Here is a 72,089-nt window from a genome sequence, read left to right as displayed (position 1 = left end):
AACGGGGCGGGGTTGTACCTCTCTAGTTGGGAACTCTCACTAGCTGCACATTTATTGACTTCTCATAAAATAAAAACTTGCATAAATAATATTGAAACAAGCCAACCCCAATGTTGCCAGGAACAAAATCCTCATACTTGGCTTTATTTATCATGCCATAAAACTCCAAACACTACAGAGAGAGGACTATTTTAAATCTATTCCTTGTGCCAACTCCCTTCTTTGGAACTTTACCTCTCTCCTGTTTTGGGGGATTTAATTGGGACTGCCTTATCTTGACTGAAGGGCAAGGGGATGAACTTTGTTTCTGTTTTAAAGTGATTTAATGGGGCATTGAGACAGCGGGTTACCTGAAGTCGCTGTAAGGGTGGATAATCCAGAAGCCGGCAGATTTGACTCGCTCCTGCTCCCTCTCTACCGCTTTCTGGCTGCCAAACATCCTGAGGGAGAATTTGTTGACCCCCGGCTGGAGCATCGCCCCGAACTGTCTCTGCATGAAGCCGGCCTGGCTGGCCCGGAGTTCCTCCTCCAGCAGGATCTGGTCGGCGGCGTCCACTTTCAGGAAAGCCAGCCCGGGCTCCGGTCCGGGACTGGGCTCGGCTCGGGGGCTCGCCTCGGAGCCCGGGCTGCCCGGGCTGGTGTCCTCGCCGGGGCTGGAGTCCCCTTCGACGATCAGGCGCTTGTCGTCGGCCAGCCCGGCTCCCGGGAGGGTGCGGGCGGTCACCGAGGCCAGGCTGCCCCGGAACCGGCGGCAGTCCCCGTTGGTGCTGCTGCTGCTGCCGCCGGCGCCTTTGACCGTCCTCCCGAGCTCGGTTTCCAGGAGGGTAGTGTCCTGCCCTCCGGCCGGTGGTTCCCTGGTCAGCCCCCCGGAGGGAGAGGGCAGGGGTCTCATCTTGAAACTCCTTCTGGTCGCCTCTCGGTCTCCCTCCCTCTCCTCGTCCTCTGCCCCAGCTTTGACCCGGGTGGGGGACGGTAGGCTGTAGAGTCTCTTGCGCATGGAAGGGGCCAGTCTGTCCATGACCCCCCCCACCCCCACCCTCGACTAGGACCCTCCCTGTAACCCCCCCACCCCTCTGCTATGTGGATGTGGCTCCGCCGTCACTCAGACACGGGCTCTCAGATCCCTGCCACATCTCTCTAGCTCCTGATGCACTGAGAGCGGAGAGAGGATTCCTCCCTCCCCACCCACCTCCCCCCCCTCCCCTCCCCTCCCCTGTATGGACGGACGCTGCAAATCCGGACGCTTCGCCCCCCTCCTCTTCACAGCCCTCGCCCACCCACCCACCACGGCCATCAGGTTCAAAAAGGACTTCGCTAATCTGCTAAAACAAAATCCCCACCAAAAATAAAATGCGTGCGAGTCCTGCCACTTCTCAAAGATAAAAGAGGGAGAATCCTTGGACTGGAAAAGACAAGACAATTTAACAATAAGGCTTCATCCTTTGCGGGACTCGAACCCTTCCCTCGGCAGAGATCCCATTGTAACTGCGAAGCGAAGCTACTAACTGCCGTGAGAGCGCTCTGCTGTTTCCCATGCGCTGGCTGAATAGGGGAATGTGATCTATTGGGTTGCCATAGAAGCTGCCCCTCACCTTTGTCTGTGTTCTGCGTCTCCCCTCCCACTGTCTGCCGGCAGGCTGCACAGTTCACCCTCGGCCCCCGAACTGGGGAAGGGGGCAAGTTTTGCGGGGGTCCCTGGGAGGGGGCTACAAGAGAGCATCTCAAATCGATGGCAGCCAGAACCCCAGCTCAGGTTTTTCTCCAGGGCTGTTTGTAATAAAAGTCCAACTTGCAAAGACATGGGCCTGAAAACTGAGCAGCACCTGGCGTCCTGAAGCAACAAAATTATATGAAAACATGGAGGTTTTGGGGGGGGGGGGGGGGGGGGGGGGGGATGGGAGGGGGGTAACTGGCAATAATTAAAGAAAAGAGTACAGCTTACATTCACTCTGAAAGGCTTTGAAAACAATTCAACCCCTTTCGTTTTGTTGCTGGCTATGCCTAGCATTTATTGTCCTTGAGAAAGTGGTGGTGAGCTGCCTTCTTGAATCATTGCAGTCCATGTGTTGTAGGTAGACCCACACTGTGCCCTTCCCACAGAGGGAATTCCAGGTTTTTGACCCAGTGACATGGAAGGAATACAGTCAACTTTTCTATAACGCGATCTGGACAACCCTGCACTAGACAAAAATCGCACAATACAAGTAACCCTTAAAGTTTTGGCGATCTAATCATCTTATAGATAGTATATGTTTTCCAAATTCCCGCTGTGAAACTGCATTCCCCATTCACAATCATGTTACAGCCCTTTCGCATTAACAAAAAGACAAGTTATAGCAGAACTGAGTGTATTTCCAAGTCAGGATAATGAGGGGCTTGGAGGTCCTCTTGCAGAATGTGGTGTTCCCATGTATCTGCTGCCCTTGTCCTTCTAATTGGAAGTGGTCGTTGGTTTGGAAGATGCTATCTGAGGATCTTTGGTGAATTTTTCTGCAGTACACATTGCTGCTCCTGAGTGGAGTGAAGGGAATGGATGCTCCTGGATGTGGTGTCAATCAAGCTGTCCGACTGTAGCCTTTTTGTTTGCGACAGATTCAGAGAATCCTGGAGAAATGCAGCAGGTCTAGCATCATCTGTGGAAAGAGAAATAGAGTGAATGTTTCCAGTTCTGAAGAAGAGTCATTGTGGGCTCAAAATTAAACCCTGCTTCTCTCTCCACAGATACCGTCAGACCTATAGGTTTCTTCGGCATTTGTTTCAGATTTCCAGCATCTGCAATATTTTACTTTTATTTGAGCCTTTTTTTTCAGACTGGTAGATCCCCAAAACAGCAATGAGGCAGATTCTCTTTTTTTGATAACAATTAGCCAAGTCCTGCCTACTAGGAGCAGTGCCACAGTAATCATGAAAGAGGGAGGGGAGTAAATTGAATTGGAGTTGGAGGCATGAAGCAATACAATTCAAAACCGGTGGGGCATACCTTTCTGTAAATGCTTTGAGGTGTTGGGGTTTCGTTTACATTAGTGAGGGCAGAGAACTTGTGACATCAGGATTGTTCACAGCTAATTGCACTCTTCAGGCAACGCCTTAGTTTAACACATTAAACAGAGGACACAGGATCATGTTATGCAATGGCCATGACCCTATCTCTGAGCCAGAAGGACTGGGTTAAATCTCACCTGCTCCAGAGGTATGGAAAAGTGAAAGGTAAAGTTATAATCTTACCAGACCATAGAAAAGGTTTTTATAGCACAGTGGTAACATCACTACCACTGTCAGAAGAACGTTCTATTCCTTTCTTCCTCTTAACCAATTTCACTCCCTCTTTAACCACATCTCTGCTTTTTGCTTCATCTCCTCCAGGTGCTAGGAATTCCATCACTGACTGCTACCATGGGTACAGACATCTCTGCTTCTGTTACCAAGAGAAATACACAGCAGCAGCAGCACCTTCTGGTGTGTTAGAGATCCTCAAAGTTGGACAAAGTGGGCATAATGCTCCACTTGTCGAAAATGTGTTGCTGGTTAAAGCACAGCAGGTTAGGCAGCATCCAAGGAACAGGAAATTCGACGTTTCGGGCCAGAGCCCTTCATCAGGAATGATGCTCCACTTGTGCTGGATGTGGGCTTGAAGGCAGAAAGGGCATTTAATTGGGCAGGGTGGTGCAACACCAGAGCCTGCCACATTTCCAATTCTGCCAGTGTTAAGTTTTGGATTGGATGGCCTGCCATAGATCTTCCTGCCAACCGAGTTCCTGAAGTGGCCAATTATTTCTCAAAACCTTTCCCATAGTGACCCATTTTAATGTTGGAAAGTTGCCAGAGCAGGATGGTGTGGGGGGTATGAGATGGGAGTGGTGGGGGAGAATGCCTCTACAAGCAGAGAATGGGAGATAGTTTGTAAATGGAGAGATGATTGTGTGAGCAAGAGGGGGAACGTCTATGTGGATCTGGAGGAATTTCTGTGAGATCAAGGTGGAGGAAGAGAGCAGGTGAGAAATGTGTGAAAATGAAGGGGGAAACCTGTTCATTCCACAGTGTTTTAAAGGAAATAGTACCCTTCCCTCCCACTAAGGTTTTAGGATATGGTTCGGGCCCACAAAATGGGCAGTTAGGCCACACCCAATATCAAAAAATAACCGTGAGAGTTAAAGGGCCTTGCATTTTGACATTTTATCATTGCTGTTTTGGAGCATGTGACTACTGGCTGCCAACTCCATTGGGCATTATGGCCCACAGCTTAGGAAGCCATGATTTAGGGTCTTAGCAGACAGCTCTAGGTAGCTTGTCCAACATGCAGGATGCCCAACAGGTTGTGGATTGTGGTTGAGGTTGTTGGAGGTGAGTCCTCTAAGGTCCAGGTCATCTCTGAAGTAGTTCTTCAGTGAAGTGTCCAGGACTCAACCACCTTCAGCTACTTTGTTATTGACCTTCCCTCCATTATAAGCTCAGAGGTTGGGATGTTTGCTCATAATTGGATAATGGTCAGCAGTGATATCCCAAATAGCAGTTCACATCTAAACACAGCAAGAGCTGCACAATATCCTGGGTTAGGCTGATAATTGGCAAGTAACATTTTTGACACTCAAAAGACAATGACTACATCCAATCAGATCATCACTTGGTGGCATGGTATTATCTATGCTGAATCTGTGACTGTCAGTAGAATAGAATCACTACAGTGTGGAAACAGGGCCTTCATCCCAACAAGTCCACATTGACCCTTCAAAGAGTAACCCACCTAGACCCATTCCCCTAATGGACCTAACCTACATATCCCTGAAAACTATGGATAATTTAGCATGGCCAATTCACCGAGCCTGCACATCCTTGGATTGCAGGAGGAAACCAGAGCATCCAGAGGGAACCCGCACAGACATGGAGAGAACATGTAAAGCTCCACACAGACAGTCACCTGAGGCTGGAATCTAACCCAGGTCTCTGGTTCGGTGAAGCAGCAATGCTAACCACTGAGCCACTCTGCTGCCCCAAATGTCTCTGGGGTTACAATTGACCAGGAACTGTACTGGACTTGTCATATGAATCCTGTGGCTAGAAGAGCATGTCGAGAGAGTATGAATCTTGCAGAAAGTAACTTATCTACTGACTCTCCAAATCCAGTCTGTCATCTACAAGGTACCAGTCAGAAGTTTAGGGAATGCTGCCCAGCTTCTTGGATGAATGCTTGACACCAACTCCCACTGCATGGCCCACCTCCCCAACATTCCTGACTTGGATCACTTTGTTTTTGAGGGACTCTTAGGACTTGTCCTTGCTGTAGCAACCATAGCTTCCTCAGTGGTGTTGCTGAGCCCAAAAGATGCTAGCCTCTGACTGGGAGAAGGAGACCCTGCAGTAATGTTGCTTTGTTAGTAATCCAGAGGCTTAGATTAACTCTATGGGACATGGATTCAAGTCTCACCGTGGTGGCCAATGGGATTCAAATGTGGAATTGAATGCTAGCTTCAGTTATGGTGACTGTGGCACTATCATCAATCATTGTCAAAACCCATCTGGCTCATGAACATCCTTTAGAGTCAGTTTGATTCCACATCACTGTAAGTAATTTTTCACAGCCCTCTGGAATGTCCTTCCAAGCCACTCAGTTTAAAGTGGGTTTGAAATGGGCTGCAAACGTTGACCTTGCCATTGATACCTACATCCCAGGAGAGAATCAAGAGAACAATGGCTGCTGGTGGGCAAGACCTCCAGGGAAGGCTATTCTATATGCTGGAGGTCCCAGCTGACAAGAACTGTTCCAAGCCCTTAAACATCACAAAATGAAGGCACTAGCATAGTTTTTCCCTTTGAGATGTTTGAGGGTGTAGAATGAACGGTGGGTTCTGCAAAGATGCTGCAAGATTCTTCCCAGTATGTCAGGGCTAAACCCATTCATGTTGTTACTCACAGTCATTGACACAAAACCTGGTGGCACTAACCGAGTCATTGATATCGAAATTATTGTCAGTGGGTAAATTCAACAACTCACAGCATGGGTCTAAGTGTGAAGACTACAATATGTTGACATAGCCATGTAAAAAATAATTCTATATTATGGACTATTTCTGTGTTTGCTTTGGGGTTTTATTGTCTCACAGACACATCAGTGTTTTGTAGTTATTGTTCTTTGACTGTGCAAGGTAGAAGTAATTACAGCTACTTGATGTGTTTGTTTACATTAACAGGGCAATATTTGAAAATACCATTTATTTTCCCTTTTTAAGTTGTTGGGAGGTGTAGAAAATTTCCACTCAGAATCACAGAATTGTTGCAATGCAGAATTCAGCCCACTGTAGATGCACTGGCCCTCTGAGCACTTTAACTTACTGCCAATATCTTTTTCCTCTAAGTGTGCACATTGATTCGACTTAAATAATCATCCACTTGTGTCTGGAATGCTTCAATTCAACCCGCCTCCACCACATTTCCAGGCAATGCATTCCATACACTAACTACTCGCTGTGTGAAAAGGTCGTCTCACATCACCCTATTTCTTTAGATTAGATTCCGTACAATATGAAAACAGGCCTTTGGTTGAACAAGGGGTGGCATAGTGGCTCAGTGGTTAACACGGCAGCCTCATAGCACCAGGGTCTCAGGTTCAATTCCAGGCTTGGACGGCAGTCCGTGTGGAGCTTGTACATTTCCCTTGTGTCCGCATGGGTGTTCTGATTTCCTCCCACAGTCCAAAGATGTGCAGATCAGGGTGAATTAGCCATGTTAAGTTGCCCATAGTGTTAAGTGCATTAGTCAAAGGGAAATGGATCTGGGTGGGTTACTCTTTGGAGGACTGGTTGGGCCAAAGGGCCTGTTTCCACACTGTAGGGAATCTAATCTAATCAAGTCTACACCGATCCTCTGGAGAGTAACCCACAGACTTGTTCCTCTACATTTACCCTTGACTATGGGCAATTGAGCATGGCCAATTCAACTAACCTGCAAAATCTTTGGATTGTGGGAGGGAAAAACCACACAGAGATGGGAGAATGTGCAAACTCCACACAAACAATCACCCAAGGCAGGAATTGGATGCAGGTCCCTGGCATTATGAGGCAGCAGTGCTAACCACCATGTCACCCTGGCAGCTCCTCAATGCTGTGGTTAGGAGGACATTGTTTAGGCCATTTTTTGGAACACTGCATTCAATTCTGGTTTCCCTGCTTTAGGAAAGATGTTGTTGAACTTGAAAGGGTGCAGAAAAGATTTACACAATATTGCAGGTATTGGAGGGTTTGAGCTGTTGGGAGAGGCTGAATAGGCTGGGGCTGTTTTCCCTGGAGTGTCAGAGGCTGAGGGGTGACCTTATAGAGGTTTATAAAGTCATGAGGGGCATGGATAGGATAAATGGTCAAGGTATTTTCCCCAGTGTAGAGAAGTTGAAAACCAGAGGACATAGGTTTAAGATGAAAGGAGAAAGAGTTAAAAGGGACCTGAGTGGCAATTTTTTCACACAGAAGGTGTATGGAATGAACTGCCAGAGAAAGTGGTGGAGGATGGTAAAATTACAACATTTAAAAGGCATCTGGTTGGGTATACGAATAGGAAGGGTTTAGAGGGATGTGGGCCAAGTGCTGGCAAATGAGACTAGATCAATTTAGGATATTTGGTCAGCATGGATGAGTTGGACCGAAGGGTCTGTTTCTATATTGTACATCCGTAAGACTCTAATTGAAAATGATGCTCTCTAATTCTCAATTTTTTTATGAGTGGGAGCAATTTCTCCCTTTGACAGATCACTCATGATCTGAAATCTCCCTTTCAAATCTTCTTATAACCTTCTCTTTTCCAAGGAATACAGTTTCAACTTCTCCAATCTTTCATCTCAACTGAAGGGTCTCATCTCTGGAACCATTTTTGTGAACCTCTTTGCACTCTCTCCAACACATTCACATCCCTCCTAGAGTGTCTTATCCCTGAATTGTACACAGCACCACAGCTGAGGTCTAACCTTTTCTTATAATTGTCAAAACTTCCCAGCCCTTATTCTCAATGCCCCCATGTATGAAGCCCAGAACACGGTACGCTTTATTAGTCACACTCTATAATTGCTGTACCACCTTTAATGATTTATGTTCATATACACAGATGTCTCTGTTCCTGCCCACTCTTTAGAATTGTATCCTTTACATCTGTATCTTCTGAGCTGATTGGTTTTAGTTTTAGCTCTAATCATAGTAATTTGACTAAAGGTATGAAGAATACTTTGTATATTAAAGGCACTATTTACATATGAGCTGTCATCGCGATATTAACCATAAGCTAAAAACAAACTGACTTTCAAACAACTGAATGTGTTAACTCTAAGCATCGTGCTTCTATTTCCCCTTTCTCCGCTATGAATCACCATCAAGCATTGTTTGATTACTACCCTTAAATATTATATTTAAAAGTTTTATGCAGGGTTGTGGGCATGGTTAGTGAGACCAGCATTTGCTATCTATCCCCAATTGCCCAGAGTCAACAATGCTGCTACAGGCCGAGACTCATGTGTAGACCAAACCAGGCATGTGGGGCAGGGCTTTAGTGAATGACGTAGTTTTGAACAACAATTGGCAGTTGCTTCAATTAGGCTAGCTGTTATGGACGGGACCAAGCCCCCTCAAGAGGTAATCGTCTAGACCCTAATGTTTTCTCATTTTAAAGGCAAGTGCCAGGTGTTGTAGTCCGATGTAATTCAATTGGTCAAACTACCAGTCTGGAAGCGAAACACACTTTATTCAGTTAAAAGACAACAAAAGAAAGAAGAAATTGGAATAACTTAACAGAATAAAAGATTATTTAATTACTAAACAGTAACTGTTCCAATACAGCAACATCCCCATAAACACACCCGTGGCAAAGGCAAATTCAGCAAAATGGATGGTCTCACATGCAATTCTAGCAGCAGGAGGAGAGAACCATAACTTTCAGCCATAACAAACAGAGGAAAAACAGCTTCCACATCCAGCTTCAAGACCCCAGCAACTACTGCTGTTGAAGTATCAAAAGTAAATATCCTAGTTCTGTGGGATCTTGACCTCACCCATCCAGGATGCTTGTATTGTTCCAATTTTTTTTTAAAAAAAGCCTCACAAGCTATTAACTTTATTGGCTCTGAGCAGACTGCTCAGTACATCTGTCACAACTTTTCTTCATAGAAAGAACATGGACAAAATATACCTCTTAAAGCCAAAGTAACTTTTTAATCAAATTCAAATCTCATGATGGGATTTGAACCCATTCCCTCAGAACATGAGCCTGGTGTTCTGGATTATTAGTCTTGAGCCCCTACCTCCCACCATTGTACTGTTCACTGTGTTGCACTCCTGTTTTTGAGCTAAGAGTAAAAGTTAGAGTTGTTGACATATAAATCACAGAGGTCCACAGCACAGCCCACTGAGTCTGTGCCGAATAAAAACAAGAACCTCACTAAATTCCTCTTTATTTAAAAAGAATGGGGGCATTATTGGACTTTCAGAAATTTTCACAGTGCCAGTCAAAATCACAAATGAGTATCATTTTGCTGTGCCTGACTTCAAACAACAGACATTAGCTGCCTAAAACAATGAAAAATCAGCCAACCACAGCATGCTTATGCCAACGCTGTTTTACATTTCAATTAGCTGCTCAATCAGTAGAAAAAAAATGTTCATCCTGGCTGTTGAATGTGAGAAGCTTAGAGTTGAAAGAAAATGTCAAAAGCTAGTCTTTTATGGTTTGTGGATAAAGAACTGGAAAGACATCCTTGTTCAGTTTGGACGGTCCGTTAGTTTACCATTAGGTTAAAACAATTACTTGTCTTGTTCAATTGGTTCCAAGTCACTTTAATGTTCCTAACGCATTCTCAATGGTGCTCACAGTCTTTATCTCTTTACCTGCCTCCTCACGGCCAGTTAAAACAGGAATACTACAACATCACTCTTTACTGTCCCTATCTCAACTCATCTGTGTGTGAAAACTATATGCATTTCTTTGTAACATCCAGAGACAACAATTCCAATGTTGTCCTGACTAGCTTTCTACGTTCAACCACCATGAATTTGAACTCACAAAAATCTCTGCCTGTATCCTAAAACATATCAATTCCAGCTCTCACCCATTATCTCTGTGGTTGCTGACACATTTTGGCTCCCAGTCGAGAAATATCTAAATTTTAAAATATTGTCCTTGTGGTGCAATCCCTCCATAGCCTTTCCCCATGCCACCTCTGTATCGTCCCCCATGTCTACAGCCCACAACATGTTGGTGCATATTAGGAGTGCCATGGTGGCTCAGTGGTTAGCATTACTACCTCACAGTGCCAGGGACCCAGGTTTGGTTCCACCCTCAAGGGACTGTTTGTGTGGAGTTTACACATTCTCCCCTTGTCTGTGTGGGTTTCCTCCAGATGATCTGGTTTCCTCCCACAGTACAAAGATGTGGAGGTTAAGTGGATTGGCCATGCTAAATTGCCCTTGGTGTCCAGGGATGTGTAGGTTAGGTAGATTAGCCATGGCAGATGCAGGGTTACAGGAACAGAGTAGGGGGATGCTTCTAGGATGTTCTTTGGAGGGTTAGAGTGGACTTGATGGGCCCAATTTCACAATGTAGGACTTCTGTGATTCAACTCTATGTAAATCCTCAATTTCCGTAACTGTGTTACTTGTGGCTGTGTAGATCCTAAGCGCTTGTATTCCCTCATTAAACATCTCTCTCTCTCTCTCTCTATCTACAGCTCTCCCCACTCTTAAGTCACTGCTTAAAGCCTACCTCCTCAAGAAAGCATTGTTTTTTAGGTGCCTTGGAGTTGAAATTTGTTTGATATTCCTTCTGCAACATAGTCTAAGTCATTTTTTGCAGCGATGAACTAAGAACGGTACAACATTCGAGATGGAGCAGGTCATTTGTCCCCTCAAGCCCACTCTGCTGTTTCAAGAAAATCTGACTGCGGCCTCAACTCCACTTTCTTGTCTGTGTCCCCACTTTGTGCCCCTTGTTGGACAAGAATCTACCCACCTGTGCTTAAAAATATTCAATCACTCTGCCTCCATGGCTCTCTGGGAAGAGAATTTCACTAACCCATGAGAAATGTGTTTCCCCTCAGAAGTGTCTGAAATGGAGAGACCCGTTTTCTGAAAGATGTAGTCATGGTATATAAATGGAACTTTCCTTTTCTTTCTATTTCTGTAAGTCACCAATTCCTTTTAAAACAGGCAAAAAAAATTTTTTTTGCTATTTGATCCAATAAGAATTGCTTTCCTCCCACCACCCACTCTAGCACTTAACTAAAAAAATTTCCATGTGTTACGGACAAAGCCACACCCCTTCAAAACACTTCAAGAAAGTAGCCCAGACCCTAACTTATTCTTATTTTAAAGACAGGAGTAAAGGGATATTCCAGGAGGGATGCAGTCAAACCACTCAGCGTTAAGCAAAACAGAATTTATTCACATATCAAGGTTGAAACACGAATCAAAGAAAACAGAATTTAGAACAACTTAGCTATTTGGAAACCCAACCGACTCGAAATCGCAACTTAACAAAGGAGCTGATCCAATACTCGCAACATCCCAAAAACACACTCCTTGGCAAAGAGTAAATTCAAACTCAGACTCTTACAGGCAGCAGAGATTGCAGAGAGAAGAACGAGACAAAAAATGTCTGTTGAAGCATGGAACCTTCTTTCACAGTAGCAGCTTCTCTGCTACCAACAGTTTCTGACTGCCTGCTAAAAGAAACTAAACTAAAAAAAAACCTGAACTGGAGAACTGGCCACTCCACTGCCATTGTTTAATGTACCACCCCTCTTCAAAAAAAACCAGGACAAAATAACCTTGTTAAAGGGGCAGCATTGTCACACATGGGAGGGAGTTATGTCATCAGTGCTTTGAAAGATTGCATTATCACAATATAATGGGTGAGTTTTAACAGAGCAGTAGCCACTGAAGAACATACAACGTAGAAATGTACAGCACAGAAAAGGCCCTTTGGCCCACAACGTTGTGCCGAACTTCTACTCTTATCAATCAAACTTTTAGCCTTGTGGTCCCTTGTTCACATAGACTTGTTAAGAAGGGTCATGGGATACGTGCCTTTACCAGTCGAGGCACAGAGGTTACACTGGAGTACTGCATACAGTTCGGGTCACTACATTTTGCAAAGGGCGTGATTGTATGAGAGAGGGTGTGCAAGGATGTTTCCTTGGCTGGAGACTCTGAGCTGTGAGGAAAGATTGGGAAAACTGGGGTTGTTTTCCTTGGAATAGCTAAGGTTGGTGGGAGTCCTGATAGAGGTTTATAAGAATACAAAGGGCATGGATAGGATGGATGGAAAGACAATTTTTCCATTAGTACAGATGTCAATAACCAGGTGGTATTGTCATCTGAGGTAAAAGGCGAAGAGGGAAGACTCTTGTTGTGCAGTGGTAGTGTCCCTTCACATAAGCCAATTATATGGCTTATAAGATCAGTGAATTTCAGACTCGAGTAACATGCATAATTAGAAAGCACAACAGTTAATCACTTCACAGCAAGCCCCTATAATCAGCATGGTTGCTCAGTGGTTAGCACTGCTGCCTCACAACTACAGTGAATCCAGGTTCGATTCCAGCCCTGGTGAATGTCTGTGTGAGGTTTGCACATTCTCCCTCTGTCTGCGTGGGTTTCCTTCGGGTGCTCCGGTTTCCTCCCACAGCCCAAAGATGGGCGGCACGGTGGCACAGTGGTTAGCACTGCTGCCTCACAGCGCCAGAGACCTGGGTTCAGTTCCCGCCTCAGGCGATTGACTGTGTGGAGTTTGCACATTCTCCCCGTGTCTGCGTGGGTTTCCTCTGGGTGCTCCGGTTTCCTCCCATAGTCCAAAGATGTGCGGGTCAGGTGAATTGGCCATGCTAAATTGCCCGTAGTGTTAGGTAAGGGGTAAATGTAAGGGTATGGGTGGGTTGCGCTTCGGCGGGTCGGTGTGGACTTGTTGGGCCGAAGGGCCTGTTTCCACACTGTAAGTAATCTAATGGTAAGGCTAGGTGGATTAGCCATGGGAAATGTGGGTTTATGGGAATTGGGTGGATGGCCGGGCATGGGTGGGATGCTCTTTGGAGAGTTGGTGCAGACTCGATGGGCATCTTTCTGCATCGTAAGGTTTCTATGATTCTAAGTTGGTGTTGCAATATTTGGTGTGGGTTGGAGATCGAGCCTTGCATGGTGTGGGGAGAATAGGTGTCAAGTCTGGTGTTGGATCGAGCATTGGGGAGGGTGTCAGGTTCAGTGGTGGCAGTAGAGTATAGTCCTGCTGGAGTTTCAGGAGCTTGGGCATTGTGGGGAGATGAGTGTGTGGTTGTGGTTCAGGTAAGGAGTAGGAGAATGAGCGAGCATGTCCATTGGCAGGGATTTTGAGTCCTAAGATAAGCTCAATCAGGGTCATGGAATCATAGAATCATGTAGTACAGAAGAGGCTCTTCATCCATCAAGTCTGCACTGCCAAAAATACACCACTACCCCTACTTCTGTCTTACTCTCCCATGCTCGAGTGATGGCCTTGGGTGTCATGACATTCCAAGTGCTCAGCCATTCTTGATGAAGGACAGATGCTCAAAACATCGATTCTCCTGCTCCTCGGATGCTGCCTGACCAACTGTGTTTTTCCAGCACCACATTCTCGACAAGGGCTCAACCAAGTACTTTTTAAAGCTTGTGAGATATTCTATAAGTGGTCTGGGGTAAGTGAGCTAAGTATGACATCAGTTAAACAGTTACTCAAGAGGTAGACTTAATAATTTAATTTTTCTTGAGTAATTTTTTTCCTTAATTTCATTAGAATCCTCAAAATTCTCCAATTTGAAAGATAATTTTTTCAGAGGGTTCCAGGCAGGTGGAACCTTGAATTTCCCGGTCAATTCCTTTAGACTCTGCTGTGGTGGGGATTCCACATACAGTCAGAGATGTACAGCATAGAAACAAGCCCTTTGGTTCAAGTTGTCCATACTGAACAGATATTCTCCATTAATCTGGTCCCATGTGCCAGCATTTGGCCCATATTCCTCCAAACCCTTCCTATTCATGTACCCATCCGGATGCCTTTTAAATATTATAATTGTACCAACTCCATCACTTCCTCTGGCAGCTCATTCCATTCACACGCCATCCTTTGCATGAAAATGTTACCCTCTTAAATCTTTCTCCTCTCACTTTAAACCTATGCCCTCTAGTTTTGGATTCTCCTACCCCGGGGAAAGGACCTTGACTATTCACGGCTCCATGCCCCTCATGATTTTACAACCTCTATAAGGTCACCCCTCAGCCTCCGAAACTCCAAAAAAAAAATCCCAGCCTACTCAGCCTCTCACTACAGCTCAAACTCTCCAAGCCTGAGAACATACTTGTAAATCCTTTCTGAACCCTTTCAAGTTTCACAACATCTTGCCTACAGCAGGGAGACCAGAAATGAATGCAGTATTCCAAAGAATAACAGCTATTCAGCCATTGGAAAATCTGGACTAGCCATTAAAAGAATGAGCTGGCCTGGTGAGATCAGTAAAACCTCTTCCTCATTTACCATGTGCAACATTTTCTACATGTGAATGGTATCGAACATTTAGATTACTTACAGTGTGGAAACAGGCCCTTCAACCCAACAAGTTCACACTGACCCGCCGAAGCGCAACCCACCCAGTCCCCTACATTTACCCCTTCACCTAACACTACGGGCAATTTAGCACGGCCAATTCACCTAACCTGCACATTTTTGGACTGTGGGAGGAAACCGGAGCACTTGGAGGAAACCCACGCAGACACGGGGGGAATGTTTACTTAAAGGTACCCGCTGACTCCCACGGTTTGAGATTGTATTTCAGTCCTTCACGAATATTTACAGGTTGTTGCAACACTCGTTCTAATAACTGGAATAAGTTGCAGGAATGAACTCTCCATTATAGTGTTAGAAGACAATATATTAATTTATGAAATAATTCTTTCATAATTCAATAACTCATATCATCCAAAGTTATGCTTTGCTTCTATCATTTAGCCTTTGCCCAACAACAAAAATATTTTTTCTCAGAGTTTAATTGTATAACGTGATGGAGTCTGATAACTGTCCTAGTTATATTGACTTTTGCAGCATCAATCTAATCATCATGATCACTACTTTTCTAATACTCTTGAGGATGATAAGAAAAGTATTCGCACTGCTCCTGATACTTATTATGATGGTCTCATTTGGATTTCTTGCAACAACAGTCAGATTTATTGGAATGTTTTTATTTCTCAGGTGTTGTGGTGCTCTTTCAGCTATCTTCTGCTTTTGATAAGCTGATTCCTCAAAAGAGATTCATCAAGATTTTTCTGTTTCTTGCAAACATCAGACTACTGTGATTTGAAATCATTTATATCACTGAGAAAAAAAATATGCTTCTTTGTGGAAGCTTTTCATCCAGCACTCATCAGGACAATTTTCAAGAAACGCTAATGTTAATGAAAAACAACATTGAAACAGTATGGGAAGGGAGTGCTGATTGGTGCAACTGATGCAAGTTCCATGGCAACACCTCTACCAATCAGAATCCACTTGTCAACAGTACAAGTCAAAAAAGCTTCAGCAAAAGTATATTTTCTCAATAGTTCTATGCCACCAAGTGACCACTTAATAATAGTTATACATTAATAAGCTTTGTGTCATTAATAATACTTCAAAAAGAGCATTAAATTACTGTATTTGTCATTCCCAAACAGGTCTGCATACCCAAGCCTGGCTTTGAAATTCACTTCATCGTTTTATGCATTACTGTGACATTTTAGCCTAGAAATTACTACCAGTCATGTTCGGGGATCATATGACATTCTTTTGTCTCCTGTTTTAAAGGCGGCATCAACCCATTAAAGAGAAACAATTAATTCCTGTATTAAAATAATGAACAAAAGAATGTCACTTGAACAAAATAGATACTGGAGAAGTGCTGTCTACATAAAATCATAGAACAGAGAAGAAGCAGGTCATTTGGCCCAACTGACTGCGTCAATTTTGTTTTGTTTACATGAACTCTCCTTACACTTTCTTTTCGTTAAATCAATAATAAATACAATCTGTACATTACCAGGAACATCGGGACAGCAGTGTTTGTCTTGAATTATTCTGACAATTAGCTTGCTGTCCTTAAACCCCTGGTGAGGGAATGAGGAAAGATTGCAGTCAACGTAATATCGGACATAGAACATAGAACAATACAGCACAGAACAGGCCTTTCAGCCCTTGATGTCGCGCCAGCCTATGAACTAATCTAAGCCCATCCCCCTACACTATCCCATCATCATCCATATGCTTATCCAAGGACTGTTTAAATGCCCCTAATGTGGCTGAGTTAACTACATTGGAGGCAGGGCATTCCACGCCCTTACCACTCTCTGAGTGAAGAACCTGCCTCTAACATCTGCCATAAATCTATCACCTCACAATTTGCAGCTATGTCCCCTCGTACAAGCAGGTGTCATCAACCTACAAAAAAGACTCTCACTCCACCCTTTCTAATCCTCTGATCATCTTGTAAATTAAATTGCCTCTTAGCCTTCCCTCCAATGAGAACAGACCCAAGTCCCTCAGCCTTTCTTCATAAGACCTTCGCTTCAGACCAGGCAACATCAGCTCTGAGGAAGAGTCACTGGACCCAAAACATTAACTCTGATTTCTCTCCACAGATGCTGCCAGACCTGTCGAACTTTTCCAGCAATTTCTGTTTTTGTTTCTGAAAAGGTCAATGAAAGTTGAAGTATAAAAGTATCTGGTTTGGAAAAATATATTTTGAGAAATAGAAGGAAGATTTAAAAAGCTGGAAGGTTTGCAGATGATAAAGGCCTCCAATTTTGTAAGAAATATTTCATAAAAGTTTATGAAATAATAGAATCATACAGCGCAGCAGAGGTCCTTTGGTCCACCAAGTCTGTATCGCCAAATCTACACTAGTCCCACTTTATAATACATGGCCCATAGTCATAGAGTCATAGATATGTACAGCAGGGAAGCAGATATTCTGAGGTATTCCCATTTACCAGCACCTGGCCCATATTCTTCTGAACCCTTCCTATTATAAACTCATCCAGATGTTTTTTAAATACTGTAATTGTATCAGCTTCCACCACTTACGGGGTAGCATGGTGGTTCAGTGGTTAGCACTTCTGCCTCCCTGCACCAGGGACCCTGGTTCAATCCCAGCTTTGGATGCCCATCTGTGTGAACTTTGTCCATTCTTCCGTGTCTGCATTTCCTCCGAGTGCACCGTCTTCCTCCCACACTTTAAAGATGTGCAAGTCAGGTGAATTGGCGATGCTAAATTGCCCATAGTGTTCAGGATTGTGTAGATTAGGTGTGTTAGTTAAAGGTAAATGTAAAGTGATAGGGTAGGAGAATGTGTTTGGGTGGGTTATTCTTTGGAGATGCGGACTTGTTGAACCAAATGGCCTGTTAGTATTGACGATTATGATAGTTCAAGTGCTCATCCAAGTGTTTTTCAAAGGTTGTGAGTTTACCCACCTCAACCACCCTCTTAGGCAGTGCATTCCAGACCCCCATCTGGGGTGACATGGTGGCTCAGTGGTAGGCATTGCCGCCCCACAGCAGCAGAGACCTAAGTTTGATTCCACCCTCAGGCAACTATCTGTTTGAACATTACACATTCTCCCTCTGTCTGCATGGGTTTCCACTGGGTGCAGGTTAGGTGGATTGGCCGTGCTAAATTGCCCAAGGATGTCCAGGGATATGCAGGCTATGTAACTTAGTATTTGGATATACACAGTTACAGGAATAGGGTGGAGAGATGGGTGTGGGTGGATGCTCTTCACAGGATTAGTGTGGACTTGATGGACCGAATGTTTTTCTCCCACACTGTAGGAATTCTCTGATTCTGAAAAGATCTCATGCATGATTGTCAAAACATTCATGAACCAGATGTGGTTTTTATAGCAATCATGGATTGTGAGTTTCATTTCAAGTTCCAACGGATCGCAAATGGGTTTCAAAACCATGTCCCTGGAGCATTACCGGTGCCTCTGGATCACTAACACTACACCAGCACTTTCCCCAAAACCTTCAAATACTGAGAGAGGTTTTCAGAATGCAAAATATTAACAAAATAAATGCGTCAGCACATGTCAACAAAGCAAGTTGTAAAATGTGTCGACTTCATGAAAGCGGGACGATATAAGACAATGGAACAAGAAAGACGAGTCAAGAAAAGATCTCACAGCTTCATCAAGGACGGACGATCGGCTGAATCTCACTGCTTAAAAAGAGGTTTATGTCATTAATAAGAGGCACTCTTAACACTTAGATGTAGAATTTCAGCTTGGGCTCCAATCAACTATCTTGCTAAGATCGGGCCAAAATACACTCCTGGTTTGCGAGGTTTTGAATTTCTTTGCTTATTACTAAACTGCAAAACAAAATCTGTCACTGAACAAGCACAATCAAGCCAGAGGAGCAGAATAGGCCATTCAGCCCCTTGAGCCTGTTCTGTCATTCAATGAGATTATGGCTGACCTGTGGCCTAACTCTATATACCTGCCATTGATCAATTCCTTTGCTTAACAAAATAATCTATCTATAGTGATTGAAATCAGGTTCAGGTGGATCTCATTGACTATGAGATCCTTGATTGGAGTTGTTAGCCTGGGCAATCAGGGTGCCTGGCTGACAGACATAAACAGAAGATTCCCCCTCCAACTCTATTTCGATTTAGTCCCTGCCCTCCCCTTCACTGTTTTGATCATGCAGCATTGCCCTTTGATGTGAAGGGCACTGCATGTCACAGGCCACTCGGGTGTTTTCCTATTTTCCTGGTGGTGGAAATGGAATAAAGATTTGTACAAAAAAAATAAACAGAAGATTCCCCCTCCAACTCTATTTCGATTTAGTCCCTGCCCTCCCCTTCACTGTTTTGATCACACAGCATTGCCCTTTGATGTGAAGGGCACTGCTTGTCACTCGGGTGTTTCCTTTCTTCCTGGTGGTGGAAATTAAATAAAGATTTGTGCACTTTGTGTCTCTCACTGTGTCTCACACCTGCACACACACACCATGGGTGCTGGGGAAAACATAAGCACTACTGCAGTTAGGCGGTAGTGTGGGGGTTAAGAAAAAAGAAAAAAAAAGAAAAAAATAAACAGAAGATTCCCCCTCCAACTCTATTTTGATTTAATCCCTGCCCCACCCCTTCACTGTTTGATCATGCAGCATTGCCCTCTAAGAAAGGCACTGCTTGTCACAGGCCACTCGGGTGTTTTCTTTCTTCCTGGTGGTGGAAATTGAATAAAGATTTACACTGTGTCACACACCTGCACACATACAACATGGGTGCTGGGGAAAATATTAGCACTACTGCAGTTAGGCAGTAGTGTGGGGGAATTAAAAAAAATAAACAGGTGATTGAGACAGCCTCTCAGTCTAGGATGGATTTTGAGCTGGCTGGTCAGAGTACACGCACTGTGTACATTGAAATAAAGAGTGACTTGGTGATGAGATGCAAGCCTTTGTGCAGTTATTTCATTATTTCAGATTTAAAATGAACAACAGATCTTGCGTTCATTACCATTATAGAAGAGAGTATCAAACATTTACCACACTTATGTGTATCTTTTTAATTGCTTTAAAAATATATCTTGTTATAAATTTAGTTGCAGTAATGTGATGCAGTTTGACTAACACATCTGCAAATAGATTTATCACAAGTTTATGACAAAAAATAAGCAATTTTAATCACAGTGTTAGTTTGTGCTATCAAAGTAAGCTGATTTGAAATAACTAGCAATACATTTTTTTAGAAAACCTATACTGAACCTTTTGAAGTCCAGCAGCTTCCCTAATTTAAGAAAGAAATTTGAATATGGTTTTGAAAGGAACCTATCGAGATGTTTGCACTCAAAATAAGCTTAACTTGTAACACTCCAGTGATGGTCTGCAAATGAGCATAATTAGCAGAAATGCTGAAACGTTGAGTATTTCATCCTGGAAATATGTGCATATTTGCGGGTATGGCTGGCTTGCAATACTAAGACTTAGAAAATAGCCAAAAGATTTGTGATTCACACTCACCATAATTTGCACTTAAACTTACACAATATTTTGTGCCTATTACCCTGCTAAGGGGGAATGGTTCAATCATTTAGCTAATGCAACTAGTGTAAGGTTCGGAAAAACACCAACAGCGTTCCAATTCTGACTGAGGTGCCTGCCTCAGAAAAGGTTTACCATGATTCTGCCGGGTAGGGAAGGTTTGAGTCATAAAGGAAGGCTGGACAAGCTTGGACTTTTTCACTGGAGCATAGGAGGCTGAGGTGACCGTACTGATGTTTATAAAATCATGTGGGGTATAGATAGGGTTAATGGTAGGTGCTATTCCTCTAGGATGGGGTAATTTCAAGAGTTTTGTTTTAGGGTGAGAGGAGAGAGATTTAAAAAAAGATATGAGGGGCAAATTGTTTACACAGAAGGTAGTTTGTTTATGGAATGAAGTTCCTGAGGAAATGGTGGATCTGGATACAGCTATAACCTTTAAATGACACTTTGATAAGTACATGATTTGGAAAGGTTTGGAGGGATATGAGCCAGGAGCAGGCAGGTGTGACTAGTTTAGTTAGGTGTTATTTTGGCATGGACTGGTTGGACCAAAGGGGGAGGGGGAGCAGCCCCAAGTATTGGTCCACATAGGCAATAATGACATAGGTAGGAAGAGGGATGGGGATTTAATGCAGAATTTCAGGGAGCTAGGGTGGAAGCTTGGAGCTAGAGCAAAGTTGTTTTCTCTAGTTTGTTGCCCATGCCATGTGCTAGTGAGGTGAGGAATAGGGAGAGAGAGGCTACAGGGATGGTGCAGGGAGGAAGCTTTGGATTCCAGAATAATTGGGGTTTTTTTTGTGGTAGATGGGAGCTCTACAAATAGGATGGTCTTCACCTGAATCAGAGGGGTACCAATATCCTGGGGGGGGGGGATACCTGCTGATGCTCTTCAGGTGGGTTTAAACTAATTCAGCAGGAGGATGGCAATATAGTTTGAGTATAGAGAAGGCTGAGAGTAGGGATGTCAGAAATAAGGTTTCAGGGTTGCACGAGGGCATCGGCAAGCAAAAGGTTAGTTTGAAGTGTGTCTATTTCAATACCAGGAACATTCGTACTGGAGAAAAGTTAACATTATTTGTCTGGAAGCCATTTTCCTGATTCGGCTGAGAGTTCCATTTTGTGTCCCGGCCAGAACTTTGCTGGCTATGCATTCCTTACTATGAGGTAATGTGAAAGGTTGTCCTTACCTTCCTTCTCAAGATATGTCTCCTCCCTTTACTGAACGATCAGCGCAAGCTGTAGAACCAGTCAAGATGACATAGACTTTCCAATTCGTCCCCCTTCCTTCTCTAGTTATTGCCTCTTCATGGTCATTCAGTCAATTCGGGATATCTCTGCTTAGTATTAGCAATCTGTGTAACTAGAGCAGGTGGTGATACCATTTGATCTGTCCACTTGTGGAATGCATAATAGTGCTTTAGTTTTGAACTTAATGACTGACCTCTAATTTAGTACCAACTTGTAGGCATGCCAAACTGTGTAATTAACGGTCAGCTCCTAGTTGTTTTCTCTATATAATCCTGTAGTATCCTGATGTACTTTGGAATAACACCGAGCCACAGTTAGGATGGAGAATTTCCCATGATATATCATGTAACAAACTAATCAGTTCACAAGATCTGAGTCTGAGAGTTTTCTTCAACAATCCAGAATAAGGTCTTTGAACTTGCAACATAGGTCGGTATCTGGGATTTCAACATTTCAGAGACATGGGTAGAGCAGGGACAGGAATAGTTGTTGCAGCTGGGAGAAAGACAAGTACAATGCGATTAGACAAGATTTAGGATGCATAGGATGGGGAAGGAAACGGCTCAATAGAAATTAGATTACTTACAGTATGGAAACAGGCCCTTTGGCTCAACAAGTCCACACCAACCCTCTGAAGAGCAACACACCCAGACCCATTCCCCTACATTAACCCTTCACCTAACACTACAGGCAATTTAGCACGATCAATTCACCTAACCTGCACATTTTTGGATTGTGGGAGGAAACCAAAGCACACTTACAAGGAGAATGTGTAAACTCTATGCAGACAGTTACCTGAGGCAGGAATTGAACCCAGGTCTGTGGCACTGTGAGGCAGCAGTGCTAACCACTGTGCCACCAGGCTGAGTTTATTCAAGGAACAGCTACTGTGTGTCCCTGATAAGTATGTAACTGTCAGGCAGGGAGGAAGTTGTCAAGCGCAGGAGCCTTGGTTTACTAAGGAAGTTGAATCTCTTGTCAAGAGGAAGAAGAAGATTTACATTAGGATAAGATGTGAAGGCTCAGTAAAGGCAATTGAGAGTTATAAGGTAGCCAGGAAAGACTAAAGAGAGAGCTATGACAAGTGAGGAAGAGACATGAGAGGTTGTTGATAGATAGGTTCAGGAAAAACCTGAAGGCTTTCTATAGGTATATAAGGAATAATAAAATGACTAGATTAATATCAGGGCCAATCAAAAATAATAGTGGGAAGTTGTGTGTGGAATCAGAGGAGAAACGGGAAGTGCTCAATGAAAAAACTGGAAAAAGACAATGTTGTTGAGGAGAATACTGAGAAACAGACTACTAGAAGAAATGGGATTGAGGTTCACAAGGAGGAGGTGTTCAAAATTCTGGGAAGTGTGAAAATAGATAAATCTCCTGGGCCGGATGAGATTTATCCTAGGTCTCTCTAGGAAGCCAGGGAAAGGATAGCCAAGTATTTGGCTTTGATCTTCATGTCATCATTGTCTTCAAGAATAGTACCAGAAGACTGGAGGATAGCAAATGTTGTCCCCTTGTTTAATAAGGGCAGTAGAGACAACCTTAATAATTATTGACCACTGAGCCTTACTTCGATGTGGGTAAAGTGTTATCAGAGATAGGATCTATAATCATCAAGAAAGGAATAAGTTGATTTGCTGCCTAACCTGCTGTGCTTTAACCAGCAACACATTTTCAGCTGTGATCTCCAGCATCTGCAGACCTCATTTTTTACTACTTAGGGATAGTCAACACAATGTCGGGAAGGGTAGGTCATGCCTCACAAACCTTAGTGAGTTCTTTAAGAAGGTGACCAAACAGGTAGATGAGGGTAAAGCGGTTGACGTGGTGTATATGGATTTCAGCAAGGCATTTGATAAGGTTCCCCTGGTAGGCTACTGCACAAAATACAGAGGCATGGGATTGAGGGTGATTTAGCGGTTTGGATCAGAAATTGGCTAGCTAAAAGAAAACAGAGGGTGGTAGTTTACGGGAAATGTTTATCCTGGAGTTCAGTTACTAGTGGTGTAATGCAAGGATCTGTTTCAGGTCCATTGCTGTTTGTCATTTTTATAAACGACCTGGTCGAGGGCATAGAAGGATGGCTTAGTAAATTTGCAGACAACACTAAGGTCAGTAGTGGATAGGGCTAAAGGATGCTGTAGGTTACAGAGCGACATTGATAAGCTGCAGAGCTGGGCTGAAAGGTGGCAAATGTAGTTTAATGCAGAAAGGTGTGAGGTGATTCACTTTGGAAGGAGTAACAGGAATGCACAGTACTGGGTGAATGGTAAGATTTTTGATTGTGTAGATGTAGAGAGACCTTGGTGTCCTTGCACATAGATCCCTTAAAGTTGCCACCCAGGTTGATAGGGCTGTTAAGAAGGCATATGGTGTGTTAGCATTTATTAATAGAGGGATTGGATCTTGGAACCATGAGGACATGTTGCAGCTGTAGAAAACTCTGGTTCAGCTGCACTGGAGTATTGTGTGCAGTTCTGGTCATCGAATAATAGGAAGGATGTGGAAGCTTTGGAAAGGATTAGAGGAGACTTACAGGGATGTTGCTTGGCATGGAAGGAAGGTCTTACAAGGAAGGGTTGAGGGACTTGAGGCTGTTTTCATTAGAGAGAAGAAGGTTGAAACATATTAGATAATCAGAGGGTTAGATTAGGTGGACAGTGAGAACCATTTTCCTCAGATGGTGATGGCTAGCATGGGGGGACATAACTTTACATTGAGGGGTGATACATAAAGGACAGATGTCAGAGAAAATTTCTTTACTCAGAGAGTAGATGGGGTATGGAATGCACTACCTGCAACAGTTGTAGACTCAGCAACTTTACAGGCATTTAAATGGTCATTGGATTGGTATATGGACCAGAACGGAATACTGTAGGTTAGATGGGCTTCAGATTGGTTTCACAGGGTGGTGCAACATTGAAGGCTGAAGGGCCTGTACTGCACTGTAACGTTCTGTGTTCTAAAGGGTCTACTTCTGTGCAGTATGACTATATGACTATGACTCTCAGACTCCATGACTTGTCTATGCTTGGTGTGGAGTAGCGACCCCGAAGCAATATAATCAATTGTCATTGTCTCATGGAGAGAAATGTCTATGGCGAATTGGTCTGAGCAGCTGATGCAGGCATGATGGGCCAAACAGCATCCTTTTGCACCATAAGAATTCTGTTATTCTGTGAATAATCTACCCTGCTAGAACGACAGTGCAGCTGAGTGGTTGGCCAAGTGGTATTATGATTGGATTCCTCATCCAGAGACCAATGTAATGTTCTGGGGACTTGGGTTCAAATCCCATGTTGGCATATAATGAAATGTGAATTCAAAACACCCTGGAATGAAGAGTTTATGGGTGATTACGATTGTCGGGGAAAACTCATCTGGCTCATTAAAGCCCTTTAGGGAAAGAAACAGCCATTCTTACCTGGTCTGGCCTACATGTGACTCCAGAACCAATGTGGTGGCCTTTTAATTGCCCTTTGGACAATAAATGATGGCCTGGCCAGTAACTCCATCATCCTATGAATCAATTTTTAAAAAAAAATCTTTTGTTTGTGATATCCTGGTTAGCCTAAAACTTAATTCTGGATTACTCTTTCTCTGGAGATCTGAGAAAGTGACCTTCAGCAACAGTTTACTTGCAATTAAGAACATAAGAAATGGGATCAGGAGTAGACTATACAGTTGCCAGTTCCTCGAGCCTGCTTCCCCTCTCACTATGATCATGTCTTGTCTTTGCTGAGTTACCATTTTAAGAGCGGAAGACCTTAATGAGCAAAGGACCAGGAGGACCAGGATTGGTCTGAAGTGCCTCTTTGCTATTGATACTGTGATTTCCGACTTTCAGTAAACCAATAGAAATCGAGCTGCAATCTAATTGGTCAGGGTCCATTGATTCTTCAGAACTCCAAGCACAGCCCTCTTAACGAAGGATGTGCACATTACTAAGAATAAGGGCATAATGGTGGATCAGTGGTTCACACTGTTACCTTACAGTGCTGAGGACCTGGCTTCAATTCCACCCTTGGGTGACTGTGTGGAGTTTGAACATTCTTCCTGTGTCTGTATGGGTATCCTCTGGGTGCTCCAATTTCCTTCCATAGTCCAAAGGTTAGCTGGATTGGCCATGCTAAGTTGCCCTCAGGTGAAGAGTGTGGTGCTGGAAAAGCGCAGCCAGCATCCGAGGTGCAGGAGAATTGATGTTTTGGCCATAAGCCCTTCATCAGACCTCATTCCTGAAACATCGACTCTACTGCTCCTGGGATGTGCCTAACCGGCTGTGCTTTTCCAGCACCATACTCTTGACTCCGATCTCCAGCATCCGCAGTCTTCACTTTCTGCTAAGTTGCCCGTAGTGTCCAGGGATATGTACGCTGGGTGAAGCCATGGGGAATGCAAGGTTACAGGGATAAAGTGGGGAGATGGGGATAATCTTCATAGGGTCAGTGTGGACTCAATGGGACGAATGGCCTGATTCCACACTGGAGGAATGGCCCAGGAAGTTCACACAATGGCATCCTTCAGCAGTAAAAGGCAGCACGTTCATTGGGTAGCCCGTTCCCCGCCTCTAAATCTGATTGGTCTAGAGTGCACCGTTGCAGTTGGACGCTGTGATTCCCGCCTTTCAGTAAACCAATAGAAATCGAGCTGCACTCTAATTGGTCAGGGTCCGTTGATTCTTCAGTGTGATTGGTGGGTCACCCGCCACTGTTGATTGGTTGATTTACATCGTAACCACATTCCCCCCCCCCCCACCCCCACCAATCTTCGTCAGTGATGGCGGCCGCTCGGCCCGCGGGGCAGCTGCTGGAATCCGAGTGCGGCGTCGGAGGCGGCCCCGGGCTTGAGCGGGAGCAGCCGCCGGGCCACAGCCAGCCTCAGGCGGACCTGCCTCACACCCAGTGGCCGCTGAAGCGGTACGGGCGGTTCCTGCCGCCCGGGGGAGGCCAGAAAACATGGGAGGTGAGGGTGAGGGTGAGGGTGAGGGTGAGGGAGAGGGAGAGGGTGAGGGAGAGGGGGTGAGGGAGAGGGGGTGAGGGAGAGGGAGAGGGTGAGGGAGAGGGTGAGGGAGAGGGAGAGGGTGAGGGGGTGAGGAGAGGGTGAGGGTGAGGGTGAGGGGGTGAGGAGAGGGTGAGGGTGAGGGTGAGGGAGAGGGAGAGGGAGAGGGTGAGGGTGAGGGAGAGGGTGAGGGTGAGGGGGTGAGGTGAGGGTGAGGGAGAGGGAGAGGGAGAGGGAGAGGGTGAGGGTGAGGGAGAGGGTGAGGGTGAGGGGGTGAGGAGAGGGTGAGGGTGAGGGTGAGGGGGTGAGGAGAGGGTGAGGGTGAGGGTGAGGGAGAGGGAGAGGGAGAGGGTGAGGGTGAGGGAGAGGGTGAGGGTGAGGGGGTGAGGAGAGGGTGAGGGTGAGGGAGAGGGAGAGGGTGAGGGAGAGGGTGAGGGTGAGGGGGTGAGGGAGAGGGTGAGGGTGAGGGGGTGAGGGAGAGAGGGTGAGGGGGTGAGGGAGAGGGTGAGGGTGAGGGGGTGAGGGAGAGGGAGGGTGAGGGAGAGGGTGAGGGAGAGGGAGAGGGTGAGGGGGTGAGGGAGAGGGAGAGGGGAGGGTGAGGGGGGGGAGAGGGTGGGGTGAGGGAGAGGGGGTGAGGAGAGGGTGAAGGGAGGAGGTAGGTGAGGGGGAGGAGGGGGGTAGGGGAGGGGGTGGGTGAGGGGGGGAGGAGGAGGGGGTGGGTGAAGGGGTGAGGGGGGAGAGGGTGAGGAGAGGAAGGGGGTGAGGGGGTGGGTGAAGGGGTGAGGACAGGGTGAGGAGGAGGAGGGGGTGGGTGAAGATGGGAATGAGGGGGGTGTGGGTGTGGGGTTAGGAGTGATTAGGGTGTGGTAAAGAAGAATGGACCTTTGGGGAGGGGCTAGGGTAATGTGGGGTGGTATGCACCCTGGGCGGGTGGGTGAGGGGAGAGGGGGTGGTGCGCCCCCTGAGCGGGTGGGTGAGGGGAGAGGGGGTGGTGCGCCCCCTGGGCGGGTGGGTGAGGGGAGAGGGGGTGGTGCGCCCCCTGAGCGGGTGGGTGAGGGGAGAGGGGGTGGTGCGCACCCTGGGCAAGGTGGGTGAGGGGAGAGGGGGTGGTGCGCACCCTGAGCGGGTGGGTGAGGGGAGAGGGGGTGGTGCGCACCCTGGGCGGGTGGGTGAGGGGAGAGGGGGTGGTGCGCACCCTGAATGATTGGATATGGGGGGAGGGGGTGGTGAACACCCTGGGCAAGGTGGGGGTTGAGTTCGGAGTTGTGTACCTTGAGCTGGGGCGTAAGGGTTGGACGTGTATCATTTGGGAAATATGGAAGGGATTGTTTGGAAAATGTAGGATGAATTGGAGATGCATGCCAGCTAACTTATGTACGGAAACAAAAACAAAAATTTCTGGAAAAGCTCAGTCTGGCAGTATCTGTGGAGAGAAGTCAGAGTTAACGTTTAGGATCCTATCCCAGCTACTGTCAGTTTTGAAGAAGAGTCACTGGACCAGAAATGTTAACTCTGAATTCTCTCTACCAATACTGCCAGGCCTGCAGAAGGTTTCGAGCAATTTCTATTTTTGTTTCTGATTTCTAGCATCTCCAGTACTTTCGGTTTTTATTTTAGAAAAGAGTGCTGATATAAACAGGTTGTACTGTTTGAGGGGAAGGAAGTGATAAGTGAGGATGTGATCTGAGGCAACACGTTGTACTTGACTGGTCACTCAGTTTTTGGTGTGTTGTTTCTATATGGAAAAGTGTGCTCATCTGTTCATTCTTAATTCCCCCTTTTATTTTTCAGCCCTCAATAATATTCCTTGTTATCCTGTTCTTGATCACAAAGTGTGCTATTTGGATTGGGGTGTCTGAATTTCAATGTGAATTTGATCAAAAACACTGCATTAAACAAAGAAGGAGTGATAGTAACGAACCAACAAAACCTTACATTGAATTTCCAACGACAGATTTGTCAATCAAAATAGATTTCACAGCTCTTCTTCCAGTGAAGTGATGATTTCTACTGATTCCTGTTTAATCTTCTGTTGTGAATACAGTATTTTCTGGGTCGATGATGCCTGTTAAGAAACTGAGACCATGGTATCCCAGGTAAATTGTCAAATTGGATTCCAAATTGGCTTAGGAGCAGGAAACATAGACTTATGATTGAAAGAAATTAGATTGCTTACAGTGTGGAAACAGGACGTTTGGTCCAACAAGTCCACATCGACCCACCGAAGCGCAACTCACCCAAACCTGCTCCCCTACATTTTGCCCCTTCACCTAACACCACGGGCAATTTAGCATGGCCAATCCACCTAACCTGCACATTTTGGACTGTGGGCGGAAACCCACGCAGACACGTGGAGAATGGTGTTATTTTTAATTGGAAGTCTGTGTCCAGTGGCTTACCACAGGGTTCTGTATTTGGGTCCTTGCTGTTTATAGCCTACATGAATGATCTAGACATAAATGTAGGAGGTATGATTAGTAAGTTCACAAATAATATGAAAATCGGTGTGGTAAATAACTAGGAGGATAGCTGATTTAGACAGACTGAACAGTGGCAAATTTAACTCTGAAGTGTGAGGATTAGCAGGTCAAGGGAGTACACGATGAATAGTAGGAACTTTGGAAGTACAGAGGATCAGAAGGACCTTGTTATGTATGTCCCTAGATCTTTGAAGGCAGCAGGACAAGTAGATCTTGGTAAAGAATGCATATGGGATACTTGTTTTCATTAAGACAACAGAAAGAGGACATGCCACAACCCAAAGGACTAGCCACACTACCATACATCAAGAACATTTCTGAGCTGACAGCCAGACTACTGCAACCACTAGGACTCATAACAGCACACAAACCAACAGCCACTCTCAGACAACAACTCACCAGGACAAAGGACCCGATACCCAGCATGAGCAAAACCAACGTAATGTACAAAATCCCATGCAAGGACTGCACAAAACACTACATAGGACAAACAGGAAGACAGCTAACGATCTACATCCATGAACACCAACTAGCCACGAAACGACATGACCAGCTATCCTTAGTAGCCACACATGCAGATGACAAGCAACATGAATTCGACTGGGACAACACTACTATTATAGGACAAGCCAAACAGAGAACAGCCAGGGAATTCCTAGAGGCATGGCAATCATCCACAGATTCTATCAACAAATACATATACCGGCCACTGCAGCGGACAGCTGGAACTGACAACCGGAAGCGGCAGAGACAAACCACAATAAATGCCGGAGGAAACATCACAGAAGTGCTTCACAGGAGGCTCCCAAGCACTTGAGGATGTCACCTAGACAGGAGACGAAACATCTGCAACACAAATGCCCAGCTCGGCGAACAGAACCACAACAGCGAGCACCCGAGCTACAAATCTTCTCACAAACTTCATTTGTATTAATCAAGGCATTGAATACAACAGCAAGAAGGTTGTGATGCAGCTGGATATAACATTAGTTAGGTTACAGTGAGATACAATTCTTGTTGCTATGTGAAAGAAGAATGGGATAGCCCGAGAGAATGTGTGGGGAGATTCACCAGGATATTGCCTGGGCTGGAGCAGTTCTGTTATGAAGTGAGACTAGATAGGCTTTATAGGAGAGAAGGCTGAGGGGGAGAACCTGATAGAGGTATACCAACACATAAGGGGCGAAGATAGGGCAAAACATTTTGCCTTGGTAAAGAGGTCAGTAATTAGGGTTATAGGAACTCAGGAGGTTTCATCAGGAACTCGAAGTTTTTTTCACCCAAAGGTAGTGGTCTCTGGAAACTACCCATGACACAATAGGCAGGAACATGAACATAGAACATTACAGTGCAGTAAGCCTATCTATGCTACAGTATTCCATTATGTTTATCCAATGACCATTTAATGCCCTTAAAGTTGGCAAGTCTACTACTGTTGCAGGCAGTGTGTTCCATGCCCCTACTACTTTGAGTAAAGAAACTATCTCTGATGGGCCAAATGGCCTCTGTCTACACTGTATGGATTCTATGATTCAGTGTGTAGAGGAATGTTGGACTTGGAATATAATCGCAAGGTAAAGAGCCCGTTCATTTAAAACTATGATGTGAAAAACTTTTCTCCTGCAGAGTTGTGGGTGCTAGATCACTCAGTGCACTTCCTGAAATTTTGAGCGGTCGGTGACTGTGATGTTTTTTAGATTAGATTACTTAGTGTGGAAACAGGCCCTTCGGCCCAAGAAGTCCACACGGACCCGCCGAAGCGCAACCCACCCGCACATCTTTGTGACTGTGGGAGGAAACCCACGCAGACACGGGGAGAACGTGCAAACTCCACACAGTCAGTCGCCTGAGGCGGGAATTGAACCCAGGTCCCTGGCGCTGTGAGGCAGCAGTGCTAACTGCTGTGCCACCGTGCCGCCCTGTGCTGATGTGAAAGACAAATGCAGCCTAGGACAGACAGCCATGACCTTTTTGAATGGAAAGGCAGGCTTGAATGGTCTACTCCTTTTATTTCTGATGAATTTTTTTTCATTGTCAGCTCCAATCCCACTCTGACCTCTGTCTCCCACCCTGATCTGGTAAGCTTGACAATCAGCACTTCCTCGTTTTGATTCAGCACTTTATATTCCTGAGAACTCAAATGTGGAGTTCAATGATTTCAGAAGGAAAGGTCCCTTTTTTTGGTCTCTTTCTCTTTTAGAAAGAATTTGATGGTGATTCTTTTCCAGATTTTACCTCCTAAACCCTGGGCTTGACGGTTAGTGCTGAGAGGATGTTTCCCCACGTGGGAGAGACTAGGATGCGAGGGCACAGTCTCAGAGTTAAGAGGCTCCAATTTAACTGAGATGAGGAAGAACTTTCTCTGAGGGTTGAGCAACTTTGGAACGTTTTGCCACAGAGAGCTGTGGATGCAGTCCTTCAGTCTATTTAAGGCTGAAATAGAGAGATTCTTGATTAGTCAGGGAATCGGGGTGACGAGGGAAGGCTAGGGAAGGAGAGATGAGGAGTATTGGATTAGCAGAATCCTTTTGAATGGCGGAACGGGCTCATGGAACTTGAATGGCCTACATCATATTCCTGTTTCTTATCATCTAACTTGTGTTTCTTTATTTGTCCACTTGCCATCTGCTTTTGCCCTCCACTCATCATCTTGGGTTGTTTACTCTATTCAGCCTCCGCTCTATTACGTCTTCCCCTGTTGTTTTCTGCTACCCTCCCGATACTTTCTCTGCTTCTGTTCTTGAAGCTGGTTACGTAGATTAGATTCTCTACAGTAGGGAAACAGGCCCTTCCGGCCAACAAGTCCCTCCGAAGAGTAACCCACCCAGACCCATTCCCCTAGCCTATATTTACCCTGACTAATGCACCATATCACTACGGGCAATTTAGCATGGCCAATTCACCTGGCTTGCACATCTTTGGATTGTGGGAGGAAACTGGAGCACCCGGAGGAAACCCACACAGACACGGGGAGAATATGCAAACTCCACACACTCGCTCAAGGTGGGAATCGAACCCAGGCTGCTGGCGCTGTGAGACATCTGTGCTAACCACTGAGCCACCGTGTTTATACATCTAACTTTTTCTGGCTCCCTCTTGAAACTTTAACTCTCGACAAAGCTCTGGAGCATTCTGTTTTTGTTTGCTTTAAACTTCAAAGGTAATCCCCTCAAAAGCTTTTCCAAAGATGTTTTTTATTCAGTCTGGTCAAAGTCCCCCTTTGAAACAGCATTATTGTTTGTGTCTTGAGTATTTTCTGACGCTAGAAATCTATAGAATGGTGATCTATATAAATTACTTTCATCATGTTACCAGGGTGTGAGCTCTCTCTTGTTAAACTATTAAGTTTAGTATCTTTTATCTCCAGCGATGCCCTCACCCTGCCAGCTTTAGATCTTCACCTGTTTCCTCAAATGTAATTCACATTGGCACCTTGAACAAACAAAACCAATATATACTTTAAGGCACTGATGTTGGATTTCTGCGGTGGATAGTATGTCCATTTTACCTAAACTGCTTGCCTTCCACCAGGTTAAAGTGCGCAGAAGGTGGGACGACTGTAACCACCCCAGCTTACGTAAGCAACCACAAAAAAAAGATTCTTATGATGTTAATCAGGCCAGATGGTATGTGCGGAGTGTGAGATTATGAGTGGCATCTGAAGGAACTGTGAAATAGCAGACACTGGGGTGCGAGATTATGTCTGCTTTATATGGCTGGTATAAGATGGAATGTTTTGGAGTGGGATGTGATGGCTGGATTGTGAAGGGGTGTGAGATCGCAGGAAGCAGATGAGTGCTTATAGTATTTGTGGAGTCTGTAAGTGCTTGTTGGTTTACAAATTTCCAATCTGGCTCATGGTTTCAAAAGTGCGACATAAATCAGGCACATTCATGAATCTCCTGAAAGGATGTGTATTGCTAAATGCTGCGAAAATAACTTTGATAATGTTAACTGTTGATGCCACAAACCAGTTTTGTTTTTCCTTGTAGGTTTTTGAGTCTGATCTGGAAAAGGGCCTTCTTTTCCTGACGATTGTGCAGTCAGGTCATTTCCTAATCTCTCGAGGTGGGACAACCCTACTAGTAAGTGGCCGAATGGTTTTGAGGTGTTTTTCCACTCCTTGATGTATTCTACAAAGTGCAGAAGCCTTGTTGTCAAAATCCCACTTAATGCCTTTGGCTTGAGAAGTGATAATGAAGTGACCTGCAGATCCCAGAGATAATTTTTGTTGTTGGGGATGTGAAGTAACTCCTTAAGACCGTAAAAGTGCATCCAGCTGTCTGTCTCATGCTGGAGAGAATTCACAAGGACAAAGTTGTTTTGATTGATTGCTTTAGTGTGACATTTTCCCTTCCCTGTGCTGTCTGAGAGTATAACTCATGAATACAGCCATTTTGAAATCCGAGCACCCCAGAGGAAACTGGTGCAGTGCAAACTCCACACATACAGTCGCCTGAAGCTGGAATTGAACCTAGATCCCTGATGTTGTGAAGCGACAGTCATAACCACTGAGCTGCTGTGCCACCCATAAAATCATGTCCTAACTTGTGTGCAGTCCAGCTGAGACATGCCACGTACTCCCCTGTAACTTAGGAAGTTGACAGCCATGTTGAGCTGGCATGAAAGAAAGGTTTGAGACCTGGGACAGATCAGCCTTGATCTTGTCACATGACAGGGCAGGCTTGAAGGGTCAAATGGCCTACTGCTCTTCCTATGTCTTATCTTGTATTATGTAGTTTGTTTCTGACCTAGGAAGTGACAGGAAAGGATCTGCTTTGAGGTGTTTTGGTACTTGGGGCCTCGGAAGAAAAAGAATATTTCCACAAGCCAGTGATTGTCTTGGTGCAATTGTATAAATGGTTCCCTGTGGCTTCATGGCAGAAACTGCTGCCAGAAATTCACACGGAAGAGAAAATAAATCATTGTATTGAGAAGAAATAAAAATAATAACTATACCACATTTTGAAAATTAACATTTTGTGTATTGCAAAACAAAAACAAAGAACACTGGATTTATTAAGTTTAACAAATGAAAAAAAAACGAAAACTTTGCAGACAAAATAGTTTGGTTTTCCATTTTAAATATATGTAAGCATGAGCAGATAAAAGCATGCTGCCTTACAAACATAACATTATTGTATTTCTAGATGTAACTAATGGTTAGTTTGATTGTAGAAGAACTCTCTCTAGTCAGTCACCTAAGTTACTTGAATGGCTGGTTTACCACACTGTGACAGACAGCTGGATCCTGCCTTCTGAACCTTGCTCCTTGCCTGAGGTGACCCCCAGGTTAAACGCATCGCGTGCCGTCTCTCCAAAATGAAAGAACAAGCCTCCTGGGACAGTGGTGACTTTTACGTGAAAAATAAGAGAATTTCTAGCCAGCAGCTCCTTGTGAGTATAGTGGTTCGTATATCCACCTGCTGCGCGGGAGACCCAATGGGGAGTACCTGGCCTATCTGAGCTGTTCTGTGCACAGGTTAGGGCATGCTTGAATGGGCAGCTGGGTGGTTAGCATTGCTGTCTCATGGCGAGAAACTGGTTCAAGTCCAGCCTCTGGCAACGGTGTGGCATTTGCATAATTTCCCTGTATCAGTGTGGGTTTCCTCCCACAGCCCAAAAATGTGCAGGTTAGCTGGATTGGCCATGCTAAATTGCCCCACCGTGTCCAGAGATGTGAAGGATAAATGGGTTATCCACGGGGGTTGGATCTAGGTGGGATGTTTTCTCAGAGGGTCGCTGCAGACTTGATGGATTGAATGTCCTCTTTCTGCACTGTAGGGATACTAACCCCCCCCCCCCCCCCCCCCCCCCCCCCATAGGATCACTCTGGGAACAAGCCCAGAGGAACTGAATGCTATTTTCCAGAGGAACCTGAATAACATGTTCCTGGTGTGCCATGTAAAGAGTGCACGTGAGATCTCCCAGAACAAGACTGGTAATTTGAATTGCAGCTACGCAGAACTTTGCTTACATGGCAAGATTGCTGGCTGACTTAGACCTCCAACCATGCTGCTTAAGAGAAGGCTCTGTGCATGTTTGTATCAGTGCATGGCGTTAGAGATTTCATTGTGAAGAGACTGGACAGGAGATGTATCTAAACAATGTTGGAGTCAGTTATGTTTGCAGAACGTACATTAAATACTTTTCACAAACTGATTTTAACTGTACTGAATTCATATTTAATGCAGTGACATGCTGAAGTGATGTGTACCTTCTCCAGGTTGGAGAAAGTGAGGGCTGCAGACGCTGGCGATCTTCATCAGCTGCAGGTTATGCCCGAAGCGTTGACTTTTCCTGCTCCTCAGATGCTCCCTGATCTGTGCTTTTCTAGCACTGCGCTCTTCGACCTTCTCCAGTTTGTCTCATTTAGGAATCCTGTCACTTGGCAATTCTAGATTTACATTGATAGGTGACGCTCGTGATTGAACATGTCACTTTGGCAGATGCTTAACTTGCTCTTATCGCCAAGATGACATTTGTCATGGTCTCACTTGGGCAGTGAATTTATAAAATGCATAGACCTCCAGGTGCATTAGCTGTGGAGTTACAAATTGCAAAATATTTTGTATGATTATGCCATTCTTTGGTAACTTTGGTTGTTAGTGATGTGCCCTGTGCCATGGATGTTTTGAGTGCTTTGGCAAAAAAGTCATTTGTCCTTTGCCAGTGTACTTCAAAGCATATTATGAGTTATCGGTTACTTACCTACAATGTTGGATTAATCCTATTAGCTTGTACAACAAACTCCAAAGATGATAGAATCAACAATAATTCAGCTGTAGCTGAGGCCACTCAGTCCATAATGTCCATGCAGGCATTTTCAAAGTGTAATCTAATTCGATCCCTCCTGCTCTTTCCCCACATCCATGCCATTTTTCTTTCTTTCTTCAAATGTTCATCCAGTTTCCTTTTGAAGCCCTCCATGAAATCTTTTTCCATTACTCCCTTAGGAAGTTTATTCCCAAGTCATTTTTGCTCAAAGTCTTGCTTGCAAATCACCTTTAAATCTGAGGCATTTGGCTTGTCAATACTTTAGCTATTGGAAATAGCCTCTCTTTATTTACTCCTTCTCAATCTTTCATGATTTTCTTTTATTAATCTCCTGTTAGCCATTTCTACTCCAAGGACAACAGTCTTTCGAAATAATTGATCTCCCATCCATTCTGGTAAATCTCGTAAATACCCTCTCCAAAATCGTCATGTGCTTTCTGTGACACCATATTCCAACTAGGGTCAAGCGAGTGCTTAACTTTGTGGCTTCCATGATCTGTGCCTCTGTTCGTAAAGCCTGTGAGTCCTTGTGTCTTCTGTTTTTGTTAACACTCTGGCCTCCCTATTACAATTACCGCTCCATCAGTGCTTCTGATTTGCAGCAAAGTAATGGATTACTGTTGTCAATCGTGCTGTCAAGTGGCACTTAGACAGTAATAAACTGCTCACTGATGCCTAGTTTAGGTTCTGTCAGGACCACTTGATTCTAGACCTCATTACAACCTTGGTCCAAAAGCGCTGAATTCGAGGGGTGAAGTGAGAGTGACTGCCCTTGACATCAAAGTAATATTTGATTGAATGGGACTAGCATAACTGAAGTTCATGGCCATTCAGGGAAAACCCTTCACTAGTTGGAGTCATGCATAGCACAAGGGAAGATGGTAGAGGTTGTCAGAAGCTAGATATTATTGCCACGTTCCTCAAGACAAATATTTTTTTAACCAATCTATTCAAGGTTGATATGACAAATCTCTGGAGAAAGTAGGACTTAAACCCAGGCCTCCTGTACTTGGGGTGTAGATGCTACCACTTCGCCACTGGAACTTTCCTCCTGATAGAATTCAAGACACAACATTTGGCTCCGTCATCAATGACCTTCCTACCATCACATCCCCAGAAGTAGTAATGGCTGCTGAAGTGATCAGCACCATTTGCAACTCCTCAGTATCTATATGTACCAAGACCTTTATGAAATCCAGGCCTTGGCTGAGGAGTAGCAAGGGCCAGGAAATGGCCCCCTCTGCAAGAGTGAAATACCATGTTTCTTTGATGTTCAAGTGGCCGTTTAAGTCATGCAGTAGCAAGAGAAGAATGATTTGGGTGGGGGGATGGGTAACATTCCTCCTGTAATTCTCTCAATATCTTTCGATCATCTCCAAGGCACAAATCCAAAGTGTGATAGAATATGGGCAATACGTATTCATCTAAAGAGGAAAGGTTGGGTAAATGAATTGAGACCTACCTGGATCATGAAATGTATGGAAATTTAAGATGGAGCAGAAAAAAATGTGGATCATTCAATTGAGAATCAAGTTGAATATAGGAGGTTCACAGGGGAATTGACAGAACAAGAAAGAGCCAGAGAGAGAATATGGGAAGAGACTGGCAGCTAACATGAAGATGATTCCAAATATTTTGCACAGCCATGTAAATAGGGCAGCAACAAGAGGAGTGAGAGAGAATTGCTGAGGTACTAAACTAATACTTTACACCTGTCTTTACCACAAAGAAGGTGCTCTCAAGTCATGAAGGAGGAGACAGTTCAGGCACTTGAAGGTTTTCAAATTGACAAGGAGGAAGTGTTTACTCTGCTGTCTGTACTTAAAGGTGGTGTGGCATCAGAACCAGATCTGAACATACTGAGGGAAGTAAAAGAGGATGTATCAGAGACTCTCGCCATAATTTTCCGATCTTGCTTAGAGTTGGGAGAGCTAGAGAATTACAAATAGTGCAAACTTGTTTGCAAAAGGGTGCAAAGGCAACTGAAGGTCAGTTTCTTAAACCTGCATGGTGGAGAAGCTTTTAGAATCAATAGCTTAGGACAAAACTAATAGTCACTTGCATACATATGGGACAGTTAAGGAAAAGTAGCTTGGATTTGATAAAGGCAAATTATGTTCAACCAACTTGTTTGGTTGAGAGACAGAATTTATTTGAGAGACAGAGTTGATGAGGATAACATTGTATATGTGGTGTGCATAAACTTCCAAAAGACATTTGATAAGATCCCACCCACTACAACAGACTTTCAAATGCATTGAGAGCTCCTAGTATAAAAGGGATCAAAGCAGTATGGATATATTGTCAGGAAACAGAAGTGGTGAATGGTTGTAGTTTGTAGACTAGAGGATGGTTTATGGTGGAGTTCCCTAGGGATCATTGCTAAGACCCCTGCTCTTGTGCAGGACACAAACCACTATAAATGCCGGAGGAAACATCACAGAAGCGCTTCACAGGAGGCTCCCAAGCACGGAGGATGTCACCTAGACAGGGGACGAAACGTTTGCAACACAAATTCCCAGCTCGGCGAACAGAACCACAACAACGAGCACCCGAGCTACAAATCTTCTCCCAAACTTTGAACCATTCCCAAATTTATGGATGACTTGAATCTTGGGATTATTGTGAGGAGGATAATGTAGAAGTACAAAAACGCAAATGGAGGTTGGTGGGAGAAGTGACAGGGGAAATTTAATGCGGAGATGTCAAGTGATTCATTTTAACAAAGATATTGAAATAAGGGATGCAATTCTGAAGTGGGTTTGGGATCAGGATCTATATCTGCCCAATTATTTGAAGCTAGTAGAGATTGGGACAGTGTTTAATAAAGCTCACTGCATCCTGGTCATCATCACTGGGCATAGAGCACAGCAGAAAGGAAGTTACATTGAAAGCAATGTGTAAAGCAGAAGTTCACCCTCAACTGGAGGATTGTGTCCAGTTCTGAGTATCACACTTTAACACAGGTGTGAAGGCATAAGAGAATGTTTGTTTAAAAAAAAAATTCCAGGAATGAAAAACTTTTCAGTTACGTAGAGAAATTGGAAAATTTGGATCTATTCTTCTCAGAAGAGAGAAGGTAGAGAGGAGATTTGATTAAGGTGCTCATAATCGTGAGTAGTCTGAACACAGAGTAGGTAAAGAGAAACTGTTCCCATTGTTTGAAGTGGTGGGTAAAAGAAATAGTAATGACACGATGCAAAACTACAACACGACAAGTGGTTAGGATCCAGGATACGCTGTACTTTTATATGGTGGAGACCGCTTCAGTTGAAGTTCTGAGGTGGGAATTGGATCGTTATCAGAGAAGGAAAAATGTGCAAGGACAAGGACAAAATATGGAGGCATAGCATTAGGTGAATTGTTCCTTCAGAGGACCAGCACAGATACTGGGACAAATGGCCTTTTACAATGCAGTACCATTCTGTGATTTTAAGTAGTTTTCTCCATTAATTGACAGCATTTCCTCACCATTGAATAAACCAGTAAATTGCTGAGGAGGAAAATCCTGTTACTTAAGCGAATATAATTATCTGCTCTTTGCATCGTGATTGTTGCAATTAAAGAAAGAAACAAACAACTCAGACATTGGCATGCAGTCCTATTGCAGAGTACTTGATTGCAGTGATATCCCTCACTGGACCTTAAAACAGAAAATGCAAAACAGAAGACAAAGAACCTTGCTTACCAACCTCTTACTCAAGATGTCAGTTTCTTTTCCCTCAACAGTTTTTTTTAATATCAGTTAATTTCTTGGAGACTACTATTTTAAAATGTATTATTCAAGTTTAACCATGTGTTTTAAGTTATTCATGGTTTGTGGAGTCCTTTCTACATGTTGTGACTTGAGTAAATTGTTCAGTTTTCAAGCAATAATGCACTAGGTCTTTTGTTTGTTTCTGCTGTTTCGCCGCTCCCCTTTTTTTTGTTAATAAATATTTGAAGTTGTTGCATTGCTTTCTTAAACAACCAAAATAGAAGAAAGCATCTTGACTTTCATCGCTGTGTTGTGCCCTTTACTGCCAGAGAGCTGTAAGCCATGTACATTTGCATAAGTCAAGAGCCTCTTCCCTTATGACAGAGCTGTACCTTGGATAATTTCAGCTGATTAATAATTGTATGATACTGTGCAGTGAAGCGTTGGGCATTTAAAATTTGACTGTGTACATGTTTACATTGTAAACTCTCGGCAGTCCCTTTTACCCCAGTTACCTTGCTATGTCCAGCGTGCTATTGGCTAACATTTTGTGACCTGACTTGGGCCTGCTGCTCTCCAAACAGCATCGTAGAGTCACAGAGATGTCCAGCACGGAAACAGACCCTTCGGTCCAACTCGTCCATACTGACCAGATATCCCAACCCAATCTAGTCCCACCTGTCAGCACTTGGCCCATATCCCTCCAAACCCTTCCTATTCATATACTCATCCAGATGACTTTTAAATGCTGTAATTGTACTAACCTCCAACACTTCCTTTGGCAGCTCATTCCATTCACGTGCCACCCTCTGAGTGAAAATGTTGCCCCTTAGGTCTCTTCATTCTTCATTCTTCCCGAGAGCTGCAGGATTGGGGGCTGCAAGGTTCCAAAACCACATCATAAGTTTCAAATGGCTTCTTTAAAACGCTGAGCTCCAAGTGTTCTGAATCTCTAAGGGTGGTGGGCATTCTGTAACTCTCTGACTTGGACCAATTGCGGACAGGCGAGGACTGTGTTGGCGGGGGGTGGGGGAGAAGCAGTAACGTCATGGAGACAAGAAGAGTTTTTAAATAAAACAAGAGTTTGTGATATCCGTAAGGCTGACCCCTTCAAAGTTGCAGCAGCTCATCATAGGTTAGCCAGCATGCACAACTTGCCACCCTTTTGGCATTGCGTGAACAAAAGTGTTGGATTTCAGGTGAGCACCAAATCAGATGCAGCTGGAGATGGTTTGAAGACAAATAGAAAAAGTGGGGCATTGGATATTAGTCCAGGACATGAAGACCCTACCCTGAACACAAGGTCTATAGGGAGAGGTGAAAATACCTGTAGATGCCTGAGAAGAAATGCCCAAGGAAGCTGCTGCTGTCCAGGCAGATGTTTGGAAACATCTATTACCTCGTCATGGTGGGTCCTTTGCAGCATCTCCTCTCAGCAACCTGTCACTTCACCCAGGATGCCATCCTCACTGAGCCTGGGCAAAATACATCAGATTCACAACTGAGGGGGCATCGCTGGGCTGGACCGGGCCGAGTCCAAGTCCTAGACCAATTGGTTTATCCCCTATAAAACTTTTTCTGCGTGGGACTCTGTTAGCTGTGGTGGCCTTCTGCATTCCAATAACCTGAGCCTGCACCTAGGTGTGGACCTCAACAATGGTGAGACCCTGCAGGGAGACTGCTCAGCAAAGAGAAAAGGGAGAATTGGAGGCAGGGCGCGAGGCCGCTGAACTGAGAGACGCCTCTGCTGTGTGGTGACGTGCCCTCTTCCCACCACTCTCCCATGGTGCAATGGCAGCTAGGTTTCCCTACAAACTCCCTTCGTCCGAACACAGCAGCTTGTGTGATGACTGCCTTGGGTGTCTGAAGCCCAGCTCGGTTAGTTTTCCACTGGCTGTGGGTTTCTGTAACAACGACAGATCCGAAAATGAGAAACTATCCCCGTTCTTGCTGTTTTTAGGTGAGAAAATTGTTGGACCTTTTTGTTTCCCCATCGTCATTAGCTTTATTGTCACGTTCTCAAATGAGTAGAGTGCAAAGTTTACAAATCGCCACTCATAGCGCCATCTTAGGAACAACAGCACCACGGTACAAATTGTTAGAGGGATAAATAAAGAAATAAAAGTTCTGAATAACAATCTTCAGTTGTTTCTTGTCTAATGCAGTTGCGAGGATTCTGAGAAGCTTTGTTTGGAGCATGAAGTAAATTAAGGGATTCGGGGAGAGTGTGACATTTTGGTGGAAGGCCAGCCTCACTTTATTTTTGAATGGCAGAGCAAACTTGAAGAGCCAAATGGCTTGCTCTGGTTCATGTTCCTTATCAGACAGCAGTCCTGGAAAAATATACAGATTAGGGCAATAGGGGATTGGTCAGATTTCTTATTTTCCCAAGATAGTATGCAGGTTGGAGCAGTAGAGGGTTAAAGGCCACTTTGTTTTTTTGGAAATAAAAAGTATAATTTCTCCCTACGGTGTGAAGACAAGCTTTAGTTATGATCCCTGTTTCAATCAAGAAAGTAAATTTACATTCCATCAGGAGGCGATGGCCAAGTGGTATTATCGCTGAACTGTTAATCTAAAAATCCAGATAACATTCCGGGGACCTACGTTTGAATCCTGCCATGGCAGATGGTGGAAATTTAAATATCTGGAATTAAGAATCTAGTGATGACCATGAATTCATTGTCAGTAAAACCCACCTGGTTCACTAATATCCTTTTAGTGAAGAAATCTGCCATCCTTACCTGGTCTGGTCTACATGTGACTCCAGGCCCACAGCAATGATGTGCTTGATGCTTAACTGCCCTGTAGAGATTGAGGGAATAAATTCTGGCCTAACCAGTGACACCTTCATCCTATGCGTGAATAACGAGATAGGATTCTAGTAAATGGTGGCCCTCTTGGGGTGGTGGTAGTGTCCCAACCCCTGAACTGAGAGGCCCACGTTCACGTCCCACCTACTCTAGAGGTGTGTAATAACATCTCTGAATAAGTTTGAGAAAAATTGGATTTAAAAGCAAAGTTACTTTCCAGTAAGGATCAAACTGCACTTGGCCCATGCTAAGATGGCAGTGTTTTGTGGGGCAGGGAAAAAAAAACAGAACAAAGACCCAAAGCAATTAATTTACATCCCTGTTCTTTGATAATTCGTTAGTTAACCACCATGATGGAAAAATATCTCTTCCTGACAAATTGATCTTCCAATCATTGATTTTTTTTTTACTTCTTGGAAGATGAAGCTTATTTTTATTGTTGTGGTTCTGCTCGCCGAGCTGGAAGTTTTTGCTGCAAACGTTTCGTTCCCTGGCTAGGGAACATCATCAGTGCTGTTGGAGCCTCGTGTGAAGCGCTGCTTTGATGTTTCTTCCGGTATTCCAGCTCGGCGAGCAGAACCACAACAACGGATACCCGAGCTACAAATCTTCAATCAGATTTTAAAAGCTTATTTTTATTGCTACGTTCCATAACTTAAAGAGATCAAGGAGGTGAATTGAAGTAGCTCAATTAGCATTGATTTACTTTTATCAATAGGTTTATTTAATGAACATACCTTCATATCTATAAATGTTTTATCCAATTTTTAGTTTTAAACTTATTAAATGGAACGTGCGCCTCAAACATAATATTCAGACCAGCTGCTTCTATCCTTGTGCTCTTCACAAGTCTCTTCCCATCTCTCTCCATCTTCTTCATCACTTGTTAAAATCATACAAGCCACTAGTCAGACCACAGCTCAAATACTGTGATCAGTTTTGCTTCCCTTATCTAGGCAAAGACATAGACACAGCACAGAGAAGGTTCCTTTATTTGATTCCAGGTACGGCAGGAATTTCTAATGAGAAGAGCTTGAGCTTTGGGACTGTACTCTTTGGAATTTAGAAAGATGAGAGACGACCTTATTGAAACATTCAACTTGCTTATGGGTCTTGACAGGTTAGTTGCAAAGAGGCTGTTTTCAGCTTGCAGGAGAGTCCAGGAGGAGAGGGTATACTCATCGAATTTGGAGCTGCCCGTTTATGACAGAGAAGAGGAGGAATTCCCTCCCTCTGAAGGTAGTCAATTTGAAGTATTTTTTCCCCACAGAGGGCTGTGGGTCATTTTGGGTGGCACAGTGGTTAGCACTGCTGCCTCACAGCACCAGAGATCCGGGTTCATTTCCCGCCTCAGGCGACTGACTGTGTGGAGTTTGCACATTCTCCCTGTGTCTGCGTGGGTTTCCTCCAGGTGCCCCGGTTTCCTCCCACAGTCCAAAGATGTGCAGGTCAGGTGAATTGGCTATGCTAAATTGCCCGTAGTGTTAGCTAAGGGGTAAATGTAGGGGTATGGGTGGATTGCGCTTCGGCGGGTCGGTGTGGACTTGTTGGGCCGAAGGGCTTGTTTCAACACTGTAAGTAATCTAATCTAAAAAAAAGTGTATTCAAGACTGCTAAAGACATTTTTTTTAGTTAAGGGAATAGGGTTGTGGGGAAAAGGCAGATGTTGAGGATGATCAAATCAGCCATGATCTCATTGAATGACCACGTTGACTTGATAGCAGATGTAGGCCATTCAGCCTCTGAAAATATTGGTTAAAAACAATCAATTCTTACCGAGCAACTTCAGTTTACTTCCTTGCTATCTTTACATTACATAGCAACTAAAGTAAGCTTTATTATAGTCATATGATCACCCTGTCACCATTCCTTCAACACCATAAACACATTTTGGGAAGGTGATGGTGAGCCATTTTCCTGAAATAGTGCATCTCTTTCGAAAGAAGGGAAACCGGACCTGAAACATTAACTCTGATTTCTCTCCACAAATGCAGGCAGAGCTGCTGAGTTTTCCCAGCAATTTCTGTTTTGTTCTTTTTTTCTGATTTCCAACATCCAGAGTTCGTTCTTTTTTTTCTTCCCTGAAATACTGCAGTCATAGAGGTGTACAGCATGGAAACAAACCCTTCGGTCCAACCCGTCCATGCTGACCAGATATCCCAACCCAATCTAGTCCCACCTGCCAGCACCCGGCCCATATCCCTCCAAACCCTTCCTATTCATATACCCATCCAAATGCCTCTTAAATGTTGCAATTGTACCAGCCTCCACCACTTCCTCTGGCAGCATTCCATACACGTACCACACTCTGTGTGAAAAAGTTGCCCCTTAGATCTCTTTTATATCTTTCCACTCTCACCCTAAACCTATGCCCTCTAGTTCTGTACTCCCTGACCCCAGGGAAAAGACTTTGCCTATTTACCCTATCCATGCCCCTCATAATTTTGTAAACCTCTATAAGGTCACCCCTCAGCCTCTGACTCTACAGGGAAAACAGCCCCAGCCTGCTCAGCCTCTCCCTAGAGCTCAAATCCTCTCCGATAGGAAGGAGACCAGAATTGAACACAATATTCCAAAAGTGGCCTAACCAATGCCCTGTATAGCCACAACATGACCTCCCAACTCCTGTACTCAATACTCTGACCAATAAAGGAAAGCATACCAAATGCCTTCTTCACTATCCTATCTACCTTTGTCTTTATTTAACACCCACAGTGCTATGATAAAGGGAGATCCAGGTTTGTGACCCAATGCCAGTAAAGGAGCAGCAGTATAGTTGCAAGTCAGGATGATTTTTTTTTAAACTAGCCTTTCCTTAAATGTAATCAATGGATAAATGGAGCCAAGGCTTTTGCTGTGTTTCACGCACTAAACTTGCTTCCTCGATAATATGAGCGTTTCTTTAAGTCATAGACATCTGTGTGAGGAGTGAAAAAAGTTACCTTTGACGCTCTTAAAGCATCGTACCAAACTGAGGAATACAAACTAAAGCTCTATTGAAAATCTGAAACCAAAACAGAAATTGCCAAAGAACTCAGTGTGATAGTGGAGGCAGCAGACAAGTCAGTAATTTAAGTGCAAGTCCTGATCCCTTTGCCCGTCTTTCTTTTAATTTCAAAAAATGTACTTTATTCTTAAAAAAAATCTTCGTACAGTCATAAACGCGGTTCGGTTCTGTCTGCTAGCAAATGAAGAAAGCAAACAATCATTGGAGTTTGACTCCATCCAAATGAACCAAGGGCACTCCTACCATGAACCAGATTATATTTACATGCATTTGAGGAACCAGGAGGGTCCAACAACCGAACAGACCTTCATTTCATTTCAGCAAGACCTCAGACAGTGGTCTTTCCCCACCGTGCCTTGGTGACAGCTGCCCCAAGCATTAGTGTCTCTCTCAGCACATTGTCCTTGAGCTTGGAATGTGCCAGTCTGCAACACTAGTTTGGGATTAACGCTGGAAGACCAACAGGTTTCAGGCAGACCAAAGAGCATCTTTCACCGAGTTGATGGTTCTTTTGGTAGAGCTGATGTTTGTCTCGGTGTGCGTTCCAGGGAACAGACCGTAGAGCACAGGAGTCCTGTTGCACGGAAATGCCTGGGTCAAATCTTGACAACAACCACTGCATCTTTCTCCAGGTTTCCCTTCCAAAGGCATGTTCCTCAAGGAGATGTGTGACCGTTCCAATCTTCACAGCTGCTTCAAGGGCAGCATGTGGTGGTGCAGACAAATTTCACCTGTTTTCTTAGACCTTCTTTCAATAACAGGGAATGACAAAGTTCCTATGCTCAATGTGACAAATCACAGGGTAGGTGAGCAAATTCACACCCAGAATGAGGGTGACCAGACAGAAAAATGTTGCCCCTGTATATGAGTGTGAGAGAATCAGTGAGGAACTGCATCTTCAATCACTGATTACGATTCTGTCCTGTTCCTTATATTGCTGGTTGGATAGGGGTGTTGCTGAGTTTGAGTTTCAGGCAGTCAGGGCTCATGGTGTAGTGGTGTTGCTTCTAGAGCTGCTAGCTTTCCAGCCATCCTTCCACCGAGTGCTAGTTTGAATTTTGCTGTTGGGATGCGAGTGAATGCATTATTTGTTTTTTTTTTGGCATGTAAACATGGGGGAGCCTGAAAATAGTGCCTGGAATAGTCAGAACTTACCTATAATGACACTGCATATACCTTCTCTGTACGCAACCTGTGTATGCCAGCGGAAAAACATATTTGCATCTCTCGCTTCCTTGAGGCTATAACCTCAGGATTCAGAACAAATTTTCTTTCTTAACTTTGCTTTGCCTTCTCATAATGTTAATGCTGTTTATTGATCATGCACAGGCTTGAAAAGTGTCTGTCAAGTATAAAGGAAACCTGATATTTAACCTGGTAATTAGTCCAGCACAATGTCATAGTTTATTTTGCGTGGGAGGTAGCGACAATAAATCCCATGGCTGCTGAGTGAGTGGGGTTGAGAGGAATACTGGATATCATTAAGGATATTTACTTATAAATAATGTAACAATAACCATTTGTGAATGCCGCCTTTTTAAACGTTTTCAACATACCTCTGTACGTAAACTTTTGTAAGGCTGCTTGTTTAGATTAGATTACTTACAGTGTGGAAACAGGCCCTTCAGCCCAACAAGTCCACACCGACCCGCCAAAGCGCAACCCACCCATACCCCTACATTTACCCCTTACCTAACGCTACGGGCAATTTAGCATGGCCAATTCACCTGACCCGCACATCTTTGGACTGTGGGAGGAAACCGGAGCACCCGGAGGAAACCCACGCAGACACGGGGAGAATGTGCAAACTCCACACAGTCAGTTGCCTGAGTTGGGAATTGAACCTGAGTCTCAGGCGCTGTGCCACCGTGCCGCCCAGTGTTGTTGCAATGGTAGTGTGCTGATCTTTGGGCCTGAAGGCCCTGGTTCGAGTCTTAACTGGTCCAGAGGTTTGTCATAATACATCTGAATAGGTCTTTTTGATTTAGATTCCCTACAATGTGGAAACAGGCCCTTCGGCCCAACCAGTCCACACCGACCCTCTGCAGAGTAACCCGCCCAGACCTATTTCCCTATAAAAATGCACCTACTACTATTAGCAATTTAACATGGCCAATTCACCTGGCCTGTGGAGGAAATCCACACAGACACAGGGAGAATATGCAAACTCCACACAGACAGTCGCCCCAGGCTGGAATCGAACCTGGGACCCAAGCGCTGTGAGGCAGCGGTGCTAGCCACTGTGCCACCCCTGTCAACCTTCCTGGTGACTTCATCAAAGAACTCTAACAAATTTGTGAGGCATGATCTTCCATGCATAAAGCCATTCTGACTATTCCTAATCAAACCCTGTCTTTCCAAATGTATGTATATCTTAACTCAGAATCTTCTCAAGTAACTTTCCTATCACATATGTTAAACTTACTGGTCTATAATTCCCAATTTTTATTGTTGTAGTCCTCCTTGAAGAAGGCCACAACATTTGCTACCCTCCAGTCTTCTGGGACCTGTGGCTAATAATGGCCTCAACAAGGGCCTCAAAATTGTTTTCTTTGACCTCTTGCAGTGTTCCTGGATGTATCTGGTCAGGATCAGAAGATTTATCCACCTTCATACATTCTAATACATCCAACACCACCTCTACTGTGATATAGATATGCTACACACAAATGCCAGGTAATAACCATCTCCAATAAGAGAAAATCTAAGCACAGCCCCTTTGTATTGAATAGTGTTACCATCACTGAATCGCCCACTGTCAACATCCTTGGTGTTACCATTGACCAGAAACTCAACTGGACTTGCCACATAAACACTGTTTACAGAAGCAAATCAGAGGCAATTGACCCTGCAGCAAGTAACTCACCTCCTGACTCCCCAAAACTTGCCCACCACCTACAAAGCACAAGTTAGGAGTTTGATGGAATACTCCCCACTCGCTGGAATGGGTCCAGTGTGTATGGTCTACAAAGTGCACAGCAGAAATTCAGCAAAAATCCTTAGACAGCACTTTCCAAACCACGACCACTTCTATCTAGAATGTCGAGGGCAGCAGATGCATGGGAGCACCATCACCTGCAAGCCACTCACCATCCTGACGTGAAAATATATCACCGCTCCTTCACCATCACAAGGTCAAAATCCTGCAATTTTCTCTCTCAGGGCATTGTGGGTCAACCTACAGCACATGGACTGCAGTGATCCAAGAAGGCAGCTCACCCCCACCTTCTCAAGGGCAACGAGGAAACAGGCAATAAATGCTGGCCAGTCAACAATGCTGGCATCCCGTGAATGAATTTTAAAAAAAGCATAGTTAATGTCGCAAAAAGTAGTAGTCAGTTTGCACACAGCATTGAGATAGTGACCAGAGCATCTGTTTTTGTATCAACTGAAGGATAAGAATTGGAAATCTGCTGGGCTCCCCTTTTTACTGTTTTGAATTGTGCAGTGAGATTAGATTCGGTTACACACAGTGTGGAAACAGGCCCTTCGGCCTAACAAGTCCACACCGACCCTGCGAAGAGCAACCCACCCATACACATTCCTCTACATTTACCCCTTCACCTAACACTACAGGCAATTTAGCATGGCCAATTCACCTGACCTGCACGTCTTTGGATGTGGGAGGAAACCAGAGTACACCCACGCAGACATGGGGAGAATGTGCACACTCCACACAGACAGTTGCCTGAGGCGGGAATTGAGCCTGAGTCTCTGGCGCTGTGAGGTATGGACTTGTTGGGCTGACTTGTTTCCACGCTATAAGCATTCTAATCAAATACCCTTGTCCTACTGTATTCTCTTCTTGAAAAGGATTATGCAGATCAGAAGACAATAAATACATTTCAATTCAGAAATGGGTTTTCCCCTGTCAAAAAAAATCATGATTTTAAAATTATTCAGGGAATCCTAGGAATGCAATGCAATTTTTATATTTGATTGCGGTAGTAGATTTTTTATTAGCAAGGCCAGTATTTATTGTCCATCTGTAAAACATAGGATGTGGACTGAGTGCTAGTACAGAAGAACTGGGGCCACATGGTGGCTCAGTGGTTAGCACTGCTGCCTCACAGTACCAGAGATCTGGGTTTCATTCCAGCCTTGGGCCACTGTTTCCACATTCTCCCTGTGTCTGTGTAGGTTTCCTCCCACAGTCCAAAGATGTGTAGCTTAGGTGAACTGGTCATGCTGTATTGCCCATAGTGTTCCGGGTTGTGTAGGTTAGATGTATTAGTTAGGGGTAAATATGGAGTGATAAGGTGAGGGAACTGTTCTGGGTGGGTTGCCCCTCGGAGGGTTGTGTGGACTTGTTGGGCCGAATGGCCTTTTCCTGCTCTGTAGAGATTCTTTTTCTAAAAAAAAAGGACAGCTTTGTTTCATGGGGGATGAAGAATGTTGAGCTTGTTGAGCCCTAATCCAGGCAATTGGAGAGTACTCCATCACACTCCTGATTCTGTGCTGAATAGATGTTTATTCTGTGTTGAAGTGTTGAGATGTAAATTACTCCCAGCAAAATAATCAGCCTCTGACTTGCTCTTGTATTTGTGTATCTTGGCCAGTCTGGTTTCTGGCCAACGATAATCCTCAGGCTGTGGATTGTGGACTGGTTGCCAACAGTAATGCCATCAAATGTCAAGGGCAAGTGTTTCTGTTCTGTCGGATTACCTGGTACTTTGCAGTTTCAAGGATCCTTAATCTGAAATCAGATGAGAAATGATTGACATTGAATCTACCAGAAGCTTTAGTTGAGACAGGTTTTTAAGCACCAACTTTCAAGGTGAAGAGAGAGGCTGAGCAGAAAGTACAGTTGATGGAGTTCCAGAGCGGGGAACCTAGACAGCTGAATGTCTCTGCTGCCAGTGGTTTTGAAGGGTTTGTGATTAAAGATGAAGCAAGCTAAATCATTACCAAGGTGGGAAATGGGGTCAGCAGAGAGGAAGATTGCTGAGCAAACTGGACTGAATCCAGCTTGTATAACATTTACACAACTGTTAATGTGGAATCATTTTGTGCTCATTTCATGCTAGCATTCTGCTGCTCTGCTAACTGAAGGTTATGTAATCTGGCTTTATGCGACAGACTGCAGAAAACTGCGGTACAGAGGAATCTGGCTGTCCTTGGACTTGATTTGCAAAACTTCAGCATACAGGTACAACAAGGCTAGTAGAATGTTGGGCCTTGCAAGAAGGAAGAAGGCCTAAAATAGGGAAGCCTTGCCACAGGACCTTGGTGTGGCCCCATCTGCAGAAGTGTGTACAGTTTTGATCACGTCACTTCAGGAGGGTCATGCTTACATTGGAAGCAGTTCAGAGAATGTTCAGTTGACTACTTGGATGAGCGATTGTCTTGATGCATAGTTGAACAGATTAGGGTTTGACTCGTGCCTTGTAGGTGGTGGGCAGGCTTTGAGGAGTCAGGGGGTGTGTTATTTGCTGCAGAATTCCTAGTCTCTGACCTGCTCTTGTAGCTACTGTACTGACATGAGTTGTGTTTCTGCTCAATGGCAGAATGTTGATGGCAAGGGAATCAGGGATAGTGACACCATTGAATGTCAAGGGGCAGTAGTTAGATTGTGTTTTATTGGAGATGGTTATTGCCTGGCATTTGTGTGGTGCGAATGTTACTTGCCACTTGCCTGAATTGAAGTCTTGTTGCATTTGAACAGAGATTGCTGTAAATGTGAAGAGTCACAACTGGTACTGAACATTGTGCAGTCATTGGAGAACATCCCCACTTTTGACCTTTTGATGGAGGGAAGGTAATTGATGAAGCAACTGAAGATGGTTGGGGCTAGGACGCTATCCTGAGGAACTCCTGCAAAGAGGTCCTGAAGCTGAGATGACTGACTTCCAACAACCACAACCATCTTCCCACACACCAGGTATGACCATAATCAAGGGAGAGTTGGCCCTTGATGCACTGATTCCAGTGCTGGGGCTCCTTGATGCCAGAGTCAGTCAAAAGTGGCCTTGATGTCAAGGGCTGTCATTCTCCACTCTGGAATTCAGCTCTTTTGTCCATGTTCGAACCAGTGAGGTCAGGAGCTGAGTGGCTTGATGACCTGTTCTATTCTCTTCTGTTATTAATGATTGAGAATAGACTGTTGGGACAGTAATTGGCCAGCTAGGATTCATGAGCTCAGTTTTGTATATTTTCAGTAAGATCTAGTGCAGTTAAAGATGGATAAGAACACATTAAAAGTGAGACATCAGGCTTCCTGACTGAGCAAGTTAAAGTAGTGAACCACTATATTATCAAAACTGGGCACGTTCCATTTTTATTGTGATGATTAGGTTAGCTGAAAGGTTTTCTAACTATCTTAAGTTGGGGAGAGGAAAATATCCATGATTTTGTATGTTGGTGACCACTGGTAGGTTTTGTAGGAAAATTGCATGTGTGTTGCTTCAGATAATGTTAGGGTTGGTTTAGTGACCATATACTACCATGTGAGATATCTTTCTTGGATGTGAAGCAGAGCTATTTTACTGAATCCCTCTTGCAACTGTATTCCAGCAGGGAATAAATATTTTCATGAAGAGCGGAAGGCAAGTGTTTGGGAGGTGAATGGGGGGACGAAAAATAAGATGTTTTAAAATATTCTTTGGAGCACATGGAATATTTGGAGACAGATGGCATCTGGCACAGCATTTGCCTCATGAGAGATATTAACCGAATTGGCCTACTTCTGAGAAATATGCAATTCTGTGTTTGGAGATACCCATCTGCAGGTATTATTGTAAACCTTCTTATAGTTTATCTTTCTGAGGTATGGTCTTAAAGACTCTTGTATACAATTTGTACTTACTGAAAATGGGTTTTTTGGGGGGGAGGTGGGGGAAGAAATGCCTTAATGTGCTTAGATATAGAGCAGTCCTCCCCTGAAACAAGCCGTTGCCTGTCAAAGGAATTATGTTGACCTTCACAAATTGGAACCATGATGACTATTGTTACAACACAGTAATTACAAAACCAAACTTTTAATACAACTAAGGTATTGCAGAAATGATCGTATCTGTGTTCCTCTTATGCCCTCTTCTGTGCAAAAATGCAATCTACAAGATGAGATCTTTTCCTGTGCAGAGGCAAAGGGAAAGTTGGTTTTGTACCATGACACTCCAGGTTTCCAGTCTGCGACAAAGGGAAGCTGTCCTTCCTCCACCTTGACTGTCTACAGCCTTCAATGCAGTTGACCGCACTGCCATCTATCTCCGCAGCCTCTCCATCATACAGCTTGAGTGGGGCTACTCTATCATGGATCCATTAGATTAGATTAGATTACTTACAGTGTGGAAACAGGCCCTTCGGCCCAACAAGTCCACACCGACCCGCCGAAGCGCAACCCACCCATACCCCTACATTTACCCCTTACCTAACACTACGGGCAATTTAGCATGGCCAATTCACCTGACCCGCACATCTTTGGACTGTGGGAGGAAACCGGAGCACCCGGAGGAAACCCACGCAGACACGGGGAGAATGTGCAAACTCCACACAGTCAGTCGCCTGAGTTGGGAATTGAACCCAGGTCTCAGGTGCTGTGAGGCAGCAGTACTAACCACTGTGCCACCGTGCCACCCACCGTGCATTAATACCTACCTCATAATAGCTAGAAAATGACTTGCAGTGGCTTCAGTTCTTGCTTCTGTGCAATTACCTCCAGTCCCCGATTCTTTGCCCCCTCCTAATTCTCACTGCATGGCACCCCTTGACCACATAATCTGAAGGCATGGAGTTAGTTGTTACACGTGGGTTGACCCAGCTCAATCTCGCTCCTGCCCCTCCCAGTTTCTGTCATGTTAAATTCTAAGACTGCTCATCTGATGTACAGTTGTGGATGAGCTGAAATGTCTTCCAGATTAAAGATTCAGAAGACTGAAGCCATAGATTTGAGCCCCCGCTCCAAATTCCATACCCTAACTACCAACTCCATTCCTCTCCCTGCCAACAGTCTGTGATGAAGTCAGTCTGTACACAGACCTGGTCTGGCATTTATTCCTGAGATGAGCTTCTGACCTCTCACTCCTCATCCTGAAGCTCACCTTTTCCAAATCTGTAACATCTTTCACTTCACTCCATCTCAGCTTAACTGCTGTGCAAACCCTTGTCCATGTTTACAGTACCTACAGATCTGACTATTCCAATGGAGTTCTTGTTGGACTTCCAGACTCTCTCATCCAGAAACTTGACCTCCTCACTCTGAAGCTAAGTCCTGCTCTCCTGTGATTCCTGTGACGTACATTGGCTCCTGGTTAAACTGTGTCATGTTTGTCTGATGCAAATCCTTGTTTTAAGATCCCTAGTCCTTCTCCCTCAGTCCCACAACCCTCCATGATAACTGCACTCCACTAACTCTAGCATCTATCAGTCATAGTTGCTCCACCACTTGAGGCTGTGCCTTCTGTTGCCTCAGTCCCCAGCTCTAGAATTTACTCTCTACGCTCACTTTCCTCCTTGTAAGACACTCCTTACAATGTACTTCTTTGACTCAGTGCTCTGTGATCTTGTCTAATATTCTGAATGTGGTAGAGCCAGTCTATCTCAGAACACTTCTGTGAAGTGCTTTGGGATATTTCATTCCATTATAGGCACTGGATAAGTTTCTGGCGTCGGTGTTTCAGTTTGGAAGCTCTCAAGAAAGATCATTCACCTGAAAGATTAACTCAGTATACAGACCCTAAACAGACAATGAGCAAAACTGACGTCATTTACAAAATACCATGCAAGGTCTGTAACAAACACTACATTGGATAAACAGGCAGAAAACTAACCACCAGGATACATGAACACCAACTAGCCACAAAAAGACATGACCCTCTCTCACTAGTATCCTGACATATGGATGAGGAAGGACACCACTCTGACTGGGACAATACATTCACCCTAAGACAAGCCAAACAAAGACATGCACAAGAATTCCTAGAAGCGTGGCATTCCAACTGAAGGTCTATCAACAAACACATCGAGTTAGACCCCCATCTATCACCCCCTGAGAAAAGGAACAGGAAGTGACTTCACTACAGAAAATAACAGCGCAGGAAATGACATCACCAACCCAAAGAAACCCAAACATATAAATAGAAAGCAGGAATTTTTAGCATTGGTTCACATGAGGTCCACTGAAGATGTTACCTAGTAAGGTAATGAAACATCTGGAAATGAACCTTTCAACTCAGCGAGCAAAACTACATCCAAGATTATCTCACTTTCTTTCTCTATAGTAGCTGCCAGATCTAAGTATTTCCAGCACCTACACTGTTTGATATAATTATAAGTTGTTATTCTATTGTGCTTGCCATATCACAACAGTGGCTACATTTCAAATGCTCGCCATTGGCTGTAAAGCATTTCTGGGTGGTCTGAAGTCAGAACGGGTGCTATATAAATGTGGATTTTTCTTTATAACAGCTTTCAACTGGTTTGTCTAAAATAGGAAAAATGATGTTCCTCCATTTGTAGCTATCGTGTCATCTTTAATCGATTACCATAGCAGCTAATTAAAATATCCAGTTAACAATTGGCTGAAGTTGTTCAAGTGTATTATTCAAAAAGGGAGATAGTGCAATCCATTATAAATGTAAATGAGTCTCTGACTCTATTCTGACTGTGTGAAATCTGGGATATTACAAAATGTTGAAATACATAGTGAAAGAAGTTTCTGGTGGAAGCCACTATGTTTTTTTTTAAAAACTTCAAATCAGAGAGTATTTTTGAACCTCAAAACCACACATGATGGAAATATAAGAATGTAATAATTCCGAAAACCTGAGACAATGGGAAGCTCGACAGTATTTGGTATCTGGCTAAGTATAACGTCCAAAGTGGTTGCACCAACTCTGCAACCAGAGATAGTCAATTAGTCAGGTGAAAGGACTGATTCCTATATAAATTAAACAAGGGAGCTAACTTATTTTTGTTAATCCAAATTCTGCTCAGTAGTATGTGCAGTGCATTTAGTGTTATTCATCAGTAGGAAATAATAGCAGCCTTTGAATATTCATGAAATCTTGCATAATAATAAGTGAAATTGAGCATATCACATAGATAATCTGTATTCATATCTATGTGCCATACTTGAAGTAAATAAATTCTTCCTCTGATCAGCTTTGCTGTAGAGAAGAAGTCAGTTCATGCATAACATATCAGTTAATGAAAGTATTCTTTTAGCACTGCACAGAAAATTCTTCCATGATTCAATTTTATTTTCATTCATGAAATGTGGGCGTCACTGGTCAGGCTAGCATTTATTTCCCATCCCTAACTACCCGGATGGCCATTCAGAGACAGCCCATTGCTGGAGTCGGTCGCATGTAGGCCAGACCAGATAAGGTTGGCAGATTTCCTTCCCTCAAGAACATTAGTGAACCAGATGGATTTTCATGTTAATCTGCAATGGTTTTTCGGTCATGATTAGTTCCTGGTTTTATTGAATTCAAATTCCACCATCTGCCATGGCAGGACTCAAACCTGGGTCACCAGAACATTCCCTGGGGCTTTCAGTTTAATAGCCTAGCAATAACAGCACTGGGGATTTAGATGGGGGTGGGGGTGGGAATAAGGGTACTGAGTTTGGAGCATTGTTGTCCTGTGATTCAACTATTGTACTATGCTGCAAAGCCTGTGGTTGGAATTTCCAAAACTCAACCCCATAGAACCTGGAGCACCTCCAGTGGGCACAAACTGATACTGACCCCTCAACGCTTTGCATTTCTCAAGGACACAGTAGAGAAGGTAACTTGCTTTATCAATGCATTTTAAAATGCCAATAGCATTGTGTAGACAGGCAACACCCTAATGTACAGCTATGTGACCGAATTGCAGGATTGTGCAACTCGTTGAGAAACTTGGACTTTCCTTCTTTCATACCTGTAGCCTTTCAGATGACTCACATATCACCTGAAGACATCTTCCAGATACTGCTCCATTTCTAGAGTGGCTTGTTGAACAAAAACATTCAAAAACTATTATTGCATTCTTTGTCATGTCTCTTGTTTACAGCATTAAAGTAACTTAATGAAAGTAGAAATAAATTTCACGCTGAACCCAAGTTTCAAATAGTTAATGCTGTGTCATTTTAAATTATACTTTAGATGCATATTCCCACCCAAAGGATAGATGAAGTAATTTTTAACTTTGCAACAATGAATGCAAATAGTGAAATCCCATATGTAATGCATCTATATATTATGTACACATATAATATACATAGAGATTGGCAATTTACAGGACAATCTCAAACTTCTAATTGCAGCAATCTACAGTTGAACCTATAGGAATATTCCAGCATTTGAACTTTTCGGCACTGCACAATTTCTGTAGAGTTCTCTCAGCCGATTCTAAAACCTTAATGTGATTCCCAGATTGATGTCCTAAATTGGATATAACTGTTCAACTGAGGGCTAACCAGTGATTTATATGAAGGCATGTGCAACTGATGATGATACTGGGCAAGTTGGATCCCAGAATGAAACCTGATTTCAAAAAGCGTACTTTTAGCTTTTTGCAATTAACTTTTGGTACAAAAAATTGGTGGAAAGACTCAGCTGGTCTGTCAGCATCTGTGGGGACAAATCAAGGTTAACAAAGTTAATCAAAGTCCTCAGAACCTGCAGTTCTGGACCTGAAATGCTAACTCTGATTTCTCCGCCAGATGGTATAATTTAAAGGCATCTGGATGGGTACGTGAATAGGAAAGGTTTAAAGGGATTGAGGTCAAATGCTGACAAATGGGACTAGATTAATTTAGGATAATCTGGTCGGCATGGATGAGTTAGAGTGAAGGGTATGTTTCCGTGCTGTACATCTCTATGACTTTATTTTGCCAGACCTGCTGAACTTGCCCCAACCATTTGTTTTTGATTCTGATTTCTAGGATCTGCAGGTTTTTTTTAATGTTTTGCAGTTGGTTAGTCACTGAAACATATTAACTGTGCCTACAGATGTTATTAACAGCAGAACTAAGTTTATTACACAAACAAAATAATCAAACAACGCAGGTATTAAATAAATATTAACTTGTTTCCCAACATCATCCTTTACAGAGACTCTGTCCCAGAGAAATTTCACATCTATCCTTTTGATTGACTTTCCCTAATTTTAGAATTAGATTACTTACAGTGTGGAAACAGGCCCTTCGGCCCAACAAGTCCACACCGACCCGCCGAAGCGAAACCCACCCATACCCCTACATTTACCCCTTACCTAACACTACGGGCAATTTAGCATGGCCAATTCACCTGACCCGCACATCTTTGGACTGTGGGAGGAAACCAGAGCACCCGGAGGAAACCCACGCAGACACGGGGAGAACGTGCAAACTCCACACAGTCAGTCGCCTGAGTCGGGAATTGAACCCGGGTCTCAGGCGCTGTGAGACAGCAGTGCTAACCACTGTGTCATCGTGCCGCCCAAATTTCTTTATCATGAGCTGTGAGCTAATTTTACAATTACTTTCATAGCCTCCGCTAACATGGAACATTGCTCAGTTCTGATAGTTAGAACTGAACTTGCTCAGTTCTAGCAATGTGAAGATTCCTATCCAAACTTTCCTGGTCTAGAAGTTCCACAAATGAGAAATAACTTACGTAGCAACTGGTTTGCTCTGAACCCACCTGATCCCTTTGTTAAGAAACACTGCTGTATGTTCCTAACTGAACTCTGGAATGTATTGAGGGTGAACATTGAAAACATTTTAACCATGAATACTAGAGGGGTTTTCCCAGGCACTATACAGGCTTGCTTTGAACCAGAGTTGAAGAAGTATTCTTCTGTTTTCTTCTGTTTCAGGAGGTTCACCGGTGATTGACCTAATGCCCTTGATTTTTCAGGAAGGATTTTCCTTGATTGAAGCTCACAAATGGTGGAAAGCAGTCCGCAGAGCAGATTGTCTGCTCTTTGGCTCTAAGGTTAAGGTAGGAAGTTGTAAATCAATTTTAACAGGAACATAAATGAATCATTTTATTGTCAGGTGTATTTTACAGTGCAAAAACAACTATAAAATACAGTGAAAGGCTTTCATTGTCACCATGATTCCGACACCATTTTGAATAGTTTGGGAATAATGTTTTAAAAAGCTTAAAGCGAGTCCATAACCCTTGTACCACCACCAACCAACCAACATCCAAGTTGCTACTCCTTGAGTGCCATCTTTGACTGCTGGGCCTACCTTGTCGCCACCACCTCCATTGATGTAGCAGCCAGTGCCAGGTCCCGTGCTTGCCCAACCATCGCCTCGACATTGCCACCAGGGCCCCGTTCTGGGCTCACCAGCTGTCGCCACACTCCAGACCCTGACAAAATCACCTTCATAACGCCTTCCTTGTCAATGTCGCCATGACCAAGCTCACCTCAAAAGGTCAGTGGAAGCAAAAGCCAAGAAGAGAAAGAGACGAGAAAAGAAGCAGAAAACGAACAGAGTGATCGAGCCCCGGACACTTCCCTGGAGCAGTAGCCACATCCACTTCTCTTGTCTTAATTTTAACTTCTAATCCATCTCATTGTTTCCTGAGTTGCCTGTCACAAATGTAGCTTTTTTCACATTCTTTGCATTGTCATGCATTTTGAAACTCCATTGTCTAGCACGAGTCTTTCTCACAGGATTTTACATGTAGATTTTTTGTCTTTTCTGTCACCTCGTCATTTCTCTGATTCTATTACAGTCCTCTATTTTCTCATGATTTGGAGATGCCGGTGTTGGACTGGGGTCTGCAAAGTTAAAAATCACACAACACCAGCTTATAGTCCAACAGGTTTAAAAGCTAGTGTGCTTCCAATTAAACCTGTTGGACTATAACCTGGTGTTGTGTGATTTTTTTTAACTCTATTTTCTCAGTTCTAAAGTTGTGTGTGTTTTTTTTTGTTTCAGTTCTCGTGTAATTAGTGGGTTTTCTTTTCCTTTTTTAAGTAGCAGATCGTGTTAGAACTTAATGTTTTATTAATTTAATGTCCTTTTAAGAATTTTTTTACAATAGTTCCGTAGAGCAAAACGCAACATCTGTAAATAGTGACTCAGTTTTCCTTGACTGTAATGTGTTTTGAATTCAATTTTATTTTAAGCTTCATCAGCTAATAAATATTTGATTAAAATAGTGTATCACATAAATATCATGCATGTTTAGCTGTAGTCATAGGAGATTTAAGGCATGGGACATGATAATTTGTTCTGTTGGGATAGAGATTCAACTCTGGAACATAGGAAAGTAGGAGGAGGAGTAGGCTATTCAGCCTATCGAGTCTGCTTTGCTGTTTCATTGGATCATGGCTGATCATCTACCTTCAAACCACTTTGCTACACTGTCCCCATATACCTTGATGTCACAGTAGTTTGCAAAATCCAATAATGGATTAGCTGCCTGTTATATCTCCTTGTTATAACTCATTTTCCACTCAATTGAAAATCAGACAGCGTATCTCACAGGATGTACATCTTGTGTTCCCGTCAACACTGATTTAGTTGTTGCAACTCTGAGAAAACCAAAGACAATCCCATTTTTTAATGACCCTGAGATTCAAGCATTTTGTTTAAAACATGCAATGATCTCTACTTCGACCATATCCTCTGGCAGAGCATTCCCTGATCCAACAAACCACTGCATCAGTAAACTACTTCTAAACTTGTTTTTCGAACACAGTTAAGAGTGGGTGAGCGCTTATCACTGATGGCAAGGAAATTTGCCCAAAGTACCTTTGTACTGCAGAAAATAATGATATCTGCTTCTCATTTTTATCTACTTTGAAAAAATATCGATTTGATGTGATTTGAAATTATTGAGAGCTCAAGATGTGATACCTAAAATATATAAAGTTTTATTCTTTAAAACTCAGTCCTTTCAATTTATACTGTTGACTAACTTAGAGTGAATGAGTTGCTGGGGCAGCAAACACGTGTACATCCATGTTGGAGACTAGCTATGGATAACAATAATAGAGATTCTCGGCTTCTTTCCATCACAAGGCTGACCAGCTCCTACTGCCTGCCATTTGTGTGTGTTGGACAGTTTATTCTCAACTTGTTCAGCTACATAATGAAAGCACCGTCCTTGGCCATCAAGTCCTGGAATGGGGCTTGAAACATGAGCTTTCAACTCTGAGGCTGGGATACTACCCTCTGTTCGACAAGACCTTTAGAGTAAATGAATAAATTTGATCTCAGTACATGCAAATAGTTAAAGTTCCCTGTGTCATAATTATTCAAACCATTTCATGATCTTCCTCTTCTTTTACAGAATGAAAGTCGTATGTTTCGAGTGCAGTTCAGTGGAAATTCCCATGAACAAGCACTAGAACATTGTACTAACTGTGTGCAGAAGCTCCTTCAGTATATCAATGTGCAGAATCCCAATGGACAAAATCTGAACCAAGCTCTACAGTTGAGCCAGGCAACGAACATTGGCTATTCTGGAAGTTTGGAGCCAGAGGTAGGCCATCAAGAGGTGAAATAATCCTTTCTTTGCAACCAGTTTATTTTGATGTGATTTAATGTTAAATGCTGAACTGAATCTACCTAAAGCTCCTGTTAAGAGTATGTATAGGATTGTAATATTAACGTGGGATCAAAATATTCACAATGGTCGCTGACAATAACATGAATGCCCTGTACCTGTGAAATCTCTTAAAGCACTGACAGGCGATTATCTGTATGTGGTGTTACAGAGTCACTACTAAAAGCTGTACTGTGTCAAAAGCATTGCTATTCGTGTTAGTGTTGGTGAGCAATCCCAGCTGTTATGTTTTCTCACTTGTGTTTTAAGCTTTTACCTCAGGAGTTCAGAGTGCTGAATTGCTGGCAATTCTCCGCATTGATATTGATCAATCCCCATCCATTTCCTCACCTTTAAAGGGCTTGCCACTGGTATTGTAGAATCTGTTGAGGTTATTCAGATTATCTTTCCCTTCATTAGCTTTGAACAAAACTATTCGTCATGTCTGAATTGATTACCATGAATAGCAATGATGAAGTCAGTAAGGGTCAGATGGCAAACTCTTCAGTCACTGGAGTAATGCCTGAAGCAACAAAAGATGGCGTGATTGTTGGAGGCCAACTGTTGCTGCATTGGCATTTCACCACAAGAGTTCCTTGGGGGTCTTCAGCTTTTTTGTTGACCTGCCAATCATAAAACTAGAAATACAGCTGTTTAACAATCTTTCTACAGTGGCTCCGTTTCATTCAAAGTTCCTCTGATAATGAAGTAGTCCATGCCAATCCCCAGTGACATGACTTGGTGCCATCAAGACTTTGAGATTTCAATTGACAAGTGACAGATAACATTGGCATGACATAATGGTGCTCTTCAAGCAAGGAAATTTCAGCTCCTCCTCTCTCTTCACTATTTACAGTGCTCATGTCTGAAGCAAAGTGGAATGCACACCACTAATGTGCAGGTGCAACAGCACTGAACATTCAAGTAGCTCAACTCCATTCAGGGTGGAACGGTTAACTTAATTGGTGCCAACCCACCATAGTATTCATCTCCTTCCCCTACCAGTGCTGTGTGGGTGCTGTAAGCAAGTAAGAAAATAACCAGGGAGATTAATGAGGGCTGAGTGGTCGACATTGTTTACTTGGACTTTAGTAAAGCCTTTATCAAGGTTCTGCATGGTAAACTAATTAGTAAAGTTAGACCACATGAAATTCAGGGTGAACTTGCCAGTTGGATATAAAACTGGCTTGATGGCAGGAGACAGAGGGTGCTGGAGGTAGTTTTTCATAGTGGAGGCCTGTGAACAATGGTGTTCCACAAGGATTGGTGCTGTGTCCTTTTTTGTTATTTATATAAATGATTTAGCTGAAAATATAGAAGGCATGGTTAAATTTGCAGATGACACCAAAATTGGTAGTACAGTGGACAGTGAAGAAGATTATCTAAGATGACAAAGAGATCTTGATTATTGGGTCAATGGGCTGAAGAATGGCAGATGGAGTTTAATTTGGATAAATGCAAGTTATTGTTTATTGTACAAAAATACAAGGGCAGAACTTGTACAGTTAATGGTAGGGCCTTGTGTAGTGTTGTGGAATGGAGAGATTTAGAGGTTCAGGAACATAATTCTTTGAACTTTGAATCACCATGTAGATGGGGTGGTTAAGAAGGCATTTAGCATCCTTGCCTTTATTGGTCAGACCTTTTCAGCATTGGAGTTCGGATGTCATGTTAAGGTTGTACAAGATGTTGGTGAGGCCTCTTCTGGACTACTGTGTGCAGTTCTGGCCTCCCTGTTATACGAAGGATATTATTAAGCTGGTAATCAATTCAGACATCCCTGGGTATTGTAGGGAATGAAGGGTTTGAGTTATAAGGAGAGGCTGGATAGGCTGGGACTTCTTTCACTGAGGAACAAACTTGGTTAGAGACAAAAAAACTGCAGATGTTGGAATCCAAAATAGACAGGCAGGAGGCTGGAAGAATACAGAAAGCCAGGCAGCATCAGGGGTTGGAGAAGTCGACATTTCAGGTGTAACCCTTTCACTGGAGCAGAGAAGGTTGTGGGGTGACCTTTACAGAAGTTTATAAAATCTTGAGGGGTACAGATAAAGTGATTGACAGGTGTTTCTTTTCCTTGTGGTGGTGCAGTATTTCAAGTCTAGGGGGCATATTTTTAAGATGAGAGGAAAAAGATTTTAAAAGGACAATTTTCTTTTTACGCAGAGTGGTTTGGGTGTGGAATAAATTTCCGAAAGAAGTAGTGGATGTGGATGCAGTTACAATGTTTAAAAGATATTTGGATAAGTTCATGAATAAGAAGTGTTTGGAGGGATATGGGTTGAGCGCAAGCAGGTGGGATTAGTTTAGTTTAGGATTATAGTTGGCATGGATTGGTTGGCCCGAAGGACCTGTTTCTGTGCTGTATGACTCTATGACTCTAACGCTTGCTTAACGTTGGGTTGACTGCTTGCCTTTCCCTGCAACCTCTGTCGATGAGTAGAAAATGGGCAGCAATGGTGTTAGAACATCTCTGCACATTTCCAACTCAAGTCATGGCCGTCCTGACTTTGGCTTACCTCAGCGCTTCTTTTGGGTTGAATGTTACCCAAAGACAGCGAAGTATCAGTTTTGAGGAGTTTCCTGGAGGCTTTCCATCCTTCAGCTCTACTGAGCGATCTCACACAATTCTCTGCTGTTTAGATTAGATTACTTACAGTGTGGAAACAGCCCTTCGGCCCAACAAGTCCACGTTGACCCTCCGAAGAGCAACTCACCCAGACCTGTTCCCTTACGTTTACCCCTTCACCTAACACTACGAGCAGTTTAGCACGGCCAATTCACCTAACCTGCACATCTTTGATCTGTGGGAAGAAACCGGAGCGCCTGGAGGAAACCTATGTAGACACGAGGAGAATGTGCAAACTCCACACAGACAGTTGCCTGAGGTGGGAATTGAACCCAGGTCTCTGGCACAGTGAGGCAGCAGAGCTAACCACTGTGCCACCCATAGAATAGAATCCCTACAGTGTGTGAAACAGGCCCTGCAGTCTAACAAGTCAACATGGACACGCTGAAGACTATCCCACCCAAACCTATTCCCCATTACACTACATTTACGCCAGACTAATACATCTAACCATACATCCCTGAACACTGTTGACAATTTAGCTTGGCCTATTCACCAAACCTGCACATCTTTGGGTTGTGGGAAGAAACCCTGCACAGACAAGGCGTGAATGTGCAAATGCCACAAAGACCGTCAGCTAAGACTGGAATCGAACCCGAATCTCTGGTGCTGTGAGGCAGCAGTGCTAACCACTGTGCCACCCCTCGTTGTTAATGCAGCTATAGGTCTAATCTGTACTTGCCAGCAGCAAAAGTACTCATCACTGCTGGAATCTGCCAGGTTTTCCATACCATTACCATACTTAAAGCCCAGCTACTGTGGAATATTTGGAACAAGCATTTGACACCGGGTATTTGGGTCAGTACTGAAAGTGGACATTATTTTCACTAGTTCTGTAGAAGTCATATCAGATTTTAATAGTTAATTCTCCTTCTCTCCACAAGTGTTTCCAGAACTTCTGAGTTTCCCCAGCATTGTGTTTGTTCCAGATTTCCAGCATTTTGTTTTTATTACAGTGAGCTTGAGTTTGATTTGCTTAAGAAGCTGCCGATGTTGGATAAATCCTCCATAGATTCAGACAGACCCTTCGGTTCAACTATTTCGTGCTAAACATAATCCCAAACTAAACTAGTTCCACCTGCCTGCTCCTGGCCCGTGTCCCTCCACATCCTTTCCTATTCACGTACTTGTCCAAATATCTTTTAAAAGTTATAATTGTATCCACATCCACCACTTTCTCATGAAGTTCATTCCACTCTCACCTTAAAAATGTGACCCCTTGACTTGAAAATCCCCATCATAGGGAAGAGATAACTACCATTAACTCTATCAATACCATCATTATTTTATAAACTTCTATCAGGTCACCTCTCAACCTCATAAGCTCCAGTGAAAAACGTCCAAGCCTATCCGGCCTTTTTTTTATAACTCAAACCTTCCAGACCCAGCAACAATCCTCGTAAATCTCTTCTGAGTCTTCTCCAGCTTGATAATATCCTTCCATTAGCTGGGTGACCAGAATTGGACACAGTATTCCAGAAGCAGCCTCACCTGTACACTCTCTGTATGACTTTCCAACTCTTATACTCAAAGGACTGTGCAGTGAAAGCAAGCGTGCCAAACGTCTTTTAACCACCCTGTCATCAAAGATGTAAACTTCAAAGAACTATGTGCTTGCACCCCAGGTCCCTCTGTTCTACAGCACTACCCAAGGTCCTGCATATGAAATTTCCAGTCAAAATGCATCTATGAAAGGCATTTGACATCTTTCATGGGTCCTGAAGAAAACGCAATTCAGTGTCATGAATTTTTTTTTTCTTTTCACCAACTTCCTCCAGCACAACTTATTCAACATTCACACTTTTATTTTCTGTTTTGCCCTATTGTTTCTCTATTGTTTAATCAACTGCTGTCATTCCTTCTCACTGAGGAAAAAGTTGACTCAAAGTAGAATCGGTTGTTGTTGGTGGTCACTCTTTAGAACGGCAATCCCAATGCTTTTAATAGATGGTTTTCCTTATTGGTTTCAATCATGGCTTATCTCCATAAAGATCTTGAGTTGCCTCCTCTCTCCAGTGAGATAAATGAAAATGCCATCATAGATACACAGGTGGGAGGGCAGGACAGATGTAAGCAAGTTGGTAAACCAGCCTGGTCTCATTTTTCTGTGTTGCAACATGTTTTCTCTTTGAACTGGTTAGCCCTGCTGTCTCCCAGCACCAGGGACCTGGCTTCAATTCTACCCTCAGGCAACATGTCTGTGTGGAGTTTGCACATTTTTCCTGTTTTGGCAAGGGTTTCCTCTTTGTGGTCTGGTTTCCTCTCACAGTCCAAAGGTGTGAAGATTAGGTGGATTGGCCATGGGAATGCAGTGTTACAAGAATAGGGTAGGGGGTTGCGTGTGGATAGGATGTGCTTCACAGCATCAGTGTGGGCTGAATGGTCTGATTCCACAATGTAGGCATTCTATGATTCTTCTATTCTAACTGGTCTTTATTCTAACTTGCGTCTGTTCTGGAGGAGTATCGAGTGGAAGGAGTGAATAATCCTTGCTTGATCCAGAAACGACCATGAATTATAATTTGTTAAATAACTTGACAGTGAAAATCCCCCCAAAGTGCAAATATATTATTTAATTCATTCATCTCAGCTGCTTTAAATCTCCTGGAAACCAAAAAAAAATTATTTCCCAATTGAAGTGGATGTGTATCAGCAGGGATGGGAAGGTTCCCAGAGCCTTCCCATGATTGGGTAATCATCGCTAGCAATTCTGCCATCAGTTATAGTCAAGGAACGTCTCTCGAGATATGAATTATTTAAAGATGTGACAATTTGGGCATTTGTGTTAGCTCGAATGTGTTTGCATTCCGATGTATACTGTAGTGCATTCAAATTACAGCAAGCATTTTATTATCCGGCACTGACCAGGAGTGTGCAGATTAATCAAATATTCTGGATAATCAAGAGGTCCATATAACCAATGTGAACACACATGCGAAGTAATAGAGGTGTAATGCAGGGTGTGTACACATCACTACTATACTTTATTTACAGCACTAATCACATAAATAAAACGCAACTTTGCCTTAAATAACGGCAGAGAGCCTTCTCACCTGCACCCTCAACTGACCACTCGGAGAGCGCAGTACTTATAGAGTCATAGAGACGTGCAGCATGGAAACAGACTCTTCGGTCCAATCCATCCATGCTGACCAGATATCCCAACCCAATCTAGTCCCACCTGCCAGAATGAACTGTTGATATTTCGTGAGGCCATTCAATTCAACAAGTATATTTACTTTGAGGTAAATTAGAAAGCTATGATGATTGGACAGTATAATATATAGTAACCTTGTTGGTATTTGAGGTACGTAACTTTTGCTGGTTTATGAAAAATGCTGGTTCATAAGTGCTGGTTAAAACAATACTTGCTGTAGTTAATGGGTGACTGCTTCTCTGAGGTGTCAGTATCAGCTGTGTTGCATGTAAGGAGACAGCAACATGCTAGTATCCAAGGAAGGATGGAGGCACACTCACCTCTCAGCTTCCCATGTGATTTGTTTATGATTTGCCTAGACATTAGGTGGTGACCCACCAGTTTTCAGGTGCATTTTGGTTTAATGTCACTCACAGTTGTAGAAATGATATCACACTGGAACTGCCAAGATTAGCTTTCTTCAGTGCCAATGCCATCTATGCATTGGTACAAAGGTTTGACTCCCAGTGTGCAGCATATGATACTCATGTCTGAAGTGCCTCAGTTGTTAGTTTTAGTATTTCAAGATCCTGCTTTGTAATGACAGGGGCATGGCACAGAGGAGGGTCAAACATCAGCAGAAGGTACCCTTCCTGAGGGTAGGATATCTATCAAGCAACTCGCAAAGGTAGGGAGACTAAACCATCTTTTTTACGTTGTTTCAAATCTGCGTTCTTGAATCAAATCCTGTTTGAATTTTTGCAGTCAGTACAGACAGTTAGGTTCTCCCAGGAAGGATGCCAAATCGATGTCACAAGGAGTGAAAGTCTTTGTATACTGTTGCAATGCACTAATAGCAGTGTGACATCTCCCAATCCAGTAAGGTGATTAAAATTTTTTCTGGAAGCTTTCCTTATGGCTTCTGAGTGATACACACGCTAGTTAAACAGTAAATTACAAATAGATTTTGGTCCATGGGCCTTGGCTCAGTCTGAGGACAGCAAAGATTGGCTAAAATTTGGTGCATGAGAGCTTAAAGACCTGAATTTGAAACTCAGTCAGAAGTGAGAAAAAAAGTCATCACTTTGGTGTCAGTGGGTCTTACTGTATGTCACCCTTTACTGCACAGTGACAGTGATTACAAGTCAAAACATATTGGATTTGAAACATTTTGGGAGACCCTGTGGATGTGAAAGGTCTCTATCAAATGCAGCTTGCCTACATTTCTCGCTTATTTTTATGCTGTCACTTATTGCCCTTTCAAGATTTTTTTAAAAACAAATTTTTAACCTTTCCTTTTAGCTCCCAATCAATTCTAAACTTGCTGATATAGCAACTAATATAGAAGAAGTAAAGGACAATTGTTAAAGGGTACGAAAGTAGGGAATGATGACGAAGGGGGAAAAGAAAAACTTACTTCTACTTTGTTTCATGCAGATAGTCCCAAGCCTCTACCTTGGCACTGGGCGGAGGTGGGTGCTGCAGATGCTGGAGGTTAGAGTCAAGATTAAAGTGGCGCTTGAAAAGCACAGCAGGTCAAGCAGCATCCGAGGAGCAGGAAAATCAACGTTTTGGGCAAAAACCCTTCCTGATGAAGGGCTATTGCTCGAAACGTCGGTTTTCCTGCTCCTCGGATGCTGCCTGACCTGCTGTGCTTTTGCAGCCCCACTCTAATTTTGACTCCAACTCAGCACTGCCCTCTGGACCCATCCATCACTGCCCCCTCTGACCTACCACCTTCTCCCTCACCTTCATCGACCTATCGCTTTCCCAGCTACCTCTCCCAAACCTCACCCCCCTCCCATTTATCCTTCAGCCCTGACCCACCAGCCTCATTCCTGATGAAGAGCTTATGCCTGAAACGTGGATTCTCTTGCTCCTCAGATGCTGCCTGGCCTGCTGTGCTTTTCCAGCACCACGCTCTCAACTCTGATCTCCAGCACCTGCAGTCCACATTTTCTCCTCATAGATATTATTTGACTGTATCACAACCAGTTGCACAAATTTGTACTCTTTGTCTGTTAAACGTCGAGATGTGGCAAGTTGTTCAGTAGGAGTATTATTCTTCTCAATTTGGATGAGAGTTAGTTGTTTCCCTTAGCTCCCGTTGGGAAGCTATGCATTCACAGAGGGAGACTGAAGATCAGGTATTCTAGGAAAGTGTACAACGTTGGCAATCATGATTTGGAGGTGTCGGTGTTGGATTGGGATTGACAAAGTTAAAAATCACACATCACCAGATTATAGTCCAACTGGTTTATTTGGAAGCACTAGCTTTCGGAGTGCTGCTCCTTCATCAGGTGGGTGTGGAGTATAAGTGGACTATAAATTCTGTGTCTTACGATCCTACACTCCACAACACAGTGGACGGCACGGTGGCACAGTGGTTAGCACTGCTGCCTCACAGCACCAAAGACCCGGGTTCAATTCCCGCCTCAGGCGACTGACTGTGTGGAGTTTGCATGCTTTCCCCGTGTCTGCATGGGTTTCCTCCGGGTGCTCCAGTTTCCTCCCACAGTCCAAAGATGTGCGGGTCAGGTGAATTGGCCATGCTAAATTGCCCGTAGTGTTAGGTAAGGGGTAAATGTAGGGGTCTGGGTGGGTTGCGCTTTGGCGGGTCGGTGTGGACTTGTTGGGCCGAAGGGCCTGTTTCCACACTGTAAGTAATCGAATCTAGTGTGATAAAGGCGCAGCACTCTGAAAGCTCGTGCTTCCAATTCAACCTGTTGGACTGTGACCTGGTGTTGTGTGATTTTTAACTTTGTACAATGTTGGTAGTAATTGGTGAAATTGAGCCTTTTTGAAATTATTTTTGTGGGATGTGGGCATTGCTGGCTGACCAGCATTTATTACCCCATCCCTAGTTGCCCTCGAAGGCTGTGGTGAGCTGCTGTCTTGATCCATTGCAGTTCACTTGCTGCGGGTTGTCTCTCAATGACATTAAGGAGAGAATTTCTACACATCTGTGACTCCTGTTGAGACTTCATCTGGTGACAAATGTGTCTGGATTCATGAATTGGGAGATAAGGATTGGGAGCAGGCAGTTTAGAGGGAATTTGAGGGATTTCTTTTTCACCCAGAGGGTTGTAGATATCTTGAACTCACTATCTAAAAGTGTTTCAGAGGGGGTAAGCCCTCAAGACATTTAAGAAGCATTTAGATGAACACTTGAAATGCCACAGCATATAAGGCTATGGGACAAGTGCTGGAAAATGGGTTAGAATAGGTAGGTGTTTGAAGACTAGCACAGACATGTAGGGCTGAAGGGCCACTTTCCATGCTGTTCAAACTCAGATTCTGTGGTGAGACAAACAGAGCTAGATTTAGATTGAAGGCTTTCCTTTGGAGCTGAACTGAGCAGAACTTCCTTTCCCACAGCACCTTCCTGTGCAGGCGAAGGAGGGAGTAACACCAGTCCTTTCACCACATCCCTTCTCCTTGTCCAGGCCATCCCAGAAGAAACAGCAATTTACGTGGACTTGTTTTGATTAACCAGTTTTGAACTGTATTTGCTGCTCACATGTCTTGCTCCACTTTGGGAGACCAAAGGCAGAGGTTAAGGTGACTGCTTTGTGTATCACCCCACTCAGTCTGAAAATGTGACCTTCCAGTGAGGACACCATGTGCTCCCATGGACATCTCAGTCCTTAGCCTGCTACAGTGTTCCGATGAAGTGTTAACATACTCCCAAAGAACAACACCTCATCTTCCAATTAGGCATTTTTCAGCCTTCCATACTATAATATTGAATTCAGCAAGTTCAGATTGTAAACCCACCCCCCCTCCCATTTTGTTTTTTGCATGCGTCATCTTAATCTGGTTCCTCACAACTTTTTTTTTCTGACGCAGCTGTTTATAATTCTGTCATTCAGACTAATTTTAGACAAATCTTTTCTGAAGAACACTCATACTGGGCTTGAAGTGTGGAATACATAAGACATAAGACATAGGAGTTGAAGTAAGGCCATTCGGCCCATCGAGTCCACTCCGCCATTCAATCATGGCTGATGGGCATTTCAGCTCCACTTACCAGCATTCTCCCCGTAGCCCTTAATTCCTCGAGACAACAAGAATCTATCAATCTCTGCCTTGAAGACATTTAGCGTCCCGGCCTCCACTGAATAGAAGAATCCCTGCAGTGTGGAAACAGGCCATTTGGCCCAACAAGTCCACACCGACCCTCCGAAGAGAAACCCATTCAGACCCATTCCCTTTCCCTATTACTCTACATTTACCTCTGACTAATGTGCCTGACCTTTCACATCCCTGGGCAGTATGGACAGTTGAGCATGGCCAGTTCACCTGACTTGCACGTCTTTGGACTGTGGCAGGAAACTGGAGCACCCAGAGGAAACCCACGCAGACACTGGGAGAATGTGTAAACTCCATATAGACAGTAGCCCGAGTCTTAAGTTTGTTTCTCTCTCTGAAGATGTTGCGAGACCTGCTGAGTTTCCCCAGCATTCTGTGTTTGTTGGATAAATCTTTTATTTCTTTCTTTCCCTTTTGACCCATGAAACCTGTTGTTGTTTAATTTCTCTGCCTGCTACTCAAGGGCAGACCCCTCCTTTTTGTTCTTTACACTTTCACTTGTACAAAACATTTCTATCTTCTTTCAGTTCGCGCAATATCAACTCTGTTTCTCTCACATAAAAAGTGAGGACTGCAGACATTGGTGATCAGACTCGAAGACTGTTGGTGCTGGAAAGCCACAGCCGGTCAGGCAGCATCTAAGAGCAGGAGAATGGATGTTTTGAGCATAAGGAATGCGATGAAGGGCTTATTCCTGAAGTGTCGACTCTCCTGCTCCTCGAATGCTGCCTGACCGGCTGTGGTTCTCCAGCACCAACACTCTGTTTTTCTCTCTCAATCGGTGTTGCCTGACCTACAAAGAGGTTAACAGTTGACCTTCCTTTAACTTGAAATTGATTTCTGATTTTTCAACTTCGGGTTTTGTTAATTTGATATTATGTGCATGCTGGTCAAAGCTTACGTTGAAGCTCGAGAGAGAGAGAGAGAGAGAACGTACTTCAGTGATGGGTCTTTTGAAAACCACTTTGAATCTGTCATGAGTTTTTCTTCCCTAGTCCATGCTGGGAGCAACGTCACCTCAGCTGCCAGTGGCCTACCAGCAGTCAGCCTTGACCACAGAAGAGCTGGGTCCATTTCTGCGACTCTGTCTGCTGGATCAGAGCTTCCCGGCGTTTGTGGAGCAGGTGGAGCAGGAACTTAAAAAGCTGATTGATTCGTGACTCAGAACAATTTTAGACTTTCCCCAGTTGACAATAACCAGATTGCTACTTGAAGGGCATTGCTACTAATTGTATTAGTCTTCATTAACTCACCCCATGTCTGGATTTCTTCTGACAAATATACCCATTGCAGTACTATGTCAATGTATCTTCGAGGTTCTCATTTCTTATCATTAGTTTGTCCCATCATTAAACAATAATAAATTTTTCAGTCAACTTGAGCTTTTGTTTAATTTCACTGAGTCAAATTCACTGAATTTGTACCCGTTCTTAAAATAGAATAAGTTCTTAATGGATATTTCTAACTTTAATCCAGGCGGCAATTTTCACTTCCGTTTCATGCAGTTGGCTATCCAGCAGATAGACACACCACCTCATTTAACATGAACCTGTTCAGGCTACAAGGTTGGAAATGCATTTCGCAGACCGTGCTTAGTTGAACACTCAATATCTTGACCTTGTGCTGCTCGTTTGGGATATTGTCACCACTGTCATTGTGTCAGAAAAATAAAGTCCAG

At 43.8% G+C, this 72,089-nt stretch overlaps 2 protein-coding genes across 2 annotated transcripts in view; one reads left to right on the top strand and one right to left on the bottom strand.

Annotated features, from left to right (window-relative positions):
- The window catches only part of hcn4 (hyperpolarization activated cyclic nucleotide-gated potassium channel 4), a 541,182-nt gene extending 540,164 nt beyond the window's left edge, over window positions 1-1,018 (bottom strand). Inside the window, exon 1 of the mRNA XM_060853670.1 lies at window positions 351-1,018. Coding sequence (XP_060709653.1) covers window positions 351-1,018 — 668 coding nt within the window. The remainder of the gene's footprint in view (window positions 1-350) is intronic.
- A 25,064-nt stretch (window positions 1,019-26,082) lies between these two features.
- On the top strand, window positions 26,083-71,750 carry rec114 (REC114 meiotic recombination protein). Its single transcript, XM_060853669.1, has 6 exons — window positions 26,083-26,268; window positions 32,777-32,869; window positions 57,903-57,986; window positions 60,300-60,506; window positions 66,927-67,007; window positions 71,407-71,750. The coding sequence occupies exons 1-6, from the start codon at window positions 26,083-26,085 to the stop codon at window positions 71,569-71,571; spliced, it is 816 nt and encodes a 271-aa protein (XP_060709652.1). The 3' UTR covers window positions 71,572-71,750.
- Window positions 71,751-72,089: the final 339 nt, after the last annotated feature.

This window comes from Hemiscyllium ocellatum, chromosome 42, assembly GCF_020745735.1.
Source record: "Hemiscyllium ocellatum isolate sHemOce1 chromosome 42, sHemOce1.pat.X.cur, whole genome shotgun sequence".
In the NCBI taxonomy this organism is placed as follows: domain Eukaryota; kingdom Metazoa; phylum Chordata; class Chondrichthyes; order Orectolobiformes; family Hemiscylliidae; genus Hemiscyllium; species Hemiscyllium ocellatum.
The sequence above is the reverse complement of the archived record's forward strand: the minus strand, read 5'-3'. Positions and strand labels throughout refer to the sequence as shown.

Bases quoted from the DNA above. Each gene is read 5' to 3' on its own strand.
- rec114 (XM_060853669.1), top strand. From the start codon at position 26,083: ATGGCGGCCGCTCGGCCCGCGGGGCAGCTGCTGGAATCCGAGTGCGGC. The intron at 26,269-32,776 runs GTGAGGGTGAGG...TTTTCCTTGTAG, and splicing joins GAGGCCAGAAAACATGGGAG to GTTTTTGAGTCTGATCTGGA. The intron at 67,008-71,406 runs GTAGGGAGACTA...TTTCTTCCCTAG, and splicing joins CTATCAAGCAACTCGCAAAG to TCCATGCTGGGAGCAACGTC.